A 72,089-nucleotide genomic window follows, 5' to 3' on the forward strand; every position below is an offset into this window, starting at 1 on the left:
ATAATAATGGCTCTAAATGCTTTCACGGAATCAAGCATGAAGCAATTTACGAATGACATTTATGCAATTTTTATGAAATATATATTTTCCGCAGGCTATCTCTGCTCAGCATCATGATTCATTCGTGGGTTTCTGGAGTTATTTAGTTAAGTTAGAAGGCTGATATGCTGTGGCACATTTAGTCAAATCCAATTATTGAAAAGGTAACATGTCAATTTCTTTGTGACCATCGCAGGGAGATTATTGGATTGGTTGATTAAATGAAGATTGAATGTTTAGAGCAAAACAGCGAAAGCGTCTCAACCTTTGAAAGATGAATGTGGAACAGCCCACTGCCAGATGCTTATTTTGCACGTGCGAACACACACACACAGACACACATAATGGCCCACACACACACACATGCTTATTTAGCATGTGCACACACGTAAACACACACACACACACACACACACACACACACACACACACACTCTACTTAGTTTATCGGCTAAGTTAATATGTTAATTGTCTTCTGGGCTTGCATGACTGGTAGCAGTCTTGTTTTTCCAGGAAGATAAGCCCACAAACCGATTAAGAAAATAGGCATTCAGACTGTTAACCTCGCACTTTAGCCATCGCTTCCCTTCGTATCCGCAGGTATAAATAAAAAGCGCTGTTTTATTTTCTGACTCGTGGCGTCTAAAATGTTTCCAGGGGAGCATTTACCGGCAGTCCCCTCTCCTCCCTCGGCCGCTGCCGTTCCAGAGAAGCATGTTTATTTTCACGAGGAACAGGAAGGCATAAACACCGAAGACCAAAAGATGAGGCAACATCTTTTGGTGAAAGACAAGTCTGCATAGCGTCTGTGCAGCGCTGCAGCGACCGGGCGCTGTGCCGCTCCTCCGACCCGTCAGCTGATCACCTTTCATCAGGGGGAGGGGGCCATCGGTCTGAGTGTCAACGAGGCCCTCTAAGCACGGAACCCCTTTCAGGAGGGGGGGGGAGAACAAAGCCACACAACAACAAACCGGATGGAAATCGCCATGAGGATGGACAAGCCGCACCCCTCTCTCTCTCTCCCTCTCACTGTCTCTCCCCTTTTCCTCCCTCTCCTCTCTCTCTCTCTCTCTCTCTCTCTCCTCTCTCTCTCTCTTTGTCACTTTCCTCTCTCTCTCTGTCTCCCCCTCTTTCCTCCCTCTCTGTCGCCCCCCTTTCCTCTCTCTCTCTCTCTCTCTTTGTCTCTCCACCTCCTCATTCTCTCTCCCCCTATCATACCTCTCTCTCTCCCCCTATCCTCCCTCTCTTTCTCCTTCTCTCCCTCTCCCCCTTTCCACCCTCTCTCTCTCTCTCTCTCTCTCTCTTGCTTTCCTTCTGTCTGAGGTGGGGGGGGGGGAAGAAAAACACAACCTGCACTCCGAAAACAAGACGCTTGACTTAACCTCGCGCTAGAAGAGAAACAGAAAAGCCTGCCCTGGCACGTTACCGCAGACTACCTCCATCTGCATCTCCACCCTTAACACTAAACCAACACGCATCGGAATCAGGGCTGTCACCCAAGACTGAAAAATGAAGTACGCGATAAAACCGAAAAGCCTTGCGTTGACTCTTCCAGGGTGGACCTGTAGTGCAGGAATCAGACCCCCTATTGGCCCCTGGCCCTCCCAACAACGGACGAGGAGAACAAACTGACACACACACACACACACACACACACACATAATGACCCCCCACACACACACTGACACACACACACAGGCACACACACACAGTCAGACACACACACACACACACAGAAACACACAGACACTGACACACACCGCCCACACACAGACACTGACACACACCGACAAACAGACAATGACACACACCGCACACACACACTGACACACACACACACACACACATAGTACACTATTAGTTAACCATGCCCCGGGTGGGGGGGGGGCGAGGGGCGTGGTTCTCCTCACCCCCTGGTGAACCCTCGCTATCAGCCAGGTGACGCCCGCAGCACCGGCTGTGGGTGTTGTCCGCGTGTCTCTCAACGCCGGCCACTCTCCAGCCACAACCCGAACCAAGCCCCCACAGAAAAGCGCTGCCGGTCAGCCATTCATCCACGGCGCACTATGTCCCTGTGACTTCTCCCTGCACCCAACTTCCTGGGCTTAATCAATCACCTGACTGGGAAGGGAGTTGACACTGCTGAAATCAGGGAGGAGGGGGATGTTTAGAGTTTGGGGGGGTGGTGGGTGTCAACGACAGGTGGCCAAGGTGCGTCTTCTTCACCTTGGGCGCGGGCCCCCCCGGCTCTGAGTGCTCTCCTGACAGGCGGACAAGCAGCCACCCATCTGTACAAGAGGGGGGACATGACCCCACCCAGCACACACACACACACACACACGCGCGCCGAACACACACGCATGTGCCTACACACTCATGCCTGAGCGCACGCAGGAACACGCACGTGAACTCATCCACACACACGCACAAACTCATCAGCACACACGCACAAACAAATGCATTTATAAATGCGCACACATACACAAACATGCGCACATAAATATGCATGCATGTATTAATGCGCACACACACGCAAACGCACACACACACACACACATTAATATGCATGCATGTATTAATGCGCACACACATACATGTGCATGCGTGCATAAATGTACACACACAAACAAAAAAATAGACATGGACAAATAAAGTCAAACAAACGCACAACACACACACACAAATACAAAGGAAAAAATCCACACACACTCATTAAATGAATTTTCACTGGAACACCTTTACTAAGGCTCAGCAATGCAGAGTGCTTACCGCTCCAGGATATATGTCACTGGTTGATCCACAGCCGGCCACCTCTCCAGATCCCCAGTGGCCACGGCTGAACCGAGGGCCATGGACACGGTTTAAACACATCGCTATAACAGGAGAGCTGCAAGTGGAAAAGAAAGCCCAGAGCATAGGATTAAAATCAAGACGCTGGAACAGGGTCGAATTCACCGAATTGACATTCAACGTGGCGGTTTCCTCTGTTGAAATGTAGCCGGCTAATGAGAATCTGGTTGGAATTCATGAATAATTTAGTAATTTATCATAACACAGTTCCTGGTGCGTTTGAAATGACGTAAACATGCATGTTTGCATTCGCAAATTCGCGCCCCTGTGACAAAAGACAGGATCAAACTCTGTCTTGCCACAGTTGCAAATGAAACATGTCAGACAGAGATGGTCGGGGGGGATGAGACGAGGCTTTGGACTGACGGATGAAGCACGGCCGCGACATGACAGAGGATGGGGATGAAATGGTGGATAAAACGAGCAATTTATGCAAGAAAAACATGTATGATGAAGAGAGTGCTGGGAAGAGAGGGAGAGAAGGAACGAAAGAGCGCAAGAGAGAGAGAGAGAGAGAGAGAGAGAGAGAGAGAGATTGACAGTAAAAGAGAAAACAACATGGAGAAGAAAGAGAATGAGGAAGAAGGGGGGAGAGGGTGGGAGATGAAGAGAACGGGGGGGGGAGGGGGGGGGGGGGGGGGAGAGAGAGCAGACATGGATATCGGATGGTAATATTCAGATTTGCGTATATCTTCCACAAAGGGAATCTCATGAAAATGGATGAGCCTGTCAATGGGTGAGCTGTTTTTTTTTTTCTTTAAAAAATAAATGAATAAAACAAATGAACACTTTTCACAAACAAGCCTTCTTTTTGGGGCTGCCTTTTCGGTGTGACTCGTGTACTGGGGTACACATTTACACCACAATTCAGCATGCATACGTTCAAATTATGCATGGTGATTAGGGGCTCAGGCACCACAATTGAAAGTACTCACAAATGTACGTGCACTAACGCATGCATTCAAACACACACTCACACACACACACACACACACACACACAGACGAAAACACACAAACAGACACACACACACACACACACACACACACACACCAGCTGGACATAAAAACCGCTCACTGGAAATATCGATGATTTCTGGAGCACTTTGTGATTATCACATGCTTTTGATTACCATGTCATAGTTTTACTGCGTCTTCAATGGCACTAAGCCTGTGTGAGTGCATGAATAATATATGGTTGGCCTCCACTTCACCACAAGCAAACGACAATGATTCGAGGTGCGCCGTCACCGTGTTTATGAACTCAATGATTAGAGAATCAGCATAAATCTTTGTACGTTTTTATTCCCTTCCTCCGGTGGTTGTTTTCCCTGATAGTAGCACCCCGAATTGTGGAAGTAGATCTCGAGCCAATGGGGAAGAAAATAATCAAGCGTTGGATCCAAAAGGAGAAGAGTTATGAAGATACTGAGGGGTGTCTGTTTCGAATGAGGGCCGAGTCAGACGTTGCTTTTCGTTACGATGACAGTGGCCAATAAACAAATCACGTTATTCCTCCACTACTTCTACCGGTTTATTGAGCTTTGTATGGTCGCTTCTTTGGATAAGAAGCGTCCAAGAAGGGACCTTGTGTGTGATCTTGACCCCCAGGCCCCAGGCTGGGTTCAACTCCCAGCCAGCACCATCACCCAACGCACCTCGATGCTCACCCCAAAGCCCCCTAACCCCTTCTCCGGGCTCCCTTTTGTTCTGGAACCCTCGTGGGCCACAGGGGAAATAGCTGCTGTCACAAAGAGTTGTCTTTTCATTTGTGTCTGCAGTGAAAGGGTAGGGCATTAGGGATGCAGACCTGGGGGGAGGAGGTGCCCAAGCAGATTCAGACTGGCCTGAAGAAGAAGATGCGGTCCTCCTCAAAACCTCCTCCTCAAACCCCACAGCAGATGCAGATGATTTACATGGATGTCTTTTGCTGTTAAAGACCTCCAACTCACATATTCTAGGGGCACTTGTAGTACTAGTATTGGTTATAGGACTATAGTAGTTGTGTAGCTGTAGGACTCACAGTAGAAAAAAAAAGGTCAAAAACAAGTAACAAAAAAGAAACCTTCAATTTAAACTTGGAAGTGAAACGCTTAACTGGAAATGATTATCACTACTAGTACTAGTAGTAGTGCCTTTAGTCCATCGTTAGTTGAACGTAGGAAAGGCGCAAATAAGGCAAAACGAAAACAAATATTATCAAGGAAAAAACGACGGAGGCCAGTTCTGTTTGATAATGAATAACATTTGCCCACGGCGAGGGATCCGGGCAGAATGTTAATGGAAGGCAAACACAGTGGCATGCGGCCCTCGGGGAGATGTCTGATGTAGCACGCAATTTACCTCCGAAACGAGACAGAGGGTGGAAGAGACAGACAGAGCATAGATAGATTCCCACAATTATTCATGTTTTGGTGGTGTGCGGTCTGTGTGCTTGCATAATTATTTTTTCCGACGATTGAGAGTCATTGACATCGACGCTGAGAGAGCGATGGTGGATCCTGAGTTGGATCTATCATCGAGTGTGGTGCCGTTTAGCTAATTAAATAAAAGAGCCGAACTCTTGAGGCATGTAAAACATAACGTGACTTCCTTGTAACCCATACTGCCCCGCTTGCCAATGAAGGAAAAGAAGACGAAGAAGCTATGTTGAATGTGATTCTAAACCAGCACGAACCCAGGGCTGCCTAATCAGCCAAACATGGGGAGTCAGAAGACTATGCGTGGTGGTGCGGGTCAGGCTGTTGTTTGTGGGCGTGGTCAACCCCCCCCCACCCCAGGTGGACTCAGGTAGGATCACACACATCGCCAAGTTAAACAGCCCCACGCGACTTCTGTACTGATTGGTGAAGCGCCACAGTACAGTACTCGTGTCACCTGAAACTAGGATTAGATGCCCTTTGAGATACCTTAGTTGCTCCGTGCTGACAATTTAAAAGAGTTGTCGGTTAGCCTGTTTCATGTAAAAACTTTTTTTGGTTTACTTTTTTTTCTTTGGTGACTCCTTTCTTTATTTAGTTTGTCGGAAGATCCAAGAGTTTTATTTTGGTTTATTTCAATCAAGACAGCAGAGAATATCGGCTGCTTCGGTCCTACAGATTCAAGCAAATAATTTTAATTTTAGCCAATCAAGAAAACAATGGATAACATCATACCATAGATCTTAACGTCAATGCTGATCATCAGACCTCGCTGTCTGAGTTGACACTTGTCTGAGGTTAATACGTAGTGTTTTTGTTGGAAGCACACTGCCCTACAATGAAACCTTGATTAACTTGAAGAGGAATGTCTTTCTTGAGTGTCTTAAGTTACAATGTGATAAACCACTTGAAAGGGAATTCACAAGTCACATCTTTTTCGTTTTTAGGGTGTCACCCGTTTGAGTTAGACAGGATATTAGAGAAGGATGGGACGTTGGAGCGATCAGATTTGTTGATCATCTGTAGATCAATAGATCTATTAGCTTAGCTTCAGGAGACCCTCCCCATCTTGCAAGTTTATTTTCTGTTTCTATCTGCAGATCGTTCTGGCCTCGATCCCAGTCTTAGCCTTTTCTCTGAAATGACAAATGCAAGGACCAATCAGGGCTCGGGGGCGGGAGTTTCAATGATCCATCACGAAAAACGTGCGTGCAGTCTACCACTTTAAAAACTAAATGGCAGTACCCAAAGCCCATCTACAATCTACTCCTCAAAAATGGTTTGGACTCGGAATAGATAATTTAAACGATGTTTAAAGAAGAACAGAAATCTGCACAGAAGGCTTTTCTCCAATTAGGATATGTTTTCTCCACTTCCATGGAGATTAGGCAAGAGGGAAGAGATTGCGTGCGTTACTCTGATTGCCTGCAGTAATTTTGATCAACGAAAGACCACGGCCATACTTGGAAATCAATTGACCAACCAAAGCCAGACTGATATTACACTGTGAAACGCAAATCTGAAACTCAGGATGATCTCACAAGGCTACTATTAGCTGCTTGCCAGTGTAAAACTAAACAATTTTTGTTAGTAAAAATAATACAATAGCAGGTACTAGATAAACAAGCAAAGCACAACTTTTTAACCTACCATGCGCTAGGGTTTTAACCTTCACTCTAATGATTCGTCCTCACGTGTACGAAGAAAAACCTGGCGTCTCCCACCCACTTTAAGTCACACACGCTGGCTTGGTGACATAATCACGCTTCCCAACCTGTGTAGTTAGCACGGCAGGTGTTACCCCAACGCCGTTTAGACGTGGTAATTATAGATCGCTCTGGCAATTATACCGGTTTTTTTTTCCCCCCACACCTGGCTGGCTTGTCAAGATACCTCTGTATCAGGGGAGGTGGGCTGGCACGTATCGTCTTAATGAATGTTTAGGTTGGCGCCGCGCCTGGCGTTTTGCACGAGAGGTTAGCGCTGTGTTTGTGAGGCAGGAGGAAGAGGAGGAGAATGACAATTTTTCCAACCCAATTGGGGCCATCACTCACTTGAATGCAAATCGCACAGAGCTCGAACGGGTCGCGCTTCGAAGTGATTAGCACGGTGTGACAAGGCGTGAGTATGGTGCAACGAGGAGCTTTGACGGGGAGTGTTAAGGGTTTTTGAAAAACATAATTCTGTTGTTGTCTGTCTTCTCTAATCACTTTCAAGCTCTCTGGTGTCGAGGAGAGGGTGTTTGAAAGACGCATGTGTTGTGTGGAGTTATTTGAACGGTTTTGTGCCAGACCGGGTTTGGCTGCGGATTGTCTAGAGGTGAGGAGCTGGGTTACCTTGAAGCACGGAGGAATGTACGGCTGTCAGCAGTTGGACAGATTTTGGAACCTGATTCTGAGTTTTACACTGGACAACTTTTGAACGACTTTAATTGTAGAGGTGCAAGAGAGTTTATGATTTGAAAAAGACTGGAAGATTGAGATGTGCGATATGTTGACATGCAGTTAAAAACGATCTACAGTCTTCAAAGAGAAGAAGTCTTAGATTTTCATATTTGAACCCGTTTTCCTCTTAGGAATCAACGCTTTGTTTTCATCATTGGACTTGAATTCACATTTTTGTTTGACATGTTATAGAAAATCTGTCACTTTTGTGTTCTGGATCTTGGGTTGATCAGCAACCCAATCCTGGAAATCAGTAATCCAACTGTAAGAGGCTTTACAGATATGGGCTTGAATATAACTCAAACACAAGTGCCCTCCTGAGGTCTCTGTCTCTGCCTCTTTCCAGCTTTGTATTTAAATCTTTTGCTGCAGATGCCAAGTCTGTCGATTGGCAAGACAACAGATCTGGCAGAAGGCTCCTCTTTCTAATCTCTCCTCCGATTCACACAGATGCAGGGAATCACAGAGAATGGCTTGGTGTTTATCACCATTCTTCTTATCATCATTCTTTCTTCAAATTGACTGGGTGTCACTGTATTTTGATCTCACATATTGGAGGAAAATCTGGGGAACTGTAAAAAAGGACATGACAGTGTAGAAGCGAACCGATTGAGCAGGTATCTAAAGAGAACTTTGAAGATTTGTCAAAGAATCTCAAAGGCTTTCCTCTGGCAAAATGGAAGGTAATGTGAAACCCTTGTAAACATAAAACGTTTCATTTTAGAGTGCTGGTTGCATAGGGAAAATAACAACCAAAGCCCTATGTTATATCATTATTGTGCTTAAGTCCTTTGTGTCTAGAGGCGGATTGATTAGGTCATTTTGAATATATACAGTATATGTATTTTATTTGTTTATTTTATTCAATATTAATGTATATATGTGAATGTGTTAATTGTAATACACAGTTATACTTCTGTGTTATTAGAAACAGAACACAGTTATACTTCTGTGTTATTAGAAACAGTCATATTTTCAATAATTTTTCAAATAAGGCAAACTTCGCAAATCAAAGAATGTCCTTTCCGTTGAGACGATTAAAACATTTTTTTTTTTTTGAAGAGATTTACTTTATTTTTGAATGCATGGTCACAGCACAGAGACTTGAAAACCCCATTACTGGGTGCATACCAAGTTTCAGATGAATTCCCTCAATGTGCCCATCCCTAAACCCTCATGTTAACCAAGAAGAAAACGACATTTCTCTCTTTTTTCAGGGCCCAATTTCCCTCTCCAGACAAACATTCAAATTCTTTGATCTCTTGCTTTTCTCTCATTAAGTCCATTCATTACAAACACTCACATATTCCCAAATACACACATCCACAACTTGACATGCACACACACACACAAACACACACACACACACACACACACACACACAGAAACACAGACACACACACACAAAAAACAGGTTGGCATACATGCAAAGAGACTAAAAAACAGATGTGGCAACAGACCCATGAAGAAGAATATGGGCACACACACACACACACACACACACAGAACTACATCTATAACTAAAGCACGCTAATCCATAACTCCCCTTTATTTATAGTGAGGAAAAAAAATAATGCATTCAATTAAAAAGGGCCAATATAGGATGATGAATAGGCCTCATATTTTGGCTTGTTAATTGTGAAACCCTTCCCCTGAATGGGCTCCAGAATATGAACACCAGTGCCAGTGTGTGCCTGCACACAGTGGAAGTAGATTGCTGATGATGAAAAATTAACAATCAATCAAATGTCAGCCCTGAGATTTGCAATTGATTAAAATATCCATCTCATGCGGGTTTCGTCTGCGGTGATGCTCTATAAAAGAAAGATGAATGTTACGATCGATTGGAAAGGGTAAGGTGTACCCTTTCATTTGCAGAAATATAACACATTTCTGCGTTTTATTGTCTGATTATGCTATTGTTTGACCGACACTTTAAAACCCCACGCCACATGAAATAAGCCGCAACGAAAAACAAAACATGCCGCGCTTTCATAAAGAAAAACAAAGTCCCGAACAGGTAACGGTACAATCTGCCCATTATGCAGGCTTTAAGTGAAGCCATCCTGTCAGCTCTACCTGCAGGCCCTGGGCCCTTGGCTTGTCAGATGGCTCCGAACCTCGTCTCACAACAAAGAACCCATTCAGCTCCGGGAACAAGCACCTCTGAAAACGTCAAAACCACCAAATAGCTGTCATTCAGCAGACATTAGGAGCAAAACAAAAAGCACGCACCCCTTATACAAAACAAAACACGGCCATACGCATTATGCTAGCCCATTATAGCCAATGTTTTCCCATCTCTTAGGCAACTAAAGCGTAGTTTATTCCCTAGAACAGGGCCTGTTGTTGGCGGTATGTTCTATAGAGGTATTGTGTTAAGACGGTGAGCAACAGAGTGTGCACGCCATTGTTTCAATCAGGCTCTATTATTGTAAGTGTCAATCATATCGCGTCTCTATTTTCATAACTCAAATTATGACTTTCCCCTCCTGGTAGTTACGTGGACGAAGTTGTGAGTTCGGCTAATTTGTCGTGGATGTTAAGAGAAAAGGAATAAGAAATAAGGGATAGAAAAATATAAGGACACATCTTAAGGATCTAGTGTCAATCCACTCAATCAACATCAATCAACCGTTCCTCTGATAATAATAGATCCATGCCTTCTATCCCGGTGTTGATTCACTACACTTTGATGGATTCATGTAATAACGATGTGAAAGCTGATTGTTTTTTCCCTTCTTCGTTCTCTGAGATAAATATAGCAGAGCGGAGTGACATCAGGAGCATCTCTCCCCTCTCCCCTTTGCTGTGAAGGCTCAGCCAACAGCCCCTCCATCTAACTACTCTAAAGTCCCCATTATCCTCCCAATGTATCTGCCCATATGCTATTACCCCCCCCCCCCCCTACACACACACACACACAGCCACGCAAACAGACACACACAAAACCACACACGTGCACACAAACACACACACACACACACACACACGCACACACACACACACACACACACATTATTGCAGACACAGACGCAAACACGCACATCCGCCCTCACTGCGCACACGCCACGCCCCTACTGTATTTGTGTTTTCCGAGAGCTGTCTCGGTGTGAGCACAGGTCTACTGGGGGCCGTTCGGAGCGGATGAGGATTTCCCCGGGAACTAAGCGGCCGCAGCCAGCCATTGGACAGCACGGTGTGACTCCACAGCGCTGTTGTTCGGGACAGTAAGGCGTGCAGGCCCGTCAGGCCTCGCGGGGCGCAGGCATGGCGTTTCAGACCATGCCCTCTATCTCTGTCCCTTGCTCGCTCCTTTCTCCATCGCTGCCGCCTCCTCCTCCCTTCTGAGGCTGTGTGCACGCGTGTGTGTGTGTGTGTGTGTGTGTGTGTGTGTGTGTGTGTGTGTGTGTGTGTGTGTGTGTGGGTGGGTGTGTGTGGATGAACCAGAGCACTGTCTCTTTCTGAGGAGGAAAGAGGGATTATGCTAAGCCTCAAACTCTGGGAGACCGGCCTTATCTTGCCTGTAGCAGCTACGGCACCAGAGAGAGAGAGAGAGAGAGAGAGAGAGAGAGAGAGAGAGAGAGAGAGAGACATGGGGAGCAAGAGACAGAGACAGAGAACGAGAGAGAGAGCGAGAGAGAGAGAGAGAGAGAGAGAGAGATGCCTGGAAGAGAGAGAGAGAGAGAGAGAGAGAGAGAGAGAGATGCCTGGAAGAGAGAGAGAGAGCGAGAGAGAGAGAGAGAGAGAGAGAGAGAGAGATGCCTGGAAGAGAGAGCAGCCACAAGCCGAGGAGAGGGTGGTGGTGATGATGGGAGGAGACAGAGTGAGCGGGGTGGGAGGGCGCAGGGGAAGATGTGGTTATTCTATCCCCCACCCCCCGTCGCGTCGCAACACATTTGCCTCGCTCCCTTCGTGTTCAGCAGCCTGTAGAGTGGACGTTGCCTGGAAAAGGCCAGCCCACTGAAACGGCTTCCTCCCCACTTACAGACATCTTATTTGGAGCTCTTCTCGTATTTGATTTCTTTCAACCTCCTTTAAGGGTGCTTTGGAGAAGCTTAAAAGGGCTCTAGCCAAATACCAGACATTATTTAACTCGCAGGTGACCCCCCGTCCCTCCACCGGCAGGCGTCCACACTGCCGCGGCCTTTACCCAATCCAGCCCTGCAATTGAATCTTCTATTACGCCCACATTATACCCAATTATTCCCCCCCCCCCCCCACCCACCCACCCCCTAATTAAAGTTCCATCCCCTCCTGCATTTCCTGAATGAAATCATGGCACCCCCGCCGCCGTCCGTTTCCCTGAGTCCTGAAACAATGGGTCGGGATGCAGGAGGGAACAAGGCCCCACTGTAAGCAGGCTCGCCGGCCTATTCACCTAGCCTAATTACCCCCAACCCTTTGGGGGATAGGCTCCTGGGAAAGGCCCAGGCTTTTTAGGGGGGACTCGTGGCACACTCAAATTTCGTCACAGATGCCGAGATGAGCCTTCGCTCAGGGCGGAGTGGGGGGAGAGGGAATACCAGAAAGGACAAAAAGGTTAAAAAATGTCTTTATTTTATGTTTACGAAAGCAAACACAGCTTTCACAGCAGGAGACGCCGCGACTGAAGTTCGTTCAAGGACCGATCCTCTAACCCGCCCTCTCTCTCTCTCATTCCATCTCTAGTGTCGGCCGCTGTCGGCCTCCAAACTACTCCATTATAGATAAGTGTATCACGGTTTCAGCTTGTTTAAACGAACCGACAGCCATCCAGACATTAGACGTCGCCCGGCGCGTCGACGCCTTTGACGTCCTCCTCCGTTTACTTCAATGTCATCGGAAAAATCGCAGCGGAGGCGACAGAGGCAGATTAGCGGACTTGTGGGACACCAATGCGAACAGAAAATAAGCCTCCCCCATTAAACCAAGAACGCTGCACAGATAGCAAGCAGAGCCTCCCAGTTAGTCTAAAAGTGCTTCAGTAGGCGCGAGTCCCCGGGCCCTGGGAGCCCCTAAGCTCCCCCGGACTTGCGTCTCCATTGTACGGGGGGGGCTACGAACGACTGTAAGTCTCTGATACCGCAGTGTATCGCCGCTCTCCAGCACACACACGCAGCTTGTGGTAAAATGTTGTTCTCTGGTTTTTCCGTTCCCTTCAGGGGATTTGCCCTGCTTACGGATCTGTGATACATATTTGCTAAACAAAGCCGACACATCCTCGGTACACAATGGTGTGTTTTTTTTTGCGCGCCGGAGCACACGTGTCGCAAGACGTATTTCCGTCGTTGAAGACACAACATTCGAATACACGTGAAAGATAATTCTGCTTTATAGGCCTGCTGGCTTATTTCAAGTGTAAAAAGGGAGCTGCACAATAGTATATATATATTTTCTTTCGTATTGAGGTAGATATTCATGAAAGGGCATGGACAAGGAGGGGGAAATTTGATGCCACAGTGAGCCTACCCTGGGTTTATAAAGGTACAACAATAGAGACACAATAGCCAACCGAAAACCGTGACCAAACAGGTTTAAATGAACCGTAGCGATGCTCACCCGAACCATGTGGGTACCGTATATTTTAACAGTTTTTTTTCATTTTACCCGTACAGTGATTTCCGATACGTATCATCAAACCCAGGAACTTAAAGCCCAAAGCTCTTTCAAGTCCAAATTTCAAGAACCTTTTAAAAAGAGGTTCTTCACCGTATCAGGGAACGGCCATCTTACGGAGACCTCGGTTGCCCCCGGGGTTAGAGAGAGAGAGAGAGAGAGAGAGAGAGAGAGAGAGAGAGAGAGAGAGAGAGAGAGAGAGAGAGAGAGAGGGGGGGGGGGGGGGGGGGGGGGATAAGAGAGGTTGTGGTGGGAGAGGGAGGGGGGGCGGTTTAAGGAACCACAAAGCTTCTTTCTTCAGTGTTCCTCCTGATCCTATCACTCCATTCCTTGGCGATGGAGATGAAAGACCGGTCTGTAATTGGAGAGAGAGTGGGAGAGAGAGAAGGAGAAAGAGAGGGAGAGAGAGAGAGAGAGAGAGGGAGAGAGGGAGGAAGAGAGAGAGAGTAGGGGGGCGTGGGGGGGATTTGAGTATGGCATTGGAGTAATGAAAAAGATGAAGGAAGAAATAGGATGAGAGAAAGTAAGAGAAAGAGGGAGTGAGATTGTCGGCGAGGAAGTAGCTTTTCATTCTACAGTAAAAAATTAAAGCAACAGCCGTCACACGCAGACACACACACACACACACACACACACACACACACACACACACACACACACACACACACACACACACACACACACACAAACACACACACACACACACACACACACACACACCCTGCTGTGGGACAGTGTGATCCGGGGCCTTGATTGACAGTGTGCCGGCCGTAATAACTTTCCTTTGTGAGCGGAACTCAACACTTTGTCTTCCTTGTTGACCGGGGCCCTCAGCCCGGGGCCCGGGGGCCCGGCCTTGACTTATAATAACCGCCTTTTGTCCTGTTAGGATCTGTGGGAGCCCCGTCTGCCCTCTCCCCCTGTTGTCCCAAGTAGAGATTGTAAACCAAGAGAACCCTACACCAGGGGCCCTACATAAGGGACCATACACCACCGGCCCTCCACCAGGGAAGCCACTCCAGGGACCCTAAACCAGGGCCCTTCCACCAGAGGCACTACACCAGGGGCCCAACAACAGGGACCCCACACTAGGGACCCAACAGTAGGGACCCTACAGCAAGGACCCTACAGCAGGGACCCTAAACCAGGGGCCTTAAACCAGGGGCCCTACAGATGGGACCCTACAGTAGGGACCCTACAGCAGGGACCCTACAGCAGGGACCCTAAACCAGGGGCCCTAAACCAGAGGCCCTACAGATGGGACCCTACAGATGGGACCCCCTCCTTTTTGCTCACAGTGGATCGTTCCGCCATGGACAAGGCTGGAGGAAGCAACCGACTCAAGGATGTTGGGAAAAACTCAGACACCAAAACATTGAAATACATGGCCCTGTGTAAGCAGCAGGCCCTCATACTCACTCACAATCACACACACACACACACACAAACACACACACACACACACTTGTCCGCAGATAGACAGAAAGATATAACAGACAGACATAGGCAGATGCAGAGGAAAGATGAACGACACACAGACAGACAGACAGACAGGCCTTTCAGGGATGCACATACATACTAAGCAGGTGGATGTGCAGACGGGTTGATTGAATCCTTTATCATCACTAATGATCCGATCCCAATCATAAATTAGCACCTCTCGGACGACAGATAAATGGCCTCCACCTGAAGGGGTATAAATGGATCCGGCTCTGCTCTTTTTTCCCGCCGTCCTCTCCTCCATTACCGGGAATGTCTGCCATTATCCCACAGGAATGTCCCGGGCGGTAACACTGTGCTTATCTCTCGCTTAAATCTGCAATGCTAGGGTCTCCAGTCCCCCCCCACCACCACCACCACCACCACCCCATCACTGCTCTGCCTCCATAAAAAAGCGCAATAAAAGAGCTTTTAACCCCCACCACCCTAACCCCCACCCCTATAACCACCACCGCCACCACCACCCCCCCCGAGTGCGGCTACACCTGGTCGTCGGCGAGGTCATCAATCTCGGACCGGAGGGGGTATCAAACGAGGGGTCACCGGTTTGGAGTGGGAGGGCGGTGGGAGCTTAAATACAGCGAAGGAGAGAGATGGAGGGCCGTCATGGGAGACGGGAGAGGGAGCGTGAGGGATGGGTGGGGGAGAGGGGAGGGGAGTAGTGAAAGTTGTTGGGGGAGGGGGTTGAGAGTTTAGGCCAAGCCCCCCCCGGCCCTAGGGGGGTTGGTGTTGTAACGACCGTCTCCCATGTTATTAACGTTCAGGGCATTTAGCAGACGCTTTTATCAAAAACGACTTACAATAAGTACATTTGTCAGAAGAAACAACAAATGTCCACATTATTTAACATTTGTATACTAAACTAGCCTCGCAATTGATGCATGCGTTTCGTTTTCACATCTACTCAACATTTACCGTTTTCAGTTATTGTCTATACTAACTTAAACCGTAACCCTTACTTGTAACCTCCAACAATTCCGATTGCTTCTTGATACTGAGTAATTTCCATTTCTTTGTCATTTAAATGCGGCATTCTCAAAAATGAAAAATGTGGAATGTATAATATTCTTTTTTGGCTTTATATGCTTATTAGGCTTTGCTGTCTACCTGCAAAGTGTTGATGAGCTGCTAGAGAAAGGATCAAAGAAGCGTTTCTTATTGCACGTCATTTTTGTCATTAATACCCTACTTTGATATCGGTATCAATAGGTTACTCCTGCACAACAGCAAATAAACGCTGAACATACCTGCAGACACAAACAAACTGGCGAGCGCACACACAAACACACCCACAACCCGACGCCAAGACACCACACACACACACAAACGCACACACACCCACCCCCACACACACATACAGAGACCCAGACACACACACTCACACACACAGGCATGCACGCACACCCAGACACACCGCCATACCCGCACACGCACACACACACACACACACACACACACACACACACACACACACACACACACACACACACACACACACCCGGAGACTACTGCTGATATTAATCTCAGGTATACCCTACTTGACTTTAAATGTACCAATTGAATGTAGAAATAAATGAGCGCCCCCCCCCCCCCGCCCTGAGACTCTCTCCAGCTCCTCCTTGACAACCCACCAGACTTCCCCACAGCCCTGTCTCACAGGCGGCACCACTGTTTGGGATCTCATTACCTCTGAACCGGATCAAGTGGACTGGAGGAGAGCAGACAGGCAAGATAGAAAAGAAAAGAGAAAATAGAGGCGGAGGGAAGCCGGTAACACAGTCCGGACAGGTGTTCTCTCCAGGGGCCCCCACGAAATGAACACAGGAATGAATTCTAAAAATGCATTCAGGGCCGAGAGAGGCTGAAAGACAGGGGAGGGCGTGGAGAGAGAAAGAGAGAGAGAGAGAGAGGGTAGGCGAGAGAGCAAATGAGAGCGAGAATGGCAGAGGGAGAGGAAGAGAGGGAGACAGCCGAAGGGGAGAAGAGAAAGGAGAGAGAGAGAGAGAGAGAGAGAGTGAGAGCGAGAGCGAGAGAGAGACAGAGAGAGAGAGAGAACAACAGAGAGAATGAGAGGGAGAGCAAAAAGAAAGAGAGAAAAGGTGTCGGTGCAGCGAAGGTAATTATTCGCCAGACTCCCTCACCTGTGACAAGAAGCTTAGGGGATTGGTGCGGGAGATTTGGTGGGCTGCCGGGTTGTGGGCAACAAGGGTGGGGTGGAGGAGGGGATGGAGAAGGAGCAGGGGGAGGAGGAGGAGGAGGAGGAGGAGGAGGAGGAGGAGGGAGTGAGAGTGTTGTGGTGGAGGGGAGAGGGCTTTACCGTTCCTGATTGGCCCAAGACCTTTTGCTGCCACACCACATCCCAAAGAATACTCTCACACACCTCTCGTTTCCTTTCCCATCCTCTCTCTCGCTTCCTCTCACACTCTGTTCACTACACACAGCACATCATGGTCGGTCCATTTGTGCACAAGAACCTTTACTCTTATCCACACCCCCTCTACCTCTCTCACACACACACACACACACACACACACACACACACACACACACACACACACACACACACACACACACAAATACACAATGGCTATCTTCACAAAACATAACCCCCCCCCCCCCTCGTGTCCTCAAGTACCCTCAGCTCACTCAGGGAAGGAAATTAAAAAACAATTGTGTGCTGGGTTTTGTGAAAGGCTACCATTCCGTGGCAAGGACAAGGGTGTTCTGGAATCTAATGTTGTTCCTCAGCATTAATCGCACAGGCTAAGGTGAACCTGTACTTGTGTGAGTTGCTGCCGAGTGGGTTTGTGTGAGTGTGTTTGTGCGTGTGCGTGTGCGTGCGTGTGTGTGTCTAAGTGTGTGGTCACACACAAGCCACAAAAAGCCACTCCACAGACCTCAATGAAAAGCCTTGCCCCTCTCCTCGCAAACAATAGCATTTACACCATGCATCCTAGCCCACCCACCCCCTTCCCAGCATCTAGTTTCAGTTAAAGTGTGTCGGTGAGCAATGTGGTCCACTCTCCTCTCTGTAGTAGTAATTATATCGCTTTAGGGGAAGGGAGAGAGAGAGGGGAGTGTGTGTCTGGCCAGGTTGGTGGAGAGAGTTACGACCAAAAAGGTGAGAGTGTGTGTAAGCTGGTGACCCCCCAAGTCATGTTTACAGCACTTGTATTTAATTAAGGGCGGCTGGGGTGGGAGGGCGAGTGGTTGAGGGGGTGAGGAAAGGGGAGGAGGAGTTCTGGTTACAGCCCCAAGACCAGGGAACCGGTAGATCTTCTTTGCAATTGGAATTTTTTTAGTACTTTTACACTCCGGGCCCCAATCCAGACGTGTGTCCTGAAGAACATATGCGTCTTCTTTTTTTAATTAACGGAATTCTGCGGTGTGTCAATATCCAATTATATCCGTGCCGTATGCAGCTGTCTGTGTCTATGATTTTCCTTTCATTAAAGAAATTGCATACACTGAGAATGTGTTGATTTATCTTTTTATTTATTTTTCGCCAAAAAAAACGGTAGCAAGTCGTGCTTCGTCTCTCCCAGTCGGTTCCATGTTCCCCGCGCGTGTGTTAAATAACCCCCCCCTATCGTGAGACAGGCCCAGGGGGGGATGTGATGTCATGCTGATATTATCTGACAATTACATTACAGGGGAAATGGCATTTTATTTATTGGCTATTCAAACCGATAAAGAGCAGCGGTTGATGCCATTAGGGCTCCTGTGGTAAGTGCCCCTAGAATCAAACGACGCTTACGCTTTGAAAAACAAAAAAAACAATAACGGCTCTTTTTAACATGAGCTCTGAGTGCATCTGTTGCACTGGATGTCTCTCTTTAAAAACAAAAAAAAAAGAAAAGCTGTGATAATACAGCTCGGTCCTTCACTTTGTCAAGCACTACAATAGCAAAGGGAGAAGAAACCCTTGGGGCGAAAATGAAGTCTAGTTCGGAGGCAAGAAGGAAGAAAAGAAAGGTACGCTCTATACAGTTGGCGTGGCGATGAATCAAAGCCCCTGTCCGGGGTCGTCCTGTGATATCGGCGTAAATTACAGTGTCACCTTCTCCACTGAACACGTCTCGCGTTACCGCCATGGCGACCGTGCAGGCGGGTCGGGTAGCCTAGAGGAATAGAAGGAATGGCGGTGGCGGTATGGGAGTGGCGGGAGGGGGAAAAACAGGACAGAGAGCAGAGACATACGTCCCGACCGGTACGTGATCGAATGTCCCCAACCTTCCAGAGGGAGCCCTGAAGACGGACAGACGGACGGACAGATAGACAGGCCCCGGCGGGCTGAGAATTACGACCTGGGAGAAAAAAGGGGCTCCGCTCGAGAAAGGGGAACGGCTACGGGTTTTCGGGGGGGGACGTGATTTGGGGTGGTTGTTGTTGTTTATTTTTCGGGCCGCTATTTGATTTTTTTATTTTTTTATGCGGTTAATCGGAAGACGAAGTCGACGTGGCGGTGTGCTTGGCAGTTTAAACAAGCCCCCGGGCCCCAGACAGTGTTGAGCAACGGCCGGTTGGTTCTCCGCAAAGTGTTGTGAAAGTGGGTTTCTGTGCTGCTAAATTGGCAGTCTGGATTGTATGTGTGTGTTCCTGTGTGTGTGTGGGTGTGTTTTTTTGTGTGTGGTTGTATGTGAACGAGCGTGTGTGTCTGTGTTTTGTGTGTGTGTGTGTGTGTGTCTGTGTGTGTGTGTGTGTGTGTGTGTGTGTGTGTGTGTGTGTGTGTGTGTATGTGTGTGTGTGAGTGAATGAGCGCGTGTTTGTGTGTTTGTGCATGTGTGCGTGTGTGTGTGCGTGCATGTGTTTGTGTAAGTGTGTGTTTGTGTATGAGCATGTGTGAGTGAGTGTATGTTTGTGGATGTGTGTGTGTGTGTGTGTGTGTGTGTGTTAGCATGTCTAAATAGTTGGAGTGTCAGCACAGAGTGTGACAAAGTGTTCCTTGTGAAGCCGGGCGCCGTGGTAACCAGACTTCAAAGGCGAGCACAATCTGAATTTTATTCACCGGGATGTTTGTAAACGTCGGCGACGAGCTCACATCTGGAGGTACTCAGTGGACCTGACAAGGAGTGTGTGTGTGTGTGTGTCGGGGGCGTCGCTTGTCTAAATACATGTGAAATATATGCTCGAGTCCCATGCATTCTTTGTGAGTCCTGGCCTTTTTCACTACCGAACGGCTCTGTTTACACTGCCGCGATCGTTGGGTTTCGTGTTTGCATATGTGTGTTTGCGTGTCAAAAAATGTGTGCGCACATTTGAAATATTGCACATATGGGGCTTGTATTGACTGTGTGCGCATGGCCTTATTTAATGCGCAGCCGCCATCCCAATGCCCGTTGTGATGCATCTGTACATGTGTCCTGCTGAGACACAATGTGGCATTTTAAAGATGGCATATTTCAAAGGAATTCTCTGTGTTCATTTTCAATGGACAAGCCCCTCTTGGCAATGGCCGTTGCATTGTTTCACAAGATAAACACCCAACACAAGTGTTTCCTCCGTAATACACTCGATGTCGTTGGTATTCTCCGAACTAACTGCTAAACCCCTGCGGCACACGTCCATTAACAGCCCTGTGGCCTGTGGGGACAATACCCAGAGTAAACAGGAAGGGGTATAGAGGCCGACCCCTGACCCCGACAGGGACAGGAAACGTCCAGAATTTACAACGTCTTGAGTGAGGTTTACTCTGGAGATATTTAACGAGAGAGGCGGCGCCCAGAAACTAGTCCAGGAGGGAGTGTGAATGGCCTGAGGAATCTCCTGGACCAACCCCCCCCCCCCCCCCCCCCCCCCTGTCTGAGGTCCTAGATGGGCCTGAATCAGCAGGCAATAACAAGGATGACTTCCCCCCCCTTACAACACCCTGGACAGGAAGGACAGAGCGGAGATAGACCTGGAGACCGCCCTGCCAAGAGGACCCAGCCACACTATAAATGGAGCGGGAGCCAGGGAGAGGCGGACAGAGCCAAGTATAAAAACGCACATGGAGAGGAGGTTTGAATTGACAAATCGTGGATGGAGTGAATGAAGCGATGAGGGACGGGCTGGTGTTATTATTGTCGTTCGTCTGTATCACTGTGGCCGGTCTGAGTGTGTGTTCCCGTGACTCTGCCGGGGCCAAACTCAGCCGTGCAACCGATGAGCTGCTTTGCCTGTGTGTTGGCAGAGACGCTCGAACTTACACACAGAAAGAGTCGCGTTCACAAGCGCACACAGACTAACACACAGAAAGAGGCGCGTTCACGCAAACGAACACAGAAGGAGACACTTTCACAAGCGCACACACAAACTAACACACAGAAAGACAAGTTCACAAGCATACTGACAAGATAGCACACAGAAAGAGACGTTCACACACATCCTCACAAACTGCTAACACGCACACACGCACGCACGCACAAACACAGACACGCAGACACACACAGGGGTATAATCCAGATAAACACATTAAGAAATTTAACACAGTAACGCTATTTTCCCTTTCAAAGCACTGTTTGGACCACCAGACTGTCATACTAAAGCCTCTCATCTAATCAAGTTTGCTTCACAAGTCACCCTCACACACTCAAACACACACACACACACACACACACACACACAGACACATTATTGAGTCTCCACATTGAGATGGGAAGCCTGAAGAAGGCAGATGGAGACAAAGGGAGAGACCAAAGCAGACACACACACACAGACGACCGCAGTGGACCACAATGGGTCCTCAAAGGCTGCTCTGTGCTTGTGTTTTCTCCTCTGAAGTCGACACGCATGGGTTAGGATGCACGTATCAAACCTGTCCAGCCACTGTGGCCGTGCCTGCCTCTATATTACCCATCAACTCATTAGCAACAGGGAGGAACAAAGCAATCAGCATCCAATTATAATATTTTGCATTGTATATCATGCGGCTATTAAACTGTACTATATAATATCCGCTATAAGAGCAGAGAACCTGAAACAAACAAGTCTTCTGTATTTGCCGTTGTGCTGGTTACTAATTAAGCCGATGCTATTATTCAAAGCAATTTTCTTTTTTTAAATACATCTCATCAATGAGCAGAGGGGGAATTACAGAGTCTTGCTCAAGGATGCCTTTAGGTATGGTAGACATTGGGGATCACACCCAGTACCTGGCTAGGCTGGGGGTCAAACCCCATGAACCATTATCTGAGCCTAGCTGCGGTCGAACAGCTGCATGTGTAGAACTCTATTGATGGGGGGCTAGCTTAGATGCTAAACTACCTAAACGTCTCTGAGTTGGTAGGGATGCGTCTTCTCCCCACATAAGCACTAAAGAAGATTTAAGTCCTTATGCAAATCGTGTGTGTGTGTGTGTGTGTGTGTGTGTGTGTGTGTGTGTGTGTGTGTGTGTGTGTGTGTGTGTGTGTGTGTGTGTCTGTGCGTGCGTGCGTGTGCGTGTGTGTGTGTGTATGTGCTTCTGGACAAGCATATGTACAGGTCAGTATGTTCAAGTCTCATCATTATCACATTAAAAGAATGCTGAGCCATCTTTGACTGGTATAACAGACCCGGCACTATTATCATAACAATCATACCGTGAGAAAGATCAGGGTCCAAATAGCTCAAATGTGGTCAGGACATACAGTCAGGATCATGGGATGTGCTGCGTCATTGACAAAATTAACTCTAAATGAAGACAAACAATTTGTGCTGTTGTTCAGGCTTATCTCCTCATACGGTTCACTGGTAGGCAATTTGAATCCCCACTCAGTAACAGATAGACCACTAGACTGTAAAAAATGTAATAAACATTGAATCAGCCCCCTTTCAGTAATTATACTTCAAGGGGCTGCTGGATTTGATACGCAGGGACATTATTCCTGGAGCAGATGATCATGTACGTATATTCCCACCACACACCCATTCCCCTAGCTCATTTCCCTCCTAATCCTTCCTCATCCTTCCTGACGTCTCATCCTTCCTGTCATCCTCTTAAAAGAAAGAAAAACACCAGCCTGGAATGTGTCGGAGAGCCAGACGAGCAGACACACACTCACACACACACACACACACACACACGCACGCGCACACACACACACAAGCGCACACACGCGCAGACGGGCAGACTGAGTGGGTGTGTGGTGTATCAGTGTGGTGTCAAGGGGGAAGGCCATCGTTTTCCCAGCACCCTTCCTGTGTCTCACAAGGTTCGTCTGGAGGTGTTTGGGGACACAGTGCCGCTGCCGGATGACCCACGGCTGTTGTAGGAGTGAAACGTCTTCCTCTGACAACGCCTCTGTGTGCTAAATCACAGAGGAAAGGGCGATACTGAGCACGGAGATAAGATGTTGAAATGCACCGTCTGAAAGCCTGAGCTGTTTGTGTTGTAGTCAAGTGAGTCTTTGATTTGGGCTTCAAATGGACTCTGGTTCTCTCTTACTTTCTTTTATTTGTTGTTTTTCTTTAGATTTGTTTTTTTTCTTCCCTCTATGTTTCAGCTTCAATTTATAAAACGTCTTATATGTGATAAATACTTTCGTTAGCCGTATTTATACCTCGAAAGACATTTTGCACGGCAAATCGTGTACTTTGAACAGGGGGTATCGTGTAGAAAACACGGGAAGTTAAAACAACCGAAGCCCAGACAAACTCCCCAGTGTTTAACGCGTTGAACATCAACCAGTCAAGTAATTAAGTAGTCTCTGATTAATTAGACGCCAATAAACTCTCGTTCACGCCCGTAACGACACAACAATGCTGAGATTCCCCAGGTGAAACCGCTGATAAGGAAGCCTAATGAACAAATGCAATTCACCATAGGAGTTTCACGGAAGAAATTGTGGCTAACAGGAATTTAAATTGCTTCCCTTCCGCTATTAACATTCATTTCATTTTCATAACGCCTTAATTAAGGGAATAACAACAGTAAGGGACCTTTGATATATATCTGCATGAAACATAAACTCACACAAAAACACAATTACACAATTTGTACACAATTTATCCAAAATGCAGATTGACCAGATCTAAGACTCGTTTATGCCTCTGCTGTGAATGTTGAGGACTGAAGACAAATTGAATGGAATAGAGTGTAATTAGCTGTGTAATTGAGTCGACTAAGGCTTCACAAGATCAACAATGACACAATTGTGGTTTTGCCATAATATTTAGCAGTTCGGGGGGTTTTCAAATCACTTATCTTTAAACATGAAAAAAATAATTTTAAAATAATTGTTTTAGATAAAACCAGATAGCGGAATGCATTTGGAGCCCAAACAGAGATAAAATTGAGTTCAGACATGTTGTTCTCTTTATCTAATAACATTTACTCCCAGTCAGGGACATTCTCTTAACTGATAAAATGACTTGTGGACCCAGAGACACAGGGACAGGCCGGGAGATCTGCAGGGTGCTATTAAAATACATGTACTTGTCCGAAAATATAAAAACATTAAAAAAATAGATTGATGGACTCAACCTGAACGGTACTAAGAGAGACTTTTACATTTCACATCCTGTGGCGAGCAGATATTACATTCCCATTGTTGGACCAGGGGACGAGGGACAAGGAATTGTGGTTGTGTTTAATATATATTCAATATATTATATAACCTTTAATATGTTAGTTATGGTTACTGCAATACCTTCTAGAAAGATGTGGTTTGGCAAATTACATCCGTGACCCGAGGTGGGGTTTTTGGTAATGTAGCATATCTTTTTTTGATGCTGCCTAAAATAAAATCGAATCCACCAACTTTGCCAACAATAACTCCTCACTTATTTGTTCCCTAGACCCCCACCTTACAAACCCCTATATGTGTGTGCACCTCACCTCTGTTTTTTCTCTTTCTCTGCGTTCTTCACTATAGTATGTGTCCACCGCGGACAGTGTGTGGGAGAGGGGGGGTATCTACCACGCATGTGTGCTTGTGGAATCCAATTTATTCGTTCGATACAACTCATGGAGTAACTGAGCGCAATCTTCCCCCACCGACCTAGAATCTGAGGAGAGAGGCCATCTCCCTGGGCTTCCCGTGACACCGGGCCCCAGAACGGCCCCTGACAGTTTCACGGATCACGGCTTCTGGCATCAAATATACTGTCATAGATGAAATAACACGCTGCTAGCGCTCCGTCGATGTGAACTCGACTGTTTCCACAGAGCTGAATTCATCTTTAACTTACAGTCAATAATAGTATGTTCCGGAGTGGCGGTGATAACTGAATATAAATAATTTAAATATGTATGATGTTTGGTGGACGGCCTCTACTGGTTAATTTGCCAATTTAGGATGAAGTCTGATAAAGCATAGTGCTTTGGCATTTAGTCACGCGTGTTTATTTAGTGCAGAACACAAGGTCAAAGCTAATGCTCCAAAATGATGTCAGAATCGTACGCTACGGGGCCAACACAAAGAAAAAAGCCACCGCACTGTCCATCAACAGAACATCAATGAGTCAAACCCCTGCGGAATGGCTCCTTCACAATCCATCAGACAATACCCCCCTGTTCATATCGGAACGGAGCGCCGGGCCACTGGAGCGTTCGGCGGGGAAGCGGGAAGTCTGTGGGATGTGGCACGGATCCCAGCCCTCCGTGGCCTGCTGTTCCTGAGAGGCGCTGGGCGCCTTGAAAGATTCCCCCTCGGAGATGGAGAGAGAGAGAGAGAGAGATGGGCACCAGAGATACCCATTATCTCCGAGCCGATGACCTCCAACTAAAGTCACCGTCCTGGGGCCAAATCGCCCCGCCAGAACACCGCCAACCGCGGCCAACCTCCAGTCCAAACCTCACCGCGTTCCCTTCCACACACACACACACACACACAGACACACACACACACACACCCAGCCAGAAGAAGGCGGGGGTGGTTGTAGGGGGTGAGGGCGGAGGAGGAGGGGAGGGAGGGAGGGGAGGGAGCCAGGTTTGAGCCAAAATGGCTGACGTGTGAATGGAGACAGATGCCTGAGCAGAAAAGAACCGTGGCATCGGTGAAGCGGGGGTTTGCCCCGTCCATTCTCACACTGTAGGAGGGGGACGGGGGGGGGGGGGGGGGCGGGGATGGCAGCGAGAGTCGGGGATGACTGGGGGCAGCCAAGAGCCCAGGTGACGGGCGGGGAGGACAATATCTCAGCGGTGAATTCATAAAAGACGACGGCCTGTTTTGTTGTTCCTCGTCTACCCCGGGACATGAATGTAATTAGAACACAGCTGAAAGGTCACGACTGAGCGTCTGAAGCCACTGGGGCCCTGATGTACCATTGAGGGCAAGATAGCTTGTTCACAACCCCCCCCCCCCCCCCCCCCCCCAACCCTCTACCCTATCCCCTTCCCACCCGCCATGCTGGGTCAAAGGATAAGTGTTGCGGGCGACATTCACGTCATTCACTAATACAGTTCCCTACTGGGAACTGGGTCTTGTTGGAGCTGCTGCATGAATCATGTACAGAATAGACACACTGCGCTTTTAAGTGTGTATAGAGGAGGCTTTGGAATACATGTGTTTTGGTTACATCGATATTCCGACTGGATGTTGCTGAGTCAGCGTTAATCAGTTGATATTCCCGCATTGCCCGTCTGTGATCAATGGAGTGCTATCTTATCTTTAATCGGTTGTTAACCGTGTCAGGTTTTTCTTTGTTGTATAAATGTGATCATGTAGTACTTTAAATGTGCCAAATGTGAATGGAAAATAAAAGACAATACCGCAACTTTCAGGACAGTTGGGAAGGACGAAACATGGTTAATATATGCATTTCGCCCTCGCCTTTCGCCTTTTGTCTGAACCACTCATTTGCATCCAATGGCAAGAAATGTAAACAACCTAATTTTATCTCTTGGACGTCCCCTATCAGCAGAACACTCTGTCAGAGGACTCTGCCAGGGAGAGCTCTATCCCCCCCCCCCCTCATCCATAATTCAAACACTACTTCCCTGGTTTTCTGGGAGTTTTTTCAGGAGATCCATCTGCTCAGAATGCTATGGGTATTCAACTAATAGTCACTCTGTTTTGGTCGTCGGAACATTTATTGAGAATAAACCTGAGAATGCCATGACTAATAACAGAAGCATCGGTGTTATTGTGAATATAGTTCTTGTAAAATTTTCATGGGCAGTTTTTGTCATGTTGCAGAATGCACTCGAGATTTTAGGAGGACTTGAGTGTGATGAACCAAAGATTGTAAATGGGAGATATGTGCACAAAATAGTGCACCTAATAAGTAGTCTGCTTAGACCCATACATAGTTCTGATTGCTGTTGTCATTTATTCCAAATATGAAAGGTATGGACAGCTATGCAATAAAATTCCTGGGAAAAAGTGCAATGCATGCATTTAATCTAATTCGGGAATTTATTTTCAGAATGTTGTTGGCTGAATAACTTCAATAATTGGCGGAACAAGTAACGATGGAGAAAAGTGAAGAAAGGCTTCTACAATGTATGCATTTTCAGAAATAACCTCCACAAAGGTTTTTATCTCGTTTGAAATATAGCACTGGTGCTAACAGTTTATAAATCAGGATTCAAATAGAAATACCTTCTCCATCCGAACGGGTGCAGCCATACACTCACATGAGCACATACCCTTTGTGTGAACAGATTTATATCAAAGGGTTTCTGAATCCAGATACGATCTAGATCCTAAGACTCCATATAAACGGGGGCTATTGTTTCGACTGGAAGAGAAGGGAAAGGTGGTGCGACAGCAGTTCTGAAATGCCACCTGGATAATATTTAGCCTGCCAATACAGTTTGATCATAACCAGCACAGCAGACATATAAAGTTCACTCTGATACAGTGGGTCTGTAGGGTTAGGGTGTGTTTGTGGATGTGTGAATGTTTTTTGTGTGTCTATGTGTGTGTGTGTGTATGTATTGGTGTATCTGTGTGTGTGTATGTGTGTGTTTGTGTGTGTGTGTGTAGGTGTATCTATGTGTGTGTGTGTGTGTGTGCCCGCGCGCGCTTGCTTGTGTGTATGAAAACGTATAGCTGCGTCTATGTGTGTGTGCGTACACGTGTGCTTGCGTATGCATGCAGCGTCCGCCTGTTTGTAGGTGTGTGTATGTCATTTCCACCCACCGTCTATCCCTGGGGCTATATTGAATTATGTGGCTGTCAGGTCCCTAAGCCCCCCTATATTTCCTCAACTCTCCTCAAGTCCACAGCAGCCCCTGGATTCAGTATCAAATTCTCCCCACGCTGGCACTCTGCGGATCTCCCCCAGGCCCCTTTAGATCTTTATCCCAGCGTCCACATCCATGGCCCTGGTCGGACAAGGCAGCATTTATAAATATATTTAGGGGGTTGGGAGGGGTTCACCACAGATAAAACATGCAGAGATCCTCATGAACCCTCCACATATAATCAATCAATGGTTTAACACCGCCTGGGTCAAATTGTCTGGCCGGCCGCCGTCCCCTCCTCCCGGTCACGCTAACTAGGCTCACATGCTGCGACCAAAGGGCCGGGGAAACGATGAGGCGACAGTATAATGTGGTAATAAACGCTGTCCTGTTTTTATCATTACATATTTATATACCTTCATAATATATATATGCACTTTTTTTCACATCTCTCTGTTTAGCAGTGCAGTTCGTTCAAGGCGGCACTCTAAATACCACTTTCCTTAGTTACCTACTATTAATCTCCATGCCCTGCCGCCCCGGCTATCCTAAAACTATTTGGCTGCTTTCCCTTAGTGACCGAGTTTAATTACGGGAATGGCCAATTAGCTGGGTAAATGTGTAGATTTCCCATCGTGCGATTGGTGGAGCATGGAATGCGGGGACTCGAACCTGAGACAGATTGGCGATAGTGTTTCCGAGCCGGCTCTATTCGATGGATTCTTGTCGGAATCATCAATGGCAAGGGAGCTGGGAATACAGGGGCAAAGTCTGATTGCTTCTATCTCAAATGAGGCAATTAGGAGGAAAGGCTGAATGTAGATCAGGCTTACTGGGCTACGCCCTGCCAAGTTGATGTGTGATGCACAAAGCGCTCTAGGGGAGGGTAGGGAGGCGGGGAGGAAGAGGTGGAGGTGATGGAGGGGGAAGAGCGGTGCACACAATCTATTGATTTCCTCTTCCACCCAATTGTCAACGAGAGCCCCTGCCAAAATTGATCAGGGAAGGTAGCCTTGTCTGCTGTCAATAAAGCAGAGAACCAGAGGGCCTTGGGAGAGTTCCTCCATGGGCTCCGGAGTACTGGTACGAGACGATGATCTTGAAGATGAGGCAGCCAGCGGTCTGATCCCAGAGGGTTCAGTCAGGCATAGAGACGACGAAGAGGGTTTGAAACCTCTGTCAACCCGGGACGCTCTCTTCCACCTCCGAGTGCGATCACTCGAGGCGCTCGCTATGATACGGAACAAATCAAAGCCAAAAGTGAAGACATAAGTGTCTCCGCAGCTCCCGCTAATTAACATTGAGCGTGTGCTACGACTACAAACGCCGGCATGCGTGACTGAAATCTTAAGCTTACTTTTGCTCTGGCTTAGCTGAGGTGAGGCTTTGGGGATGTCAGTTATATGCATATTCTTTGTGAAGCAGCGAAATTAATTATTATTTTTACTAATTAACATGAGCCGCTGTATTGTTTTGTTCTTGTTACATGCGTGTGTTTTGACTAGGGAGAACAATAGTATTTTTGAAACTAATCTTCGAGTGAAAGTGTGTAACCTTGTACGTATTTGGATTTTGGTTGTATTGTCAATATCTTACTTAAGCTATGAGAAATCTGATATTCAAAAATACAAATTAATTTGTATAAAATCATGTATTTTGACCTATATTTCCCTCATTAGCTATTTATAGACAAATACTTTGAATTAAAAGTACGGGAATAAAGTCAGAATTCCTACACTTTAAGGAGTATAGGAATTCAGACTTTTTCTCCTTTTCTTGGAGAGGTAGCAAAGCATATTTTATTCCAGCTCTAATGACTACAGCAGATTAGTTTTCAAGGAACCGTTACCACAAGAACATTCACCCTTAACATATGGCAATATGAGTATGTAACTGGAAGTGTATTTATGATTTGCTCAATGCCGCATTTTAATACCACTTCATATCATTTTATGGATTAGTTATATCTGTAACTCTGCCATTTTGTCATATTTTAAAGGAGCAGGAAATGAAAAATAAGCAATGTGATGACAACCTTGACCACAAACAAAGATACATGGCAAAGATACCAAAGACAATGCCCTTGGTTCCTTCTGTTTCTTTCATTTAAACATAATGACACGTTCAGAGAAGGCGGGACTAAACACTGCACGGTTCTCTCTGAGATAAAGCACACCTGCCGTCCAACAGAACATATGACTACTGAATACACAGCAGACAAGACGGTATGGTCCGCTGTAGTGGCCGTCATGGGCTTTGTAAGACCCCATGGAAAACAATATGAGACCAGAAAGTTAATAATCCATAAGGTCTGGTAATTCTATTGGATGGAAGGGACATTCCAATAGGTATTAAGTATATGTTTGGTCTTTTCCTGTGTAATAAATCTCAGGGTCAATTTGGTGGAGCTGAAGTAGCGAGTGGGCTCCGGTAGAACCAGCGACATGTATTATTGCTTTTATGACCCTTTAAAGTGCTTCAACATCAATGGTAGACTAATTCCAAGAACGGGAATGATGGTTAAAAAGTTTGGGAGAAAAAGTGGTCACATCACAGATTTACCTCATCGACTCATCCAAGCCCTCCCTCTATCCCCTTCCCTCTCGGCTATTTCTCCTTCTTTTTTTCTTCCCAGACTGGGCTGGAATAAAAGCATCCTTTCTTCTCAGGGTAGTCCATTGCTTTTGAATCCATCTCCTCAATCCCTTCCAAGATACCCTGCTGTGTCTCATTCCTCCTCTCTCCGGCATGGCTGGAGACGGATTTTGGCAGAGAGAGCTTCAACGCTTCATAAATCGCTGGCTGTGTTATCCCACAGTCTCATTTATTATCTTTTTAGGCCCAGGTGAACTGTAGCCGTGCAGTGTAAGAAGACTAAGGCCCCGTCCCTAGAGGGTTTCCCGAGCTGAAGGCATCCTCTCGCCTGACAGTCCTCTAAATGATACAACATGTGTGGCATTTACACCAGGAGAAATCCAATGCCCGTAGTTAATTTTGATGGAGGACTCTTATTTTGAAGTTATCCCTAGCCGGCTTCCCTTCACAAGATATTTGGATCATAAAGTCATAAGGGTGCATTTTTCTACATCTTTGCGTTATAGTTTCCAGATCTAATGCTGGCCTGGTTTCGGGCGGTTGGGTGTGAGGTCATGTATCAGCGCGCCGGCGACGTAACACTGCTTGCAGTGATCTATCGTTTGTTTCAGGTTTTGGGTTTCAACCCTAATCTAACACAGTGGCCCGTGGTCATCCCATATGGGGACCTCTGAGCAACCAGAGCCTGTAGAGATCCTGGAAGGTCACCAGGAGCAAGGTCGCTCACCCCCGGTTGAGACACTGCTCATTGACCCGAGACCTGCTCTCAGCCTGGCAATGCTAAAAGTGTGTGTTTTTTGTAAGTTTAAAAAACCTTTATTGCTGTATATACAACAAACAAAATCAAAAGAAGATGACAATTATTAAACATTTCTAAATTTCTAAGTTTGTCCTGTGTTGTCTTGGTCAACCGTGGAGCGTTTGGTATTTAGATTACATCCGATTAAGTCTAATCGTCATTCAACTTAAAAGCACGGTACGACGAAAAGCATTAAGCATCCAACCACATTCAAAGCAGAATGCGAGGAATGCAAAGGAAAGGCATGGCAGCTTCTACATAGTGTATAACCAGTGCAAAGAAAGAGGTGAGAGCAGGAATGGAGAGGCGAGGGCCAAAGGGCAGTACAGTCAGAATGTAAAGCGGTGGGGTGGAGGAACATTATCATTTTTGTCCAAAAGCAGCACCTAGTCCCAGAGTTCCCACTGTGTCGGAAGCAGAGTGTGATGGTTTGGCTGCCGGTCTGAACTGTCTGAAGGTGGCGTTTGCGGCGTTGAAAGGGGAGCGCAGATGAAAGAGCCGCCCGGGCCATTTCAACGGGGAGAACAAAGTATCTGATATTATATAGGCTTACATTCATTCATGGACTTGGATCAGGTAAAAAAAAAAAAGGAGACGAAGACAGTAGTTGACGAATACAGCCATGTGTTCGGTGAGGGTGGAGGAAGGTCTTTCCCTTTGGTGGAGGAACACAATGTGTGGTGAAAAGTTCGCACTAGGAGGTCCGGCAAAAGATTCTTCTCTTACGATAAACATTCGACGGAGTGTAAGATGCATCATCCCTCCCCCCGACCGCTGCTATGGAAACCCTCGACTCAACAAGCCATCCAAACAACGCGTCCACCTCCACGTTCTCTCCCCGAACGGATGAATAATCAATTCGCACGAGGATGTTTACCTTAACTTCTGTTATTTAAACACGTCATAATGCCAAAGTGACCAATCCGGGGATGAAAAGCGGTGCACACTTGATTCGTTTCCAATTCTTTTTCCTTTTCTTTTTTCCCCTCGGGGCCAAACTTAAAACCCTGGAGCCAGAGCGAAGCCATGCAGGGCTTTCTCACACCCCAGGGCCCCTGAGGGGAGAGTCATGGAGCCAGGGTACTTGGCAGGGCCACGCGTCTCCCCACCGCTGCCTGAGCGGCGGGGCACTGTCTGTAGTGCGTCCAGGACCGCGGCCCCGTCAATACTGTCAGGAACCCTGCTGGCTCCCAACAAAGTGCTGCGCCCGGCGCTTGTGTGTCTTTGTGTTTGGATTTGTGTGTCTGCGTCTGTGTCGTGTGTGTGTATGTGTTGTGGGTTCGTGTGTCTTTGTGGTTGGATGTGTGTCTAGGTCTGTGTCGTGTGTGTGTGTGTGTCTGGGTCTCGGGTCTGTGTGTCTGTGTGTCTGTGTGTGTGTGTGTGTGTGTGAATGTGTGTGTCTCTGTCTGTGTCGTTTTTGTCTGTGTCTGTGTGTGTCTGTGTGTCTGTGTGTCTATCTGTCTGTCTGTCTGTCTGTGTGTCTGTCTGTCTGTGTTTGTGTGTGTCTGTGTGTGTGAGCACATGTGTGTATGTGTCGGTGTGTTTGTGTCTGTTTTTGTGTCTGTGAGTGTGTGTCGGGGTTGATAATCATTGCCCTGTTTGACACACTAGGAAACATGGCTTCACTTGCAAGGCTAAATTGTAGTACGTGACAAAATCAAAACCGAGTAAATAAAGGAAATGTGTTTGCAATGCAATGTTATGCATTGTTGCTAATTACTCATGCAATAGTAATTATTTGCCTTCAGCGACTTGCATTAATCATGCTGTTCGTATTAATTCAAGATAGAGTGAGAGAAATAGAGGTCTCCGTGCATGTGTGTATATTTCTGAAAGTGCCGTCTGTCTGCCGGTGTAAGTGATGTGTGTGTGTGTGTGGGTCTGTTTGTGTACGTGTATAGATGTGAAAGTGTGTGGGTCTGTGTGTGTATGTGTGTAGATGTGAGAGTGTGCCTCGTTTGGCATGTGTCTGTGTATGTGAAACTCAATGTGTGTGTTTCAGTGAATGGAAGTCAATGTGTGTATCTGTCTGTGCATGTGAAACTCAATGTGTGTGTTTGTATGTGGAAGTCAATGTGTGTGTGTGTCTGTGTGTGGAAGTCAATGTGTGTATGTGTCTGTGCATGTGAAACTCAGTGTGTGTGTGTTTGTGCATGTGCATGTGAAACTCAATTTGTGTGTGCGTGTGTGTGTGTGTGTGCAGAAGTCAATATTGGAGAAAGGGACAGGAGGCCGAGGAAGAGGCAGCAGTGGAGGAGGCAGTGAAAGGGAGTTAAGTATAGAGAGAGGACCTGGATAATGAGCCGACAAGCCAAGCATTGCAAGTGCAGGGCTCCTCGCAGCTCCAGGGTCAGTTTTCTCTCATTCAGATGCAGCCCAGAGCTGGTAGCCCGGCTGGGGCAGCAAATCTAAGGCTTGTACCGTGGATCTATGAGCACAGGAATAACGTGCCATGGCTGTTTTAATGCAGATCAATCTAGAAGACACAATGTCTGGGATCAAAGTAAAGAAAAGCTATTTTGACAAGGTTTGATCGCCTTTGTTATTGTACCTGGATGTTTTAATGAATGTCTGTGCCACAAATAAACACAGACACAACTTTCAATAATTAACCAGCCCAGAAACAGAAACATGCAGGGTTTGTGCCCGTCTGCAAATAAAGGAAACAGCAGACTTCTAAAATGCGAAGCTAATTCAAAGTTCATCTGTGACCCACTAGTTCAGAGCAGTGAAATTTCCGAACTTTCTTCAAAGGCAAATTGAACCAACTTCAAACAATGACTTTTATACCTTCTAATCCTTGCTAAACATACCCGTCTCCCATTGAATTCCAGTAATGTGTGTCAATCAAGGTAAATACTGTGGTGGATTTGCATTATTAGCTGAGGTGCTCAGTTCAGTTCACACAACAGTCCTCCCAGAGTGTCAGTGTTTTGTTTTTCTCCGTAACAAAGAAGAAAAAATAGAGACTTTTTAGGCCATTCATCATCAGACTTCTTCCCCACAATGATTTTAATTGGATTTTCAACCCAAAAAGCAGTGCTGATAATCTTGTCATTTTGCAGCCACACAAAAGGAGCCTGGGCACAGACAAAAGGGCTCAGGCTGAGCACTTTCAAATGACACACCAGCATTTTACCAGGGATCAATAATGCTCTTAGCCCTTTTGTGAGACTGCACACTCGTCGCTAGACAAAAGACCTGTACATCGGAAGGGGAGAGAGCGTTGACAGAATAGTTGGCCGGTAACAACTCCAAAGACATGCAGGGATAAGGGGGAAGAAAGGTGAGGTATTTCAGAGCAAACAATGGCCACTAGGGGATAGAAAACACAGGGGAAGGGGGCACAGTTGGGAGAGGCCTCGCGGGACGTGGGGTATTTAGGCTGTTGTTCTAGGAGCGACACCGACATCCCTCCTGACAATAACAAGCCAAACAATAAGAAACCAAATTGAAAACGCGAAATTTTCCAACTCAAGCTTTATTTGAAATACAAGCTCAAGTGTATTTGCTCGTTTGCAACGATTTCATAATGACTGGGAGCGATGACGTTGAAGGTGTTTTTTTTTTTTCTTTCTTAGTCACAATGTACAACTTTTTCACTGGCCCGCTCCGACACACGCTGACCTGCACAATGTTCCGTCAGGTACGCCGAGGCACCAGAGCACGTGTTGTTACTCAATCAGCAACCTGTACCTAATTGTAATTAGCCTGTTCGGAGATGCTATCGGTAGCCTTCAAACGGCCGCTTTGTTAACTCAGACGGGGAGGACTCCCCTAGAGGTCCCCTGATCGACAACCCTGATTACCCAGAACTCCAAACCTCTCCCGCCGTTCTCAGGCCAGGAACGCTGAGAACGAGACGAAGGGCCGCGTTCTCAACCACCGAGACCTTCTCGCCGGGTGGTTGACTGCTGTGAAAAGCTTCGGGGTTCGAACCCTAGCGCCCGTAGCGTGGGCTGTAGTGGGCATCATTCCGCAGGAGGGCCAAACCCCCTCGGGACCCCTACCCTGTCAGAAACAACTCCCGGTAAGTCCCTTTGGATGGAAGCGTCTTCGAAACGGCTGAATAGTAAACAGTAACAAAGAGAGCAGGAAATGAGGTCTTGAAGGAGGAGGTAACCATGGCGACCGTCGTCCATCACATCCATCCCTTTGGCACGACCCCACGTCGGGCGTCGGGCAATCATCGCCTCAACCCCCTAGCGCTTTCTCTCCATCGTGCCCGGGGTTATCTGCCTCATCACACAGCGCCAGGAGAACCGGCCCCTCCCCTGACCCGGGTACCGTTCCAGATGGCATCCAGCCCCTATCTCACACCCGCACACACACCCAAACCCACACACCCCTCCACACACACACACACACACACACACACACACACACACACACCGACTGACTGACGGACTGGTCCTCTCCGCCGGGCAGCTCCGGTGGTGTTTGGCCCCAGTGACCGGTCCAGTCTGCCAGAGAGCAGTGCGGGGGCACGGGGGGGGGGGGGCCCACAGCATGATAGATGTAATCTCCATCCAGTGGTCTGGAGGCTCTGCGCCATTCATCAGCGAAATGAATCCAAACCACGGGGCTGCCTTAACTGGATTTATATTCGGTTGGGGGCTGAGGGTGTAGGTGGGGGTTGCCGTGTTGTGGTTGAACCTTGTGGAGCGACACGAGGAGAAGGCAAGGAGCGAGCCGTCTCCGGTTCCGATACGATGCCGTGCCTGAAGTCAAACGTAATTTGCGCTAATAGATTTCCACAACACACAAGAACCCTTTTGAGGACAGAACACGCTAAGCATGATTGTGTTTTGGCTCTTCAGGCGGAGCCGCGGGGAGGTCAGTGGAAGGGGAAGTGGAACTAGCAATAGAAACAGGGACAGATAAGTCAAAAGGAAACCAGCACGGTAGCTCGTTATGGTTGCTCTTGACGGCGAAGCAACATGGAACGAAGCTCGGTAAGGCCTTTAGAATAATCAGCCAAACGAGAACTGTGCTTTCCAAGTACGGACGTTAACGGCTCACAAACCTTTAATGCCGCCATTAGACGCAAGGCCAAATGGAGTTGATCAAATCATAGTCACGCCTCGCTTGCCAACAGATTCACACGAGACACAAAGACATCGTAATCTTTCGTGGGAACTCAAAAACGCCGTCGCTAAGCAGAACAACAACAATGATAGACTTCTTCTTTGAAAATCTTTTGTGTCAGCGTATCGGAATCGGACCATTATCAAGAATGAGCTTTGATTCACTGTTTCCACTCGGTGATCAAACAGCGCAGAGTAGAAGCCGTCATCGAAAGCCTTTGTCTGCAAGGCCCACAGAGTGTGCACACAATAAACACTCCCCCTGGCTTGGAACCACAGATGTGGTCTGTCAGTGGGAGTCTGCTGTACACTGGCAGGGCCCAGACATTTGTCTGTGTTGGTATGTCTCAGAAGACAGAGAGTGCTTGCGTGTGTGAATGTGTGTGTGTTTGTATGTTGGTGTGTGTGAAAGTGTGTGTGTGTGTGTGTGTGTGTGTGTGTGTGTGTTTGTGTGTTTATGTGTTCGTTTATGTGTGTGTGTGTGTGTGTGTGTTTATGTGTTCGTTTATGTGTGTGTGTGTGTGTGTGTGTGTGTGTGTGTGTGCGTTTATGTGTGTGCATGCGTGTGGGCGTGCATTTGTGCGTGTGTGTGCGCACACGCACCCGCGCGTGCGTGTGTGTGTGTGTGTGTGTGTGCGTGTGAATGTGTTTTTGTTCGAGTGTGAATGTGTGTGTGTGTTTAGTCAAAAGTAACTCTGTGTGGGTGTGTGTTGGTCGTTGTGTGTGTGTGTGTGTGTCTGTGTGTGTGTGTGTGTTTGTGTGTTTATGTGTGTGTGTTTATGTGTGTGTGTGTGTGTGTGTGTTTATGTGTGTGTGCGTGTGCGTGTGTGTGTGTGTGTGTTTATGTGTGTGTGTGTGTGTGTGTGTGTGTGTGTGTGTGTGTGTGTGTATATGCATGGGTGTCAGGAGGGCAAGTGATGACAAACGATGGCAAATTATATTGAAGGCCCCCTGCTGATCCCCTCGCCATGCCAACAGAGGTTCAGAGGTAAAGAGACGGCTGTGGTGCTGCCTGTCAAAACACAAACACATGTGTGTGTGGTTTGTGTGTGAGAGAAAGAGCACACACACACACACACACACACACACACACACACACAAAGAAACAGACGGGCACATCACAGCAAACATGTGTGTGTGGTGTGTGTGTGAGAAAGAGGACACACACACGCACACACACAAGGCACCCTTTCCTCTGCACACACACACAGACACACACACACACACACACTCAAAGCACCCTTTCCTCTGCGCACACACGCATGCGCTCAGACACACACACACACACGCAAAGAAAGCGACGGACACATCACAGCTATCACTGGGGCTTTCTTTACAAAGAAGAGCATAATTACAATGTGGAAATGTTTGAGCGAGAGTGCACACATTGTGCAAGCAAATTGAGATGAAACATCTGGATGAAATATTTTGTCAGATGTAAAAGCACATATTGATATTGTAAGAATATCCAACAGCTGTTAGATGCTTTTTTAGGGGCTGATCACTTTCCTATTATTTGCTTGTAAATAGGCCAATTGAATTACTGTTACTCACAATGTTATGTCTTGTTTTTCTTTATTGCATTTATAAATTGAACATTGACCTTCTGTCAATGTGCTAGAAAGGCAATGTATTAATAAAGAGGGAGATGCTTAAATGCAATTCTCTGTGATCTACATCACTGGTAAGATGGAAGATGTATTAACGTCTCACTTAAAACCAGAGAGAGAGAGGGAGAGAGAGAGAGAGAGAGAGAGAGAGAGAGAGAGAGAGAGAGAGAGAGAGAGAGAGAGAGAGAGAGAGAGAGAGAGAGAGAGAGAGATGCACGCACAATGGCCGAGCTACTCTTGGTTCTTCCGGTCACGGCCATTATCCCGCTAACAGGATTATTCCCTGACTCCCTCTTCCTTTCCTCCCCCATGGTGAAATATGTGTCACAGTGCTCCTTCTTCTCGCCGTCGTTTTCTGAAAACAGACCCCCCAAACTACAATGGGGGCTCCACAAGGAGAGCGGTGAACCCACAGTTCATCCATTGTTGATGTTGCTCCCTAATGATGGGCTGATGGACCCGGGGATTGGGTGGCATTTCCCCGCACCATTACCGGTATGAAACTCAGCGAACCGCTCAAGGTTAGGAATTCTACGTCAAAACACGAGAGATCAATGTTTGCTCTGAATATTAGTATCTTTGCCGACTTGCCGACTGATGGAATACGTTCAAATTCTGGGTCCAAGGATACGCGTTTGTGTAGCTCTAGTGTAGAGATGTATAATTTAAATCCAAACATTTAAATTATTTAAATCAAATACCTTTCCTCTGACACAAAATCATAAACCTTTGAATATGAGACTATATGCTATCTTAAAAGTACTCGTAGGCTCTCAAGGTTTTTCGATGATTTGAGCATTGTTTTAGATTATTAACTTAAATAACTTTGTTGCCCTGGGGTCATGTCAGTTGTGATATGTCGCCTGATTCTAATTTGTCTGACTCAATCCTGAAATTTCTCATCAAATCAATCCCTTTATGTTATAAAGTATGCCTTACCTGCACTGGTATCTAGCTCTCTTTGGAAATAGCTTTCATCAATAGCAGATGCATCTCTGGCTTCAACAATAATTTCCTTTGAGACCGAAAGCTCGATATCAACTTTTGGCTGCTTATTCGCTCTAGTCTTTCTGCATTAATGTGAAATGGCATTTTAAAAAAAAAAACATTAATTGAAACGGTAGGCGAGACCGCTGCAAAATGCAAAGAAATCCTTTCCATGGTTCGCAAGAAGCATATCAAACAATTGAATGCCCAGCACTTCACCTCTCTCCAAAGGGGGAAGTTGGCAGCAGGCTCCGAGGCATTGTCGATTAGACTGGGGAAAGAAAATCCAAAAGAATGATGCAAAGAATTGCAATTGCTGTATCCTGCTTACTGCCACGCAGTCACCAATTTATCTGTGTTTGTAAGCTATATGTAAATAAAATGGCTGGGTTGTCACACAGGCTCAGAATGCATTATCCGTGATATCCTTCCCAGAAGCGCAATTCATTATTTCAATTTGAATCATTTTTACACCTAACAAGACTTGTCCTATATTACCTTGCCAACGGATTTATGTTAAATTTTTTCAGTATTTTCCTTTTTGTAAACTGTTTCAATTAGTTAATAAGCTAGTGTCATATTGACAGACAAATCTGACAGGCCAAGTTCATTTTGATTGCCTGAAGTAACTCTCTTTCTGTGTTTGAAAACATGAGAATTTGGTTACACAACTTTCTTGAACCTACCACGAGCTGTTGCCTTCCTCATTCAAAAAAGCTGCTAATCTGGCACCAACTGCTCTTGGATTTCAAGGTAAATTCAAGGCTATTTAAAGGCACGTTGACCTCCTCGGGACATTCTTACTCACTTAACTGGCCACGAGGGAACTGTGAATCCATCTTGGCCTAATGGATTTAAGAATCTCACTTCCCGCCTCGGTGATAAATGACTCGGAATGGACAGCTAAAGTATCACTCTCCGTGGCGTCCGCGCGACTATTCATTCCGATAAGAATCGTAAAAGCCCGGGGTAAGTTCGCCTCGCTTGGGTCAATATCCTGTTCGAGCGGCCATTAAAGTGCACACGACAATGGACGCTAATACCGTCAAGGTGTACTTCCATCCTTCTGTCATTGCTTTCATCTCAAGGTGAATTACAAATTGAGCTCGCTCTGCCGTGTTTGGCCCTGTCCGCCGGTCCTAGGAGATAGCGAGGAGGAAGGAATTACGCCATCAATCAGTGGTCAAAATGACCATGTATGGCAATCTGTCAGAGACGGCCCCGCCATTAAGACACTTCCTGACAGACACAAGATCCCGGCGTTTGAAGTTTTCCATCCAGGGCTGTGATAACACGGAGTCCTCTCTCAGCAGTCAGACGTGGCGTGGTTATAAGATTGCCGTATGGATTGATTCAGGTAATGGATTGTGTTCCTTCGCTGATGAACCCATCATCCTGCACAGCGGTGGGCGATGGGTTTACCTGATGAGCGCAGGGACACCTTTCGAGTGTTCATGTCGAAATGAACATCATGAATTTAGATGTATCACATGGGCTTTTAAACACGACACGATTAGCGAACGATCTTTAAAATGACAATCTCACACATTTCGCATTTCACACATTTTTTTCAAAGCTTTAAATGGTCCTGAGAAACGACACGCATGCAATTACTTCATAAGTATAGAGATGTATTGCTAATACGAGAATCCCACGCTGTGACCTATGATGCCATGTTATTCCCCGGCAACCTCTGAGAAGCTCAGCGGCTCATTCACAGCCGGCGACACGTTATTTGACAGACGCGTTTCGGAGACTTAACCTGGATTTGCCACACAGCGACGGATGTTGTGACATGACCCCGCTTACCTGTGCGGGAGCTCTGTGAGGTCCCACTGTCTGCTGGAGATACCATCAGCCCACCTGCTCCATGGGTCAGTGCACCTGTGTGCGGTGGCAGGCTGGTCGCTGTAACAGGAGCCCTGTTTGCGTGTGTTTCCATGTGTTCAGCTATCATCTCAACTTTGATGGTTAACACAGTGTGGTTTTAAAACGATACCTGATTGGAGATTACAAACCAAAGTTAATGTTCACAATACGTGTGGCTACATGTGAAGATAGCTTGTGTAATGTTACCCGTACATATCACATGCTTTAACTATGTGTGTGGCATAGGAAACCACAGCAAGAACAGGACTACTGGGCTGTTTGGATGGTAGCAGTACCATTCCTGTATCAAACGAAAACGTAGACATCACGAGTTGAATATGAGTTCAAAACCACAACCGGCAGTATGTAATGCTAAACCTTCGCAAATATACGGCCATATACCGGGCATTCATATTCAAATGTGCAGGCTTAGCCCATTCAGGGATCGGCAGCGTGCATTCCTGTGTTTGTGGGAAGCCATTGGGGTTCATGGCAAATGCAGCGAGGAGGAGTATTAGTGGAAGAGAAGGTTTCCACCGACAGCGAGACATCTCAGCCAAAGTCGCAATGAAACCCTGCGTCTCTGACCTTATCTGCCCGTGCCATGCCCAGTATCCAATTCAGGGGAATGCAGAGCAAGCCCAGAAGCAGGCATTCATAGTAGTATTCCCCCCCCCCCCCCCCCACCAGCCACACACAACCCATCCCCTTCCCCTGATAAACCCACAACCACAGGGCGTCTGCAGGAGGCAATGTGTTGGGATTTGCTCACGTGACGGCGAGGATTAAAAGCGGGAAAAAAAACGGGAAAAAAAAAACTCAGTGAGATCAACGTCAAGGAAACGGGTGCCCCAGAGCCATTTCGCTTCGCTGGTGGAGCCCCACTGACGTCCCCCCCCACAACCTCCCCCAGCCCCCCACATTCCCCTACAGCTCGGGTCTGCACCCTATTCCTCGCTGTAGCCTCCATCCCTCCGGCCTCCTTCCTCCTTGACCTACCCCTCTCCCCTGGAATCCATGGGATCTTTTCCCCCTCCCCCCTGCTCCTTCTCCTCCTTTAGTGCTGGAGCAGATCTCTAGTAGCATCTCTTTACATAACCTCCGTTACGGCTCCCTTTTTGTTGGCATTACGGCCCCCTTGTTTGAGACCCCTGACTGTCCGTTTTTCTCCACCCACGTCCCCCTGGTTCCTCCGCCCACCTCCTCCAGTGTTCCTAATGCAGTTACACGCCACAGTCCGTTGCAGCCAGGGGATAAGTCTGGCCTCCGGGCCTTTAACAGAGCACAAGGGTGTGTGTCAATGTGTGTATGTGTCTAGGTGTGTGTTTGTGTGTGTGTGTGTGTGTGTCTAGGCCTGTGTCGGTGTGTCTAGGTCTGTTTCCTGACGTGTATGTGTGTGTGTGTCTAGGTGTGTGTATGCGTTTCTAGGTGTGTGTGTGTGTGTCTGTGTGTGTGTGTCTAGGCCTGTGTATGTGTTTTTGTGTGTGTCTGTATGCGTTTCTAGGTGTGTGTGTGTGTGTGTGTGTGTGTGTGTTTGTGTCTAGGTCCGTTTCTAAGGGATAGTGTGTATGTTTGTGTATAGGCACGTGTATGTGTGTGTGTCACGGTGTGTGTGTGTGTATGTGTGTGTGTGTGTGTTTGTGTGGCTAAGTGTGTGTGTGTCTGTCTACGTGTGTGTGTGTGTCTAGGCCTGTGTGGTGTGTTTACTTGCATGCGTGTTTAAAGCATTTCATTTGAATCCCTTGGGCCCCGTACCTCCCTATCTCCCTCCACACTATCTTAAGCCACACTATCTCACTGCAGGGATGGCTCAGGGGGGAAGCCATGTGTGTGTATGTGTGAGTGAGTCCTCGTGTTTAAAGGCTCCTTTCTGCCTGCCCGTATGTATATGTATATATGGGTATAGTAGGAACAGGCCCGAAGGTTTCAAGCACAAGTCCGGCTCCCGTATATATCCTGTGATATATGCTGACAAGAGGACTTAATTTGCCCCTCTGAGGTCAGCATTACAACAATGAAAAAGCTTTTAAGGTTGAAGTGAGTGGTAAATCTTCACGCAAAAAAATATCTGGATAGCTTTAATAAATGCAGCAGATGCGCAAGTTGAAAGTTTAAACCAGAAGGGGAGAAGGGGGGCTCTCCTGAGACCACAGCACAGACATCCTGTACCGTGGAAAGCTCATAAGGATCAGTGATGCAGATTACTACCAACAGGTATATGGGCTTTGCAGTTGCCCCTTGACCAGTGTATGATACTCCTCTTTCGCTGGGAGCAGTTGGCTTTATATTAAAGCAGCAAATCTTGCGGAAATACGATCCCAGAGTTGTCAGTCTTGACCAAGTGGCCTTCCTCCTTTTGTTTTTTCCCCTCCGTCCATTTCCTGTTCCCTAAGACACGTCATTTGTTCTTTTCATTGCTTTTGGTTTTACTGAGGCCGAAAGTGTTCCTCCTTTGTAGAAAGCTTTCCACGACTTTAATTGTTTTTCTTAGTTGGTGGATGTTACCATGCCTCTTAGCCCTTTCAACAAATACCGAGATGCCACTTTTGTCTGAGCAGCCTTTAGCCGGGAGCACTTAAACCCACGCACGCACACACACAGACAAATGTACAGAACAAGACCCAAAACCGAAGATACAAAAAACAAATGTATACACTCCCACACACCAACTTACACACACACACACAGACAAATGTGCAGAAGATGACCACAACACAAAACCAACACAGACTCACACGCATACAGACGCAAACACACACACAGAAACAGACGGACAGACAAACACACACACACACACACACACACACACACACACACAGAAACAGACGAACACACAGACACGCAGAAACAGACGGACACATCACACAGCTGAAAAAGGGAGTTGTTCTCTTCCAGTGGGGAGTGTTTAATCCCTATGATCTCTGGCTCTTCTATAGTATTCTCATACCATGCTTTATGCACCATACTACCCCAACTACCATGTGGTTGTCATGGCTTCACTTGTTGTGAAATAACTCAAAAGGCCCCGACTGTGTGAAAGACCTTTTCAGAGAAAGTTTATACTATTCGCAAGGTCCCAAAATATCCTTATAGCGCTGCAGATGTCAGCCATAGACGCTGTGCTCCAATAGCACCGAGTTTAAGTGCGAGACGAAGGGAGTCTTCATGCACATGAGAACGAGGCTGTGTTGTTTGACACCGGGACGAGGGGATGGAGGGAGGAGATTTACGGTTGGTCGGGGGGGGGGCGACGGTGGAAGCGTCTGAGCCCCTCCCCGCTGTACGACCGCACTGTAGTTTACTGTCTCCCCGTCCGCGGCCCACTAAACAACACAGAAAGACGCATACCAGGGGTTTATGTTACACACTGAAGGGAAGCACACCGAAGCACATCTACAGTTGCACGCAAATGAAGAGAAGGGAGTGTGTGTGTAAAAATGGAAAAACAAAATCAAAGCACTCCATAACACACACGCACACACACACACACACACACACACACACACACACACACACACACACACACACACACACACACACACACACACACACACACACACACACACACACACACACACACACACACACACACACACACACACAGCCACACCCACACACACACACGCAAGATGGATAGTTGATCTCTACAATCTGTGTGTTACAACACTTTCCCCTGTAAACAGCCATATTTCTGTCTTGTTTGACCATAACCAGACCTTTTTTAAGCCACTTGTATAGAGGCTAAAGTGTTGGGAAATTATAAATAAGTAACAAATAAGGATTAACATTTTTGTGTCATTCTTCGTTTTTATAACACACCCACCAGTCTGGGTGGTCGTTCGTTTTGAATCCTCATATCGATCATAAAGCTATCAAAGTTAAATGTATTATCTTGATATCTCCAGCCCAATGTAAAACTCGGTATCTACCTGTATATAATAAACTCTTGAATGGAATCCAACATAGAAAACTTAATGTAAATATTTGTGTGTAATACACAGGCTGCTGACCTAGTTCCATGACCCTTCCTGTGTTAATGACGAGTGTTGGCGCTCTCTTCCTCCTGTACCACTGCATGTCGATCTCTCCATAAAACCGGGCCCTGGGAATGTTAATCTCCCGCATTCACAGGGAGTACCGCTTCTAGCCTCATCGCCTATCCACTGACACTTGCCGGATAGTGCTCTGCACGCTGCCACCGTGTCTGAGTGTCTGAGGATGGCCTCTTTGATTAGGCTCCACCCTGAGACCTTTTTTCAGGCACTCCCCAATTCATTACATGTATTTTCTTTCTCTGTTAAAAAACCCATTTGTGAATGTACCCCCTTCCCCCCGGCTTATTCTGGCGCTGCTCTACGGTACCGGAGGCTGTTAACGTCAAGTTAAGTTATTGATTTGCATAAACCTTTATCACCGCCACACAGTCCCTAATGGCTTTACAAACCCACACTTCACAGAGCAAAACGGTTTGGCCACACCTCCTTACTCTAATATGGACCTGAACTCTGGGAAAGGCACAGTCGCGTAAATCATAGACGGGGGGAAAAGAGAAGAAACCTTGGAAAGGGAGACTTAGGAGAAGGGATTTGCGCTCCGATGCTTGCCAAGTCGGGAACTGGAAAATATCACCAGACGATATCATGAAAATGTATAATGACGGTATATTCATCTAGCATTGATTCGAATAGACTTAACAATATAGTGTTGTTTAGTCTATTTATGCTCCATAATCACACATGCTGCTGTGGCACGACTTGCACAATATCTGTCATCATCCTCCACCCGGTATGAGAGCTTCCCTCCCTGAGAAGAGGCAGCGAGCAATCAGTCTTTGGCTCCTTGCTGTTTTTAAACAATGCAGTGTAATTCCCGAGCCAAGGGAGGAAACCTATGCTTTGACTTATTGTAATAGACGTGTTAATGTAAAGAAAATATGCATGCGTTCTGTTACCTGTTAGCGTGATGATGGATACGTAGCGATGAATTAAAACTCAGTAAATGAAGATAACTAGGGGGCTTCCTTAGTCTTTTGGACAGATACACAAAGTTGGATATGGAAAATGGGAGCAAAGGGACCCATTCGAAGAGTTGGAGGAATATCAGGGCTAGCATATTTAAATATGAGTAATAGGGGGGAATATGGTTCAGTTGACCTTTCATGGACGCTAACTAACAAAGAGGAGAAAACGAGGAGCCTGTGGGACCTTGTCTGGAGGACAGATGGGGAACAGGTGCACAGAACGAATAGGTATTCCCCTCCATTTTTGCAAACGTTATTTACAGAGATCTCACTGAGGTGGAGGCATCCAGAGTGATCCTCAGGTTCAGCCTGAGTTCGGCTTGTCTTGCACGAGCCGGTCTGGCTTATTTTAAAGCTTTTTAAGGTCTGGTTCGCTGTTCGTCTCAGCCGTGTGTGTGTGTGTACTTCGTCAACGCTAAACCTCACACTGCATTCATGTGACAGTGTGAAACTTGGCAGGATTCAGCTAACGGATATTTTGGCAGCTGCACGTGGAAACAAAGGCAGGTAGATTAGAAAGGCACGGTTATGCAGACAACTGCATAACCGGTAAAGTGCCAAAGGTCTTTTGGGTTTTTTTGGTGTTGCAGCATGATGTACGTTTGAATACAGAAGTTACCTAGCATCCGTGAACCCGGTGGTTAAAACGCACACACACACACACACGCAGGCAATTGCCCTCCAACCCCTTGACGTGAAGTCAAGCTCTCTGTTCCGCGCTGTACATTCATACTATGGGAGTGCAATGCTCATTGTGCACTGACCCGTCAAGGTTCCAATAGACACACTGCGCCGCAGTGTTTAAACACACTAGGGGAGATTTCACAGACGCATGGACAATTTCTCAGTCCGGTGCACAACCACATATTCCCCCCATGTGTGTATGCAAGGCTTGTGTCGCTACCCAGCAACCCTCATGGCGCTAGGAGACGGGTTACTTAACAGGAAAATCTAAAATAAGTGTTTTGTGAGGGATATATATCGCATGCGTGTTTGTGTTCATGTGCAGACTGGTTTGAAGGTTGCATTGTGTGCTGGTTTTAATTGTATTCCATCGCTCGTTGCTTACCCAGGAATGTTGAATGCCACAAACGTCTGAAATTCAAGGAGACCTTTTACTTTATAGTGGCAATTGCCAGGCGGGAAACCTGATCTAAACAACCTTTTAGGCAGGTAGTGACACATTTGCAACCTGTGTTGTCCTTTTCCCAAGGGCTTGATGGGATTAAAGCCATATGTGTTTGTAGTTAACATACTTTGGCTTGGTCCTATCTATAGTTAAGTGCATTAGGGGCTTTAACCCCGTTGTTTCGTGCCCCAGGGTACAAGCTAGTGTAAATTGCCTAAGTGTTGGCGACCAGACACGGCTGCCTTTAAGAGTCTGGTTTAATCCGCCTCACTTGTGACACCTGGGGCTTGATGAGCCGCAGGCTTTCATATCCTCACCAAATAACAATGACAGACGCTCCCTAAACAGCCTAGAGATGAGACTAATCACAGTGTTTATATGTGATGTAAAAGTAGAGTCAAGGGTGCAAATAATTAAATGAATGCATGAATATGTTTTCGTTTTTCAAATTAAATGACAACTGACAACAACATCATACTACTCCTCAAATGTATTATCAAGATACTTGTTTGGTCAAAAATATGATATAAAAGTAAGAACACTCAATTATCTACATCAAGTTTCCATAGTTGGCTACAGTCTGTTACAAACAAAGTCAATATTGTCTTCCCACATACATCCACTGTACATAGTTACTAGCCTACTCCATCAAGAGCATCACCCATTTTGGCAGGGCTTTCCATTTTCCAGGGTCTCGTTTGTCAATCATTAATGCACACACACACACACACACACACGTCGGCCCCAAGGTGATTGCAGCAGCAAGATGGAAGATTCCACATGGGCTGTGCTTCCGATAAGCTCTAGAGAATTCCCTGTTCATCTTATCTTAACGAGAGACTGGAAATAGCGCAGCGCAGCACACATCGCAGTGTGTGTGTGTGTGTGTGTGTGTGTGTGTGTGTGTGTGTGTGTGTGTGTGTGTGTGTGTGTGTGTGTGTGTGTGTGTGTGCGTGCCTGCGTGCGTGCGTGCGTGTGTGCGTGCGTGCGTGCGTATGTCCGTGTGTGTGTGTCCACTCATCCCAGTCAGTACGTCAACACAGGTCCATCACAAATGGCACCCCCTTTCTTCCCACCGGCTCTCCCTCTGTCTCTCCTGCTCTTCTCCCCCTCCGAATTTCAAACTTGAACTTTTCTAGCTCTGCCCAGCCTTCGCACAACCGCAAAGCCAGTTTTAATAAAGAAGGATGATCTAAAGTGGTTAGTGTTGGACTCCTGCACATTTATGTTGTGGCTGAATTTCCTGTGAGTGTCTTTGGATAAGTGGCTTTAGATAAGAGCTATTTAGCTACCTAGAAAATGTACACATATATGTGATACAAGTCGTTTAGTGTGATGGGTCCAGCAGCCTGCGATGCAACATCTCTTTGATCCTCTGGCCAGGTTTCAGAAGGGATTTTCTCCCGACATAAATCAATAGTCTTGTCCGTCCTGTTCGCTTCCCCCGTGTTGTGTTTGGCCGCTGAACGGAGCGGACCGAAGACGGGGTCCAAGAATGTACTACGACTGATTAATCCTGTTAAAGGCCAGTGTTTGCTGCCGCTTCGAACGCACAGCGAACGCTAGGAGTTAATCAAGAAATCATTACAAACATAAAGCAGTCAGCGTGATTTACACAATAAATACCACGTCCCATGTGACTGCCAGGAGCCATTAGCGAAACGCCGTCCCGAGCACTGGGGCTGGGCCGAGTCTCGATGGCGTCCTCCTACACGAATATGTAATGGGCCGCTCTCGACTTTCAATTAAGACGCCGACTCAACAACACATAATGTGAGGAGGCGATACGTGGAGAGCACCACTTGTTTTGTTCCAGTGTGCTGCTCTCAGCAGAACTCAGAGAGACTCCTTAGATGTGTTCTCATAGTGTTCATATATGTACACACACATAGATGTATTCATGAAGCATTTACACGCCCTAGCGATGCTACTGAGCTAACTGACTCTCAGCTCGAAGGTTGGTGTAACCGTTGGAGGGGGGGGGGGGGTTTTCCCGAAAGAAGGATGGATCATTCCATGTTTCGAGAGCAGACCCTGGTTTCAACCAGAAGCCTCTCTGTTCACCTGATGTAAAAGCAAAAATAAAAGCTAAATGGTAAATTGGCATGACAATTGTAATGCAATGAATTCCATTAACCTGAGCGTAACCGTGGCGATTCGAGGCCCAGGAGGAGTTTTGTGGGGAAAACTGTTTTTCTAGAAACAGAACCGGTTTCTCACCGGCTTCCTGTCACAATAAGGCTGTTTTGACTCTGCCCCGTCTCTGCCTTGACTCCCTGGTGGCGATCACATTTTACTTTGAAAGCAAGGGATGTTTCTGGTTTGAAAAGCATTTGTTTGCGCAGATCTTCTAAAACGTTAGTCAATGTGACAAATATTCAGTTTGGTTTCATGGGGAAGTTCAACTGGGTGTCAATGTTGAACTTTCCCATGTCTAAGTAGGGTTGTGTAGTTTGAAACATTTTTATTTAGAGTCTAAAAAGTGTTTGGCTTTAAAAAACTTTCAAAATAGAAAAATAATAAGAGCAATAAATAAAGACTTGGTCTTTACACCTTGAATCCAAGGTGGCAGGTCGAGGTCCATCCAACATTTCATTCCCCAAAGTAACTTGCCACTCTCTCACATCAGCTCAATATGCATATTATTCTGCTATCAAAATGAGCTCATTGCGGCTGGTAGGAGCTGGGCTTTTTGATGTGTGCGTATTTGCTCAATGCTGTGGAGGCACAGGTGGACCGCAAGCTGTTTGTTTGCTCAATGTATCCGTCTTCTGGGTGATATAAAGCAGCAGCATCTCTGTGGATGGTAATTTATTTCTGAGCCTCCTTCTGGTGAAGTCCATCATTTACATATAGGGGCTGTGCTGAACTGTGAAGCACCGGTGATGTTCAAAAGAGTCTAGAGGTTAAAATGGTAATCACAGTTTATATGGGTTGCTGATTTCCTTGACGACTCAAGCATGGCGATGAAATACTCTGATCCTTGCGCCTTTGAAAGTTGGTCTCAGCCGGAGGAGTCTGGGGGAAATTTAGAAATTAACTTTGGGTCAACCGTTTGAAATACATTAACTCGGTAGTTTAAATGTATCTGTTTACCATCATGTATGTTGTAGCACAGTAAATCTCTTGCAACGTTCCCCAATACCGTGTTTTGTATTAGTTTGATTGAAGATGACCTGTGTGTACAAAACACCTTTCTAAGCAAGAGTAATCATATTCTTATTTTAAGACCAGTAGGTATCGTAACAGATTGTGCTTGCAAAATAGAAAGCAGAATAAGAAAAAAAAAGTGACAAAAATGTGCGAGCATATAAACAAATTCAAACATTTTAATTGGAAGCGTCCTCGGCCGTCATTGCTCACCGAGCAGATGCTCTCTACCCTCATCAACTCGTAATCCGTAGTATTTTCTTGTAGCACGATTTCCTGTCCGCAAGCCTGATGAGAAAATGGAGTTCAACCGGGGTGTCAAGACGGTTATTAACAACACACCATTCCTCTCGTGCGTCACCCCATCTTTAGCCATACTTGTTTTAAATCAGATGTTCTTGGCAAACATTTAGTATTTTTGGGTTGATTCACTTAACAGATGAAGGATTGTTTTATGGATACGACAGCGAAAACTGCACTGGCTCTGAATGGAAAGCACATCTCTCCGGTCCAACAACAAGGATCCATTGTGTCAGTCAGCCTCCGAGACTTGAGTGTCTCCCGGCTCTGTTTTGCGGTTCAGTTAGGACATCCAACAGCAGGTACGGCATATGGGTCAAAGCACCCCAAATGATGATGGATGGCTGGTTTTCCGTGTAATGTTTCCTATTTTAATAGCAATCTGCCTTCAATCGGCCCCTTGTTCTCGCAGTCCTTTATCACGATAGCACCCCTCCCTCTTCCTGCACCGAGGGACAAGCTGTGACATTACTCATTTTGTGTTTAAGCCGAAGCCACTGCTGGCGTACATTTGCATCGTTCAAAGCGCTCGGCAGATGTAGTCCTGGTTTCAACATGGACGCTCAATAGATTTGCCATTGCGAAATCTATCCATCAGCTGTTTTCATTAGTTAGCATCCGATCTTTCAATGCATTTCTTTAAACAATACATTTGGAATAAGACATGTTTGACCTTGTTTCGACATTTTGTTTTTTTGCCTACTGCCATGATTTTAAATGTTAGATCATCGGTTCGATCCCAGTATTCAGTATGATTAATTCCCCCTTTCCAAGATCATGCAATTCTTAAAATTCTCATCAGAGGTGAAGTTGAGGTCACATTGATCTGTGAACGATCTGCGGTCCAAGATGGATATTCTAAATAAATCATTGTTACAAATGTATGTGCTATTGGAACGAGGACTTTGATTAATCCAACAGTTGGACACTCTTTCTTTGCTACAAAAGTACCTTAAAGTACATCCCTGAGGCCATTCAAATCAGAGACAGATCAAGGCCGCCATTGTGAGCGTCTCAGGAACTTTAGGGGGACAATCAGGATCGTTGAGCCACTTATCCACTCGGTTCCTGCTCTCAAAGCAGACGGGGTCCACAAAAGTAGGGGGCAAAGGTGGATTAGTCTGCATTCCCACCCCATCCACCACCACCCCTTACCCCCACCCTCAGGTCCGGACTCCACATCAGGACCAGTCTCTCAGGTCCAGGATTCCCCCAATTACCTTGTCACTCACTCCCTTCTTTCTTCCACCTGGAGACTCAGTGACTCCGTCTGGGAAAGGGCTTAAGCACCCCCGTTGCAATTGAGAGCTCAGGTAGTGTGGCGTGTTACAACCACTGCCTGTGATTACCAATAGCAAAGACTTGAATTCTGAATGAGTTTGTTTGTTTAAAGCGGATGGTTCTCTAGTGTTCCGGCCCAACGGAACAATAAAATGTGTGCAGGCCACCGCTGAACAAAGCAACCCACCCATTCATCTACCGGACGACACATGTTGCTCTCGAAGGAACCGCATGAATCTTTAATCAATTTGGGACAGATGTTGTCTAAAATCAACAAGGAGACATACACGCTTTGTTCCCGGGGAAATACTGTATTTATTCTTTCCAATAACGAACCTGGAGTCTGTCTTAAACATTTGGTAATAATCTCCGCCAGAGACGGTAATTACGCCACGATTAATAATCGGGGTAATTAATCATACGTCTCTGACATCTTTGAAGGTACACCCCCGACTCCCCTCTCTCTGTCATGGATATTATACTTCTGAGCGGGCCTAGGTCGTCTAATGAGAACTATTGTTTCTCGTCGTACAAACACACTTGGGCACAGCACCCGCTCTGAGTCACCCCTTGTTGCTTTCATTAGACTCCCCCATTAAAACAAATGTAATTGCGGTCAACCCGCCAAGGGTTTGGGAATGTCAACCCCCGCCCCAGTGGGTAAGATGACCCCAAAGCGTGACCTGCCCATTTTTCAAATCATCTCAACTTGTTTATGTCATGTAAATATGTGAAAATTCATGTCATGTGTAGTGAATATCTTCCGTGCGCTTTCATGTGGGTTGCTGAGGACGAAACGCATGAGAAACTAGGAATTCCAAATAATTATATTATTGGGCTGTTTAGGTTTGACTCTGAATAGAAGAGAAAGGAAAAGTCAAGAAATTCCTATTATTCAGCCATACGGAGACGGCTACAGTTTGTCCCGACAGAATAAACGGTACTTTCACATCCAACCGCCCGCTTGGGATATTCCACCATTTTATTACATTGTTGCTACACCAGTCGCTCCCTGATCAAGCCAAACATTGTTGTATTATTCATTCTGTTCAATAGCACGGCTTTTTCTTCTTCCCTCCGGCTGAGTGCCATGCAACACAATCTGTACATTGGTTTATAGATGCGAAATAAAGGTCATCAATAAATGTTGGTGTTTGGTAGCAAGGCAAAGGGGAAACAACAGAGAAACCTGTCCTATAGCTCAGCTACGTGCCATGGAGCGAAGTCCCTCAAATCATTCCTTATTAGCGAAGACTTTTTCCAATCAAGCAATGCTGAATGATATTGGATTGAACATAGCTCTCATTTGCGTGGCTGTGACTCCGACGTACAAGTTATTTTATAAACACATTCCCTGTGGTTCACGATGTGTGCAAGGGCTTTGCTTTGCTTTGCCCCGAAAGAGCGGCATGGATAAATAACGTTTGATCTGATTAAAACGCCACAACATACATCGTCTCCAGGTCTCTCTCTCCCAGCCTCAGTGTGTTTTTACTCCCAAACAAATACTGAATCGGTAATGATTCCATCCTCCATTTTCCTGGCTGCCTGTGGGTGGCAGTGGGTGGGCCGGAGCGGGTGGGAGTACCTGACCTCACCCCGGCAAGCAGGCAAGGCACTAATATAATTTTGTATTGATTTCTTGTTGACCTACCATGAAGCAGTCATCATTCTGTAATGTGCTTCATGCGTCTTCTTAATGAAATCAATAGCGCCCCCCCCCCCCCCCCCCCCCCCCCCCCCCAGCTTCACCATGCGGGGAGCGCCTCCAAGTTGACTGGCTTGAAACTCAATTCTATTACCCAGGGCAAGTATGGGCCCCATTTGGAGGTTGTAGATGAGAGTTTGGCCGTGCCAGCATCGTAGTAAATCAGCACTATATCAGGTGAGGGGAAAAAAAAAAACAGGGGGCTAAACTATACAGTCAGTGGTATGTACCGTGTACCTGCGCTGGCTAGGTCAGGACTCTCCCGTTTTGAGTCAACGCTGCCTGCGGTGGGTGGTCAAATGTGTTGGCAGTCAGGAATATAAACCGCTTCCGTGTCGACGTGGGGCTAGATTCTAAGTATTGTTGAACGTTGATCTTTCCACAAGTTTCAAACATTCGAGACGTCTTCCAACACATCCATTAGTTTGTCATCGTCATGGCATCAATTATTGCGGTGGCTAATCATTCGTCCACCATTTTATTTAGACGTCCTATATACAAAGAGTTATGATTTTATGCGTCCAAATTGCCTTTCAGGGGATTGTAAACAGTGATATCTCAAGGCTGCGGCTTCAGGACGATTTATCACAGATTCTGTCGGAGCCGTTTGAGTTAGCTCAACTGCATCGCAAGATGACCCCTTCCGTGAGTTCACTGCGCCTCACTGCAAACTGGTAACGTTCATTATAGCAGCAGCGCCATTGAAAACAACTGAAAGCTAACGTTTTGAGAGGATTCCTCTCAATGATGAAGGTGAATCATTAATCCACCATTGCTCTGGTAAATGGTGCATAACAGCTCTGTTTGGCGAGAGAAAGCTAATATTATACCTTTTGATGAATGCTGCGGTAAACCACCTCAGTGTGGGTAAATATGGAGCTAGATCACCACACACGTACGTACGTACGTACATACATACATACACACATACACACAAAATGGACACAAGCACACAAAACCGGGCACACGTATGCGCACACATATTAACAGGGAGATTAAAGTGCAAGGACTCTGTCTATGGTTCGATGAGTGAGGCGATATCTGTTGTTTTTGTTGTTACTGTTTGTCGTGTTTGTTGACTCTCCCGTAACGTTTGCCAGCTGTCCTCTGGATGGCACCCGGTGTCCTTTAATGTGCTTAGTGCCCACTGTCAGTTTGGATGACATCGCTGGCTAGCAGGAGACGACGCTCCTGTCAAGGTGACCTTCTCACTCACGTCTGATCCAATTCCCGCGAGTGGTGGTAGCAGCTAAGCTAATGTTGACTGTTGGGCTTCGCCCGTTTGGCGTTTGAAGAGGGGGTTCTTTTGGAGCTCAACCAAGACATTAAAAAACTTTTTGCTGTGTTTGTCAAAGCTGAAGTTGACGTGGGGACTCCGGTTTCAGTGCTAAGTGGTATTAACAGCGTTTTGCGCTTAGAATTACTTATCAGTTGAAGTGCTTTCCCCATCCTTGAGCTTGTTTTTCAAAAGATGTTCCAGATATTTGACAGTGTCAAGTTCAGACAACAACTTCACAAAATTTGAGCATTTGATTCACATAATTCCAAGTTCAGAACCGTTGGAATGAACTAAATAAGAGTGGACATGTTTTTCCCTTCGGAGTGGAAAAAGTGGCCCAATGCTAGAATCAAAACTATTATTCCCCACATTATGTATGTACAGAGGAAAAAGAGGATTTGTCTGATGGAGCCATTGATAGCGCACTCATTATCAGATAAGGACAGATGACGCCCGCCTACTGGGTTATGAACTTCACAATACACCCGAGGAATGGACCCCCATTCATCAAGGCTCCTCCCAAAGACATAATGTTTCCCTATCTGCTGGCGTTAAGAACCTCTCCCGGTCAGCTCAGGTAGCATGGGGGAAGGCTTGAGCAATGATTGAATGATTGTTTTGCACTACAGAACAACACATTGAACTCACTCCATAACTAGTCCTGTCAGACGCATACAAATGGAAGCACAGGCGTGCAAGCACACACACACACACAAATACATTCACACATACACCGATGAAGGGGCACACACACACACACACAGACATACGCAAACAGACACACACCGATGAAGGGACATACACACACACACACACAAAAGTACACACATATCCGACCAAAACACACATGCAACATATGATGACACCTGAGAAATGTATATTTATATGTAAAGAATTGGTGAGGCACGATGAAGGGCTCTGAAATGAAGGACAGCAGATAGCCTGTATACGTGTCAGTCACAGTCACGGATGCATGAAACATAAGCGTATGTGTTGCTCTGCTTCAGGAAAGGCTTGATTTATGCAGCGTTACGGGCGAGGAAGGATCGGGGGTGGAGACTGAGGTCACGGGGAGGGTGGGGGGGAGGCTGGGCATGAAAAATGAAAAGCATAAACAGTGTTGACAGACGAAAAGTACTAAAGAGGAGACGGGGGCTGGTGCCTGCACGACTAATAACTCCCCTTCTCCAATGACATAAAAAAAAACACACACACACACACACGCACACAAGGTCTTCTCTGATGCCTTGTGTTGCTGCCGAAATGACGCACAAACAAAGCACACACAGTACACACGATGGGAACCAAACGCAAAGGCGATGCCTTTGAGGCGTCGTACACGGGCAACAGGCGGCGTGCGCGTCGAGGTCAGAGGCTTCGCGTGAAGAGATCCAAGAACTGTATCCCTACAGAGGAACCGATCCTTTATCTCTACCTGCCTTGCCTGATCCGGTCTGTTTGTTATTGTCTCTCACCAAGTCTCGCTCCGAGGCAAATTTCCGCTCCGAGATCTCACGAGAGTTGAGCTGTTGCAGGAAAACGTGTTGTTATTACAAGCCTCAAAACCTCCTGCAGCCTGAATCTTTTAGATCTAAAACTAAGCTACGTTTTCTGTAGTCCGACATCACAAACTCTCCTCGGCACTCCTCTCTCGAACTCTACTTCGAGTTTCCACGGCTAAGCCGAGACTTCTAAGCGAGGCTTTTCCTTGAGCGAGAATTGGCCAAATATGATAACAAACACACTGGATCGAGCAAAAGATAAAGAAAAAGGTTTATATTTGTCTGTATGGATCATTTTCACAATGTTGTCAGATACAATCTGAGGTGGTCAGTGGCCAAAACAAACACTTTTAGAAGACATCCATTAACAGGGTGCTATCGCCCCATACGGGTACACTGCGACCCAAAATGGTGGGCAGATAGGGTCCGATGTGAACAATCCATTACGGCCATAGTATCTAATCAAAAGGAGATAAAATAAGAAGGCCTACACACTAGCTAGTATACTGAGGTAAGGACATGCATGGAACTAACTTCGCTTTTTCCTTTTTTTTAACTACAGACAAAAAGCAATTACAACACAGAGCCTGTGAGTTGGTTGGGTGCAAGCCAAATATACCCCAATGCCAGAGAGAGGGTGAGGCTTTGTGAGTGTGCATACGTGTGGCTGTGTCTCTGTCTGTGTCTGTGTGTGTCTATGTGTCTGTGTGTCAGGTTAAGAGAGCGAGCGAGAGAGAGCGCGCGAGAGAGCGATAGGGTGAGGCTTTGTGAGTGTGCATACGTGTGCTTGTGTCTCCGTCTGTGTCTGGGTGTGTGTGTGTCTGTGTGTCAGGTTAAGAGAGCGAGTGAGAGCTAAGAGAGAGAGAGAGAGGTTGGTGTGGGGGGGAATAGAGAGTGAAAGAGCCAGAAAAGGGAGTATGAGACAGAAACAGCTGGACGTACGATAGGAGACAGGGAACCAAGAGTAAAGTATGGCAGGCAGAAAAAATAATGAAAACTGACGCTATCAATGAAAACTGACGTGCTAAAAAAGAGTGAGGGCACCACACTACGTCATAATCATTAATTCACATGTGTACGTATGTATTTGAGGAGGGCCGCATTCACCACCAATGTCTCCACAAGCCTTTTTAGAGAAACGTGGTGGCATCAGCCAGCATGGTGGGAGAACAGATAATAAAGTCAACACAGAGGCAGAGTAGTAGTAAAGGAGTCACACTCTGCTTACAAGGGACTCTGCTGGCATCCCATTTAAAAATAGGCTGGCTTTTTAAAATGGGCCAGATTGCAGATAAAGCATCGGCGGCTCTCTTCCGGAGTAATGAGTTTGGACCCACTGGCTCTATTAACATAGATAGAGAGACACGCACCCCAGCTGTGGCAATTAGATGCTGGCAAGGTGCTGATTATTATTTTTACACATTAGGCCGGTCCAAATCGTCGATATTTCCCTGGTCAAATAGTTGCAGCCTAGTGTTAGTAAAACGCATTGCTGTGTGTGTGTGTGTGTGTGTGTTTATTGTTGTGTTGCGGTGTGGGTGTACAGAGGTCTGCATTCAAGCACCCCTCGAGACGCAGAGAGGGGGGGTGAGGTAAAGCGGAGGTGAGGGCACGGTGACTACATAGATTCTTATCCACTTAGCGGTCCCGCTGAGCTCTCCTTATTGCCTTATTGGTGTTTACTGAAGTGCGCTGTGAGATGTAGACACAAACAACACACAGCCCCGCTCTCCATGAACATTACGGGAATCTACATAAGTGTGCCATCACGGGCTTAAGATATACAGCGTATAAATATACACATGCGCTGCTTGAGGGCGAAACAATAATCTCCACTCCCCGCTGCACTCAACCACACAGCTTGCCCATGGTCCGGGCCAACATGGAACAAGTACAGCACTACGTTACCGACATCAGCTCGGGGTCAAAGAACAAGAGGAGTTTTTTTTTCATATTTTTGTTTGCCAGTGCGGTGCGGCTGCTTTAAGAGCCAGAGCTATCTCCGAACAGCAGATACTCCATTCGACTGCTTGATTATCCTCCAGTTGGTGTCTAAATCGGATGCATTTCGCCCTGAAGCCCAAAAGCAGGGTCTGTCACACCATGTGACACTCTGTGTCTGAGAGCGCTCACAAGAAAGTCTCAACTAATTATATTCAAGAGTGTTATTTGCGTTTGTTTATTCAGCCAAAGATAAAATACGGCAAACAACAACAGAGTTCATAATGACGGCGCTCATATCTCAGATCGATCCATGATTAGCCCGATGGCGTTCGACCAATGGGAGCGCATTATAATCCACACAGGAGGGATCATTAGCGAGTCATCTTCCTTCCCCTCTCCCACTTCGGGGAGGTTGATGACACACACAGCCTTCCCCGTCTCTCGCGGCTCTGAGTCTGCTCAGCCGCCGAGACCCACTGAGCAGACAGAGGTACATATGTCACATGCGATTACCTGTGTACGTTGCAGACCGCCTGCGCGCTACCGCAGGAGTGTGCAGGATCCATTGAGGTTGATCTCTGGGATGATATGAAACAGAACAGGGTAGGTGGAGTTTGCGGTGCAGCGGGTAGAGCCGGCGGAGGGGAGGTAGGAGGAGTGGGAGGAAAGGAGGGGTGCCTTGGGAAAGGAACATGAGATCAGGGCTCCCCCTATAGGTCCAATGGTGTAAAGCATGTGACGCTCCAAGCTAGGAATAACATAAACTGCATCGCAGTTCTTTTGTTCTAATTCTCTCACAGTGGTGGTGCTGTAGCAGGGCTAAAGCTGCCTTGTGTTCAGACAGATGGTGCCAGATGGTGGAGGTAGCTTATGCAAGTAAGAGTACCTCGAATTCCGTGCACCTTTTCGGGAAAATGAGGTGAGGGCTTTCAACAAATTGCATTTATGTTTTTCATTTATTTTTGCGCTTTTGTCCAACGCGACTCTCTAGCTACGTTCCGAACAAGCAAACGTATATAATCACTGTTGGAGCCCCCTTTGAAGTTGTTTGTGTTGCAAGCCGAACATGACTGTGAGACCAATCGATTAAGGTGGAACTGACTCTAGTCCCACAGGTGTTGCAGCACTCGAGCAGGGATGCGTCGGCCTCCAGCCAAGGGAATGATCTCCGGAATTCCTCGGAATTTAAGGAAGGAGAGAGAAGATGGAGGCAGAGAGGGATTTGTACTGAGAATGCTAACTATACAATAGCTTCGGTGTTGTTGCATTGTATTCAAACAGCGCTATATATAGATATAGATAGGCTCTAATCATAGAAACCAATGAGCAGAAAGAGTGGACCACATTAGCGAGAAGCGAAAGCAAAAGGTTAAGAATAAAGAACAGGTGCCTATAGGCCCCTCCTTCACATCATGGGGAGGATGTTGGTGGTTAATCAACCTTTGAGCTCTCGTTGTCTCCACGGACGCAGCCCCAGCCATGCCCTTTTGGATCCTTCCTCTTGACAACGAGGGGTCAAGTTGGCCAAGTGGTTTTCCATGCCAACGCAGCATCTTCTCCACGACCACTCCTACGCCACCCTCTGTTTATGATTCAGCCAGCCTCCTGTCTGCTATGAGGCTGAAGGATCAAGGGGGGGGGGGGGGGGGGGTTGTGTACTCTGTCACCTCCGCCACTTGGAGAGGGTGGAGGTTTGTCGCGGTTCGGGGCCCCCTCCGAGGGGAGTGGGACATGTTGAACCACCTTATCAGGAGTGGTACCCTGCTTTGGCAGAATCATAAGTAACTGTTTAATAGTATTCAATAAAGCATTCATTCTCTCCTCCAGCAAGTTCCTCCACATTTAGCCCATTAGAATAAGTTCCCCCCCCCCCCCCCCCCCCGAGTGTGGAATTGATGAGTCAACTGTAAAACTTTCAAGTCTTGCTGATTGTCATTGGGATTTTTTTTAAATGGCTTCCTAATGGCTGCCTGCTCCGAACGACTTTCAACCTTGGAGTGGAGAGTTACCGAGTCCAACTGTTCCACTTCATCATTGTTAATCAGCCAAAAGAGGAGCTACACAGTAACAAATCATAACGAACCATACAAAAGAGTCTTCTCATTTAATAAAAAATAACTCGTGAAGCCGGTGATGCACGAACAAGAACTCAGACTTTTCGTGGAGCAGGGATCGGATGTTCGCCTTTGATGGCGGGGACTCTCTGGGCTACGCAGCGCTGCGTTTCAGATGAACAGACGGAGCCCTGCCGAGAGACTGACGGACGATGGACGACGGACTGACGGACTGACGGACTGCCATGAGTGTCAGGAAGGCAGATTAAAAGTAGCCTGATTCCCGAGGTTTTTCGGAAGAAACAAAACATATGAAAATATGAAGAACCGTTACAGCGTTGGTAGCAGTAGTGGCAGTAGTGCTAGTTGTAGTAGAAATAGAAGTAGTAATAGTTAGCGGTAGCATGAGTGGTAGTAGCAGCAGTAGTAGTAGTAGTAGCAGGAGCATTAGTAGTAGCAGTAGCACTAGCAGTACCATTAGTACTACTAGTAGTAGTAGCAGCAGCAGTAGAAGTAGATGTAGTAGTAGCAGTACTAATAGTACATGTAGTAATAGCAGTTGTTGTAGTAGCAGTAGTACTAGTAGCAGTAGCAGCGGGTGGACATTGTGAGGAGGGTGTAGCCCATAGAGGCTTTGCCCTAGAGACATCTCGGCCCTGCTGATGAAGTCCAACCACTGGCTTGTTGCTCCATGCAGCATAACAGGAAGCCACAGATTTCGAGGGTGTTACATCAATATTGGGCGAGGGATAGAGAGAGAGGGCGAAAGAGAGAGAGAATCTACTGCGCTCTTGTTACATCACTGTGCCGGCCTTAGCAGTTGGCGTAAATGGGATGATTGATCAAAGAGTATGGCGAGGGGAAGAAAAGTCCAAACTTGAACTACAAGTGAAGGGTGAAGCATTGTAATGATGTCGGTGTTTGTAATGAGGTGGGATGTCTGACGGAGATCCAGCGAGGACATTGGAGACAAGCAGATAGTACACATTATTTACACACAAACACACACACATACAACCTTGGCTTCATATGCAGCATATTGCTAAATCTTTTTCCAAATCGTGTTTCAGGGAAGTGCACTGACAGACAGACAGGCAGACATGCACTTGACACAAACACAAACCCTGGAAAGATAACGTGAAGTTCTTCCACTCCTTTGACACGAGTTGTGAGTAGTTCCCCGCGGCGCAAGCATACCTCTCACGAACCACTTCAGGTAAACCTGATGACCTAATCCTGGTCAGATCCATCTGACTTCAGTACCTCCCCGACACCAACCCAGGATATCCATGTCTGCCAACAACAAGGCGAGCTAAGCACCTAGCGCTGGTGTTGTTTGGGGAGGGGGAGGGGGGTTTGTAGCCTTTATTAGACATGTTTTAGAGCCTGAAGGCTGAGCTGGCCAACAACCTGGGCTGTCTTCCCTTGTCTGCTAGCTCAGTGCGAGCGTCTCCCTTATTAATAGCAGCCTTCAGTCTCACACAATGCACTGATCCCACAGGACTGGTGTGTGTGTGTGTGTGTGTGTGTGTGTGTGTGTGTGTGTGTGTGTGTGTGTGTGTGTGTGTGTGTGTGTGTGTGTGTGTGTGTGTGTGTGTGTGTGTGTGTGTGTGTGTGAGAGAGTGTTTGTGGATGAGCCTGCTCTGCTATATAGAGATGTCTACCATGTGCATGACTTAGAGTGTGTGTGTACGCATGCGGGTGTGTGTATTTGTGGGTGAGTGTGCTCTGCAATACAGAGATTGTCTACTATGTGCATGACTTGAATGTGTATGTGTACGCATGTGCATTTTGTGTGCTTGTATTCTTGTTTGTATTTCCGCACATTTGTGTCTGCGTGTGTGTTGGGAGCTGTAGCCCACCAGGCCTCAAGGCTATGCTGCTAATACTCGGTTCGCCTCACTAGAGGTCTGAAGGTGATGCAATTGAAGTGTTTAAGCACTCATTGTTAGCTTGCCGAAGAACCCCTAAAATAGCTCAAAATGTGTCTCTGGAAGTTTGTGCCGGCACTGTGTTTCCATGGCGAACAAATAAAGTGAGATCATGCTAATGGAGATGATGTAAAACTTTGTGCATAGACAGCACGAAGAAGCAACTTGTAATTGAGTCATTTTCTTGCCCTCCCTACTTATCTTGTGCGAGGCAAATTGCTTCCTCTCTGTTCATTGAATGCAAAAGCAGAAGAATCTCTTAAACATATAGATATACAGATACACAATCTTTCCCAGCTTTTTTCAATTATTGCCAGACTAATCCAGTAATCACTGTGCTAGATCTTAATTAATTTTCTAATTTTGTTCCTCGATCATGCAAAAGGGATATTTTTAAAGGGAAAATTGTCCTCCTTTTTTATGTGTTCCACTGCATACGTCTACACTTCAGTCTGTCTTCTTGAGCATACAAACCCCCTGTGGAACGACCAAATAATTATATTGAGCATTTTCCCACTACCATCCCAATACAGATCGAGATAAATCAGTTAAGTGTGGATAAGTTCTTGGAGATCAAGCCGGCACCTCATTTCGATCATCTTTCATTAAGAAATAATAGAAAATGCACGACTCCTTAATGGACGTTCACTGTGGTCCTCGTTTTCTCATGTCTTCGCTAATTCACCACGGTCATAAAGGGCAGGCACTTGTCTTTCTTGTGGTTTTGGCGGCGACCATAACACTTGCCAGATGTTGCTTTAGCGCGGAGAGCAAATTGTTCAGCGCGAGATGAGAACTCTGAGTTCGAAGGGCGAGACAAAAAGTGAGGAAAAGGATGAGCTCACTTTTCATTCATGCTAGCCATAAATAAGGAACACATGCTTGCTATCCGTTTGATTCCCCCCCCCCCGTCCTCTTCTTCAACACAGTGATAAATCAGATCAGGTCGTGGTCTGCACAGATATACGTACGTTCTAAGCAGTTATGGAAAGGGGTGGGAGGGTGGAGGGAGGTAACAGAACAAGAAGAGAAAGTCCAGTCTACTAAATGATTTGATAGATGGCTTTTTGTGCCATTTTAGCTTTGTTTTGGTCCGGAACGATCTTCTTGCTGGGGAGTCTTCAGACTCCCACACATGCCAGATAGGCTACAGCGACAATCAGCGCAGTGCGTTTCCTGGTTGAGGTAGGGCTTACAGAGGATGGGGCCTCTGGTTTGTGTTGAAACGTCAGATTTATCGTTATCATTTAGATAAATCAGTGTATCGTCTGCAAACAGAAGTAACTAAGTTCACAAAGTGTGACCTTTTCCCAAGAACTCAACTGACGATAATGTCAACCTTTATGGTCTAAGATTAAAATAAATATTCTTGAAAATACAGTATTAGAGAGTAACCATGACAAAGTACAGAAAACGGGCATGTCTTTTTTATTCATTTCAGTGGTTTGTTATGTGTGATTCAATGTGCAAAAGGAAAAACTAAAAAACAAACTTAGGTCCTATTTTATTGCATTTTATCTCCAGGTGGCGTGCATCTTGCTGCTACTTAACTTTTTTTTTTTGGTTCTGCATTTTTGTGCGCCATCTATCAACAGTCAGACGCTCGATGGCAGGACATCTGAGAGTGGAGGACAGTAGACAATAAGGATGGAGAGACGAAAAGAGTTGACTGAAGGGTTAACGTGATGACTGAGGGTATTCGGAGGCCGCCTGGATTGGCAGACAGTTTAGAGCGCAGGGTTACGAGCGTCACAGGACCTGTCATTTCCTCCCACCACTCGTTTGGATGAAGGTGTGTTTGTATGTGCGGTTTTGGTCTGCGCCAACACATGTGCCTGTCCATGTGTGTGTCTGTCTGCATGTGTCTGTGTGTGTGTGTCTGCATGTGTCTGTGTCTGCATGTGTGTGTGCGTGTCTGCATCTGTCTTCATGTTGTGACAAAGAGATGTGTGTGTGTGTGTGTGTCTGCATCTGTCTGTGAATGTTGTGACAAGGATGTGTGTGTGTGTGTGTGTGTGTCTGCATGTGTCTATACATGTGTGTGTCTGCATCTGTCTGTGAATGTTGTGACAAAGAGATTGTGTGTGTGTGTGTGTGTGTGTGTGTGTGTGTGTGTGTGTGTGTGTGTGTGTGTGTGTGTGTGTGTGTGTGTGTGTGTGTGTGTGTGTGTGAGGTATTATGTGAGAACATATGCCAGATAAATTTTGTTTTTCCCAGCCAGAAGGCTTTACTTGTCTTGCTCAGGGTTGATACAGGGTCTGTAACTGTCCTCTCACTAGGAACAGAGGGAAACTCAGCAGATAGGCATCACACTCGAGGAGAAAAAATCGAAACAAAGACCCAAGGAAACTGTAAGCCTGCGAAATGGGAAATGTTTTATTAAATCATTTTTGTAAAAATGAGTGTTCTGGCTCGTCCAAACCCTTGTAGTGTTATTGTCCAAGTAGAACATTTGATTGTCGGGTGAACAATGGAGGTGTGGTTGGGATTATTATACCTTATTATTACACCTTAAACAAAGACATAAAACTAGTACTTCTACGCGCAAGCACGCTATGTTGTCAGCGCGTTTAAAGCTTTGGGTGTTTCTTTGAGAGGCCAATTACAAAACAGACCTTAAAATATCACATACTATTGTTATAGTAGTAGTATTGCATTATACCATCCAATACACATAACTCAATTCAAACGTAAGATGGTCCTTTCTAGACACTAAAACAAAGAGGAATGTTGTGAGTAAGCCGGATAACAGATGAATACCTAAAACATTTCTTTGTTTTATTCTTGAATGAAACATGTTATTACTCTTACTCATTATATTAACATCACATGCAAACATAGCTCAGTGAAATCTTTGGCTGTACACTGAAACATCTCTACAATACAGGTCAGTTTACTGCACAACGGTTGCCCATGTAACATGTTAGAACACTTTGGACTAGTCACGAGTCAAAGTCAAGTGTGTGTCAAGTGTAAAGAAAACAATCAATCACTGTGTACCCAAATCACAGGCACAACATTTCTCAGACCACGCAAACCCCAGACTGTCAAACAGGAATGTTTTCTCTTTATTGTTTTTCTTCATAGTTGCTGAAAGGTGGATGGTTGTCAGAGCGTTCTTATTGGAATATGTCAGATTAGGTGTGAATGGTGAATGGTAGAATTTCTTTCTTTTCTGTAGCTCTGCTCTTTGAGTTACTGTATTGCTAAGTAAATGCTCTTGGCTATGATGTGAACTTAAGCACCTACTAGACACAACTTTCTCTCCATCGGCTACAAGGAATAGTAACAAATAGGCAATTAGTAAGGCAACCATATAGCTATTGCTATTTATATATTTGTTGGGTTTTGGTTTTTCTGTACTCTCCGAGTATGCTTTATGCTACCCCCTCTATTCCCTAGACTTGAGGGTCGTAACACTATTAAGTAAAAATAAATAAATAAAATATTAATGAAAGTATGCAAATTTGTTTTCTCCAAATGAAAGAGACAGATGTAGAGGAGGAAGTCCATGAAAAAGGTATTCTCTTGTCATCTCTCCCCCACCATCACCAATTCAGGACATTTCCATGAGACAGAGGCACTATTGATAAATGGTTGGGTGGCCCGCTTCCCTTGTTCCGTCTACATCCACCCTGTCTCACACCGCCTCTCAGCAGCGGCAGGGACACTTCATCAAACCGCTCTTCATCTCTTCCTTCTCTCAACTGTCACTTTTATATATGGTTGGGGGGGGAGCCATAGAGAAGGGTGTCTGGTCCCGGGACTGCGAGCCGCACAAGACATTTGTTTTATTTTCAGATTAAAATACGCCAGACCGCCCTGCCCCCGCCCCAGATAGGTTTCTTCTCCAACTGACGTTGCCAACTCACTTCTAAAAGCAGCACATCAGGTATTTCAAAGTTTCTTGGAGGCAAGCGTATGGGAGTGTCTGTTTCTGTGCACGCACTCCGCTGATCGAAGTATGAACTACGGAGGGGTTCCGCAGTATGGAAACCGGTTTTGATGTGACCATAAACTGGCGAACACGATTGCGTGCTTTGGGCCTTGGGTCTGTTTTATATCAAGGGCGGCCTGGGTCAGAGAGGTGTGCGGCGGTTTGAGGTTGAGCGTTGTTCCAAATTGAATCCTTCCACATCTCTCTGGAAAGCCATTAATCATGCCGCTAATTGAGTCATGGACCAGTAATTAGAGGCGATTGGTGGCACAGCGCTTGGACTGATTCGCTTCGATTTGGCACCTTTCAGGGCCCGCGGGAGAGCGAGCCATCAGCAAATACCAGCACAGCACCACCTGGGGAACCTGTTGGTGTCACAGCAGTGCGGTGTCCACGCTAATGTACGAGCGGCACGGAATAACACAGGGGAGGGCACCTGACAAGACTGTACCTAGCGATGCAGAGAATGTCAACTTGTAAAACTGTACTTCTTTTCTCCAAGATGCCGCCGTCTCATGTCTAGATTTTGATTGAAAAGTTCTGAGCCTTTCGTCTGCAAGATTAAATGTTTGTTCAGGGTTCACCTTGACTCTGCATAGTCTCTACCTTTACCCCCGCCCCCCCCCCGCCCAAACCCTTCTTACTCACTTATTGTATGTTGTACGTCCTGGCACTTAATGTACGCACTTACTGTATGTCGCACGTCATTGCACTCTTAAAAATAGTACTTAGCTTTATGTAGCATCTTATCCTAGCTATCTTGGTTGTATCATCTTAACTGCACCGACAGCAATATATTGTTTCTCTTACATCTGACAAATGTACTTATTGTAAGTTGCTTTGGATAAAAGCGTCCGCTAAATGTCCTCAATGTAAATGCTTGAGGGGCACATGCCCCTCCAACCCCCTCTGGACAAGCCCCTGTGTTCCAGGCCGCTTGGCTTAAAGGGCCAGAAGGGTCAATGTCCTTCACGGTCAAGGGAAGGTCATCGGACGACAAAAAAACAAGCAAATTAATCACAAGTGGACCGCTGCCGGGGAAAGCCAATTAAAAGATATTAGCCAAAGTAAATGTGCAGAAGGGCGGGATAGCCAGGTGACAGGCAAAACCTGTCCTTGTTCTAATTAATGTGATTACAGTTAATAAGCTTCAGTTCCTCACTCAGATGAGCACAATGGCCACACAATTACCGTAGCACCTTCCTATACTCTCTACACATGGTTAAGTAGTTTGAACAGAAAGAAAGAAATGGGGAATGAAAAACGTATTATAAACCAATGACTATATCTAAGAAACACATATATTCTGAATTAAGATTTAGAAATGGGACGATCAAGAAACAATTACACATTCATTGATCACGATTTATAACCAAACTGTTTATTTGCAAGAAGAGGCATAGCAGAGTTTGCAACATCCAACAAATACCTTTGTTGGATGTGATAGAGGCTTCACGCTGATAAATGATACCAAATGGGGAATTCTGAAAGGTGCTCTGCTACTTTGAAAAGATTGTCTGATTGGCTCTACGGTGGACTTTGTCTGTGTGTGTGTGTGTAGGTGAACACGAATTGTTGTCATTTTTTATTCAATCGGCATATAGAGTATATGTTGTGTCTAGATATATATTGGGTTTGAGACAGACGGAATGAGAACACATATAATGGATTCAGCTGGGGTAGCCAACCAATCCAGCTCACCTCCTGACCTCCAGTGTCAAGGGGCACCTCTCAGACTTTCGATGCCTGGATTAGTGGGCCGACTTCGGGTTCCTCAAGCCCCCCGAGAGTCCCCTGCCTACGAGTACCGGGGGGGGGGGGGGGGTTTCATGTTTTGATCATTTTTGATTAAATTATGCAGTGCTTCTCTACATTAAGTAAGAAGAGGAGAGGAGTAAAGGTAGGATGACGTAGTGTATGCTCAAGCAATAACAGAAGATATTTGTATTAAGGGTGGCTTAGGCTGTAGACATTGGGGATCAAATCCAGTCCCTTTGGGGGGGGGACAATCCTCCCATCTACTACACCATCCTGCCCCTGATTATATTATTAAATTACACCTGCTTGCCGTGTGAGTAACTGTTCCAACAGATGGTCAAACAAAGGCAACATCCGAAAAAGCTTGAAACCCCAGCAGCGTCTGAAGTGATCCGAGGAAACGTTGAAACACAGATCCTTCTTCAGGCAGAAGTGTGCAATAGGGCCATCCACTCTAGATAACAAGGCTTGGGAGCACAGAGAAAGGTAGTGAAAAGTCCACCTCTTTATTCAGAAGACTGGCATTGATTTCCTGTCGGCCTTAACAGTGACGAGACGGATGATGCTGTCAGGGTGGGACGTAGCTTCTGAGATGGCAGAAGACGAAGAAGAAGACGAAGAAGAGGAAGAAGAAGAGAGAGAAGAAGAGAGGAACGGAAGTTCTTTCTAATATTTGAAGTTGTCTTGGGGTCTACGGCCCCCAGAAAGACTGACAGGAGAGCAATTGTGCAAAGCTGTCTGCTCCTCTACTAATTAGGACACTGGTTGGAGGTCTGTCTGTCCATATTTGATGAAGATCCATGGGCGCAATTACGAGCCAGTACTTCTGTAGGGCCTGTGGAAGAGCTGATGGATTCTCCACCCAGTGCGGCTGACGGCGGAGGGGTCAGTGGGCTCCGCCTGCGCTGCTGAGCAACCTCTCGGCCCCAGCCCTTGGCTGGCTCCGCTCCCATGAAGCCCGATGAATATGAATGGAGCACATCTGCTTGTTAATGAAGTAAAAGAGCCATTTCGGTCCCGTCCACTCCCGGCGGAGTTCAGAGCGTCTCTTTAACGATCGCACCCCGTGAATCTGGCCCAGTATGGCGATATTTTATCATACGTTGGGCTGTCGGAAAGGCTTATTAGCCGTCTTGGAACCTAAAGGGCTTAGTATTTGCAAGGTGGAGAAACACCGCAGGGTAGAATTGTGCTTAATTGTTCATTTACAACGCAAGTACTGGTGTTTGAGCCAGCTGAAAAATGTTGTCATTGGCCTCTATCCCAGTAATAGTCCCCTGGTATCCATAATAACTTGAACCAATAGCGCCAGATCACGTCTCATGTGAAACATGTTCTCGAAGGCGGTAGTAGTTCATAGGTCTGCACACATAATTCCCCACCAGTAAATGTTTATACTGTTGGAGGAATTTACTGCAATGTGTGTGTGTCAAGACAATGCCATTGTATATAGCGTCTTTGTATAAACGTATAGGGGGTGAGCATCGACATGTATTTGCACATTTACATACCGTAATTATTAATCCTAGCAAACCCCACACACTCCTGTGGCTTTGCGCATATGGCTGTATGTGTGTGTGTGTGTGTGTGTGTGTGTGTGTGTGTGTGTGTGTGTGTGTGTGTGTGTGTGTGTGTGTGTGTGTGTGTGTGTGTGTGTGTGTGTGTGTGCTCCCAGCCAAGGCAAAGTCATTCATTCCAAACTATCCAAGGGTTCATCACAGCTCAATATTTCACAGATTAATTTCTTATAATCGACCGCCGGCCAAAAGAAACAGGGTGGCAAATTGTCGTGTAGGCACTTCAATATTCATCTCTAAGTAAGATGAAAACACAGAGCTCTAGAGCGAGAAATTGGATAAAACTTTGCCGCCCATTCAAAGCTTCTGAGCCCCTCGCTCCTTTTACGATAATGATAATTGAAAGATGGGGGTGGTGAGGGGGGGGGGGGGGGGGTTGGAGGAAGGACCAAATTACAGAAGTGGATTAACAAAATGGCCGCACCGGGTGCTAAATTCTCTCTCGTTACACTTGTTCAATAACAGTTTCCCGGGCAGGGCCGCTGGTTACAGCAGACTGACTTGATTACCGCCCTCTTAATCAAATTCTTCCTCTTTGACTGCATTAGCAGACAGTTTTAAAATGTGTTTCTCTTCTTCGGCTATTAAGTCTCAGTCTTCTGGGCCTGGCGTGGGCTTCGGCTCTGCTACAGAAGTACTTTTGAGCTTTGGAACCGCCATGGGATGTATTGCTTGAATTACCTCTTCTGATTTGTGAGTACATATCCCATTAAACGGTCCCTGGTCTACCACGACTCTTATTCTTTTACCCTGAAGATGTAATCTAATCTTCCAAATCAAATTCAAATCTTTGTGTGTCTCCTCCTACCCCCCCACACACAACGCATGCAAGTCTGAGTCGACCAGTCAAATTTGATATGACACCACAAAGAGTTTCTGGTTTTTATCTCGGGGACAGATAATTAGTTATCCTGCCTCGGAACAAAATGAGTATTAATAGAGAATCGAAGTCCTAACTGGGCTGGTTAGGGCTGCACGAGACCAGAGGGTGAGATTAGATTATCCCGAGACAGAGAATACACTGTCCCGGGTTGTAAATGGATTTACAGAACCAGAAGCAAACTGCTGCAAAAAACCTAGGCTTCATGTACATTTTTTAACAGTAAGTTACCATTAGATGTACTCGGGACCAAAAACAACATGCGTTCAACTGACTGAAGAGAGGCTTGTTTATAAAAGAATAATAATAATAAAAATCGGTCCTTGGTTAAGGGGGAAAATCACAAGCATACATCACCTACACAACCACAGTACCCATTAAAATACACAGCAAGAGGCCATTTACCTAAAGATCAAAGTACTACACACTGCACAAGCTCCAAGCCAGAATCCTTAAAGAGTTGTAAGACAATGACCTGATCTACAACTAGAAAAGCAGCTTGTTCAATCAGAGAACAATTCATTTGATTGAACAAATTCACCATTTGCATTAAACCGAGATGTAATTTTAACATACATTCATGCAAAATTTACAAGAATCAATGGTCACAAAGTAGTAGACAAACGTAAAGCACAAATATTGCATACCTTTGTGTTCTATATAGTGCATGGTAGTCTCTGCTTTCCGCTGGGCTGCTTCAATGTGATTTTCCTACAAAACAACATTCAACAAAAGTCACCATTTGTAATTCAAATACAATTACATCTGTACTAGGATTGTTTGGTTGAATAGGTTACCTCCAGTATAGAATCTAGTTCAGTGTTGATTTCACTTAAATTCTCACAAAGTGCCTTAATGTTTGTTTACCAGCCACCACACTTCATGCTCTAGGTTGGAGGAAATGGAAGAAAGGCCTTCCATTACTGCCCCACCCCTGTTCAGGCCTCCTGGTATGCCTCCCAGGTCCTAGTGCCCTCCATTAAATTTATTTTTTGCACATAGTTATTGTCACAGTTTTTCCTTGTTAAGTTTTTCTCTTTATAGTCCTATCCTGTACTCATAGCATGTCCTGAACTGCTGTGAGACCCAAATTCCCAGTCAGGGATTTAACAAATACATCTCAGTTTATCTTTCTTAATGAATCAACGGAACATTTCAACCCATCTAAATCCCTGGAAATCGTGGCTCAGCTTGCATGTCTGCCACAGTAAATTACAGGGAGCTGTCTGCCTGTACACCGCCGGCATCGGCAGGTACCGGCGACCCTGAAATCTGCCATGTCAAGTGCCCGGACATGGTTAGTGACCCTGTTTGAAAGCAGCCCTGGCTAAGTGTTGCCTCTATGTTGAGCAGCATGTAAGCTTGTTGATCCCCGGAGTCCAAGGGTTCGTCGCTCCAAGGACAAAACCGAGACAGGTGCTCGTATTCCAAGGCGTGTGGGAACAGCAGAAAGCACAGCTGACGCAGGGGACGGTGCTCTGGGCCGCGGGTTCAATGCCGGGTTTCCGCTGTTCTGATGAAGAATGCGCCAGTGAAATAGTGCGCTCGCACTACCAGTGCCTCCTCCCCGGCACGTGCCCCCGATGATGTACGAGACAAAAGACAAGAAAAACGTCCTAAAGTGGGGGACGGTTGAAGTCTTTTTGGGGTTTGAATCTGATCTGTGTGCTGAGTGCACCCAGGAGACTGGCAAATCATCAGGTGATGACGGCTGAGCGACACACCCACCTAGCGGGTGATTTACGAGGGCAG

The sequence above is a fragment of the Pollachius pollachius genome (assembly GCF_949987615.1).
Source record: "Pollachius pollachius genome assembly, chromosome: 7".
In the NCBI taxonomy this organism is placed as follows: domain Eukaryota; kingdom Metazoa; phylum Chordata; class Actinopteri; order Gadiformes; family Gadidae; genus Pollachius; species Pollachius pollachius.